We start from the raw sequence: 70,705 nt of genomic DNA on the forward strand, positions 1-70,705 counted from the left end.
TATTTGCCTCAGTCTGTAAGGGTTTTCCTGTGGTGAAGTAGAGGCGGACCAAAACGCAGCGTGGTTATATTGATTCATGTTTAATAAAAAAAGATAAACACGAACACTACAAAACAATAAACGTGGAAAACCAAAAACAGCCCTGTCTGGTGCAAAACACAGACAGGAACAATCACCCACAAACACACAGTGAAACCCAGGCTAACTAAGTATGATTCTCAATCAGAGACAACTAATGACACCTGCCTCTGATTGAGAACCATACTAGGCCGAAACATAGAAATACCCAAAACAAACATAGACTGCCCACCCCAACTCATGCACTGACCATACTAAATAATGACAAAACAAAGGAAATAAAGGTCAGAACGTGACACAGTCTATAGTTAGGATTATAGGATTTGCCTGTATTTGGATCCATTCATTGTTCCCTCTGTCCTTGCCAGTCTCCCAGTACATGCCGCTGAAAAACATCCCCATAGCATGATGCTGTGCCTGGTTTTCTCAACATGGTCTCAGAGCATTTCGTATTGTTTTGTGTGTATATAAAACCTAAACACTCCATTTATATATGTTACGTTTCGTATTGTATCTTTATTTGTGGATGTCCATTATCCATTTTGTATGATATATTATGAATAACAATTCACACGATATGTTTCGAATTTGTTAAACGTATCATATATGTCACGAATTACAATTTGTTGTTGCTAACAGCTAGGTGGCTAATGCTAACTAGCTCTAGGGGTTAAGGTTAGGGGAAGGGTTAGCTAAAAGGGTTAGGAGAAGGGTTAGCTAAGCAGGTTAGGGGAAGGGTTAGCTAAAAGGGTTAGGAGAAGGGTTAGCTAAATGGGTTAGGGGAAGGGTTAGCTAAAAGGGTTAGGGGAAGGGTTAGCTAAGCAGGTTAGGAGAAGGGTTAGCTAAAAGGGTTAGGGGAAGTGTTAGCTAAAAGGGTTAGGGGAAGGGTTAGCTAAGCAGGTTAGGGGAAGGGTTAGCTAAAAGGGTTAGCAAAAAGGGTTAGGGGAGGGTTAGCTTAACGGGTTAGGGGAATGGTTAGCTAACTTGATAAGTTTTCTGTGATGAGATTCAAACACGCAACCTTGGGGTTGCTAGACGTTCATGCTATATGCCCACTCATCCACCCCGACCAACCGCCCTACTTTAGTTTTTGCCTTAAGAAACCTGTTTTATGTAACCATTATAGAGGAAATGATTGAATTAACTACCATGTTGTTTAATTTAACATACTATGCTGTTTTTACTTGGAGAATTATCCATGGTTATATTTTAGTATAGGCTTGTCTTATGTGACTTAGTCATGGGTCTGGGCGTACAGATAAGAGACGTTTGGGTGCAACTGCAGTATGTGAGATCCTGTTTTAACAATCTACAGGAACTTTGATGTGTGAAAACTATAAGGGAAATGTTACGTATTTACCTGCTTTGTTGAATATTGATTGTTGAATTATATGCTTAACAATAGTAAGAGATTTTCATAACTACAAATGCTGTGCTTCTGTAAAGGGATGGTTCCCCTCTAGCTCCCTGCAGCTGGTCTGTTGGTATAGTCAAGGACATGGTGTGAGCCGAGATCGAGATAGCCTGAGAAATAGAACAAACCCCTATTTGTTTCTAATCATCTATGCTTCTGAGAAACTAAGCCAGGGTACGGGGAAACAACACCCGGTGAACATAACCACAAGATGAACCCAAGGTAGCTTATGATGCCTCGATCTGCATGGGAGGGGTGGAACCAGCCATGACTAAGCATTTCTAGGTCTGCTATATAGAACCTCTGTTTCTTCTGTACCGTTGAGCTCTCTGTCTTACACTCAAGAGTGTGGGGTCGACCAGCTTCATTATTGCAATTCTTATTAAATAAAGATGATCGTTTGAAGAAATGAGTCTCTCTTGGTTAGAATGTCCTGCTTAACATTCAGGTAACACACAGACACAGAAACACACACACAGACACGCACACAAACACACCGACACATGCACATACACTTGCGCACACACAAACAAACACACACACACACTACTCAGCTGTTCACATTTGTCTTGATTGACATGTTTTTCAGTTAGTTTGTTGTTGTTGTTGATGTTAAACAGGTCCTTCAGTTTATAGTGACTGTGTATCTATAGGGGGGGTTGTATTATTTTTACCATATCCAATGTGTTATATTCTCCTACATTCATTTCACTTTTCCACAAATTTCCCAGTGTTTCCTTTCAAATGGTATCATGAATATGCATATCTTTGCTTCAGGTCCTGAGCTACAGGCAGTTAGATTTGGGTATGTCAATTTAGGCGAAAATTGAAAAAAAAGGGTACGATCCTTAAGAGTGCTGCCTTTAAATATTTAATTGAGTTTGATAGTGCTGTCATTGTGTAATGCCTGACATTGGTGATAAGTGATTGATTGTCTGTAAATTAGGATTTCTTGATTCTTCACAATGGCACCCTCCTCTGGTTATCTTGAGTGACACAGGTGAGTTTTATACATACAGAGTAGCATTCTGTTTGTGAGATGTGGCGTAAGTGATGTTATGGGTATAGGCCTATGAAATGCTTTGATTAAGCTCCATTATGTGTCTTTCATATTTGAGTGAAACCCATATCTATTAAGGCATGAGGGAAGACAGGTCAGATGTTAGGTTCGGACTAGGGAGGGTACGGGTAGAGGAAGACAGGTCAGATGTTAGGTACGGACTAGGGAGGGTACGGGTAGAGGAAGACAGGTCAGATGTTAGGTACGGACTAGGGAGGGTTCAGGTAGATGAAGACATGTCAGATGTTAGGTACGGACTAGGGAGGGTACAGGTAGAGGAAGACAGGTCAGATGTTAGGTACGGACTAGGGAGGGTTCAGGTAGAGGAAGACAGGTACAGACCAGGGTCAGGGAGGGTTCAGGTAGAGGAAGGCAGGTACAGACCAGGGTCAGGGAGGGTTCAGGTAGAGGAAGACAGGTACAGACTAGGGTCAGATGTAAGGATCAGGGAGGGTTCAGGTAGAGGAAGACAGGTAAAGATTGATGATAATGGATAGAGTTAATACACTGGATGATGTGGGGGGGTGAGGGTAAGGGGAGGGTTGAGGGTAAGAAGAAGGGTGAGGGTATTGGGATGAGGGGATGTGGTAGGGTCATATTTATTTAGGTCAAAATGACTGTTTCCCCTTCTGATTCGTGATGGGTATTGACTACTGTTGTAGTTAATGACTAACTGACCCGCTCCACCACTCACACCCATTGGTCACTAGTCCTTCCATACAGACAGACAGAGAGGGGTATTTGACCGGTGTGTGTTCTCAAAGTTGGAAGACATGACAGTGTTCAGGAGCAGCTTTCTGGTACAGGTTGGAAACTCTGAAGTTTTGAAAACCTTGACAGACCCAAATTGAAAGCAATTGCATAAAACTACTATAGATTTGTTCTACTCCTGACTAGTTTGATAGTTATGACACTACCATTTGTTAAACGTATGACATGTCACAAATTACAATTTGTTATTGCTAACAGCTAGGTGGCTAACGCTAACTAGCTCTAGGGGTTAAGGTTAGGGGAAGGGTTAGCTAACTTTCTAACGAGTTGCAACGTAGCTAAAAAGTAGTTACAAAGTTGCTAATTTGCTAAAATTGTCCACTTTTGTTTTTGTCTTAAGTAACCTGTCTTTTGTAACCATACCAAACATAACATATTATACTAATTTGAGTTGTCCCAGATTTACTTTTAATTTGCATTCAGGTCAAAGAGCAACATTTTTGTCTCATCAGACCTTTTTCCAAACTTAAGGAGTGCCTTTTCTCTGGAGTGGTTTCCATCTGGCCACTCCCACAAAGCCCAGATGGGTGAAGTCCTGTAGAGACTTGTCCTTCTGGCAGGTTCTCCCATCTTAGCCAAGGAACTCTTTAGTTCTGCCAGAGTGGTCATTGGGTTCTCTTCAGTTTCCTGACCATCTTGACCGGTTTGGTCGGACGGCCAGCTCGAGGCAGTCTGGGTAGTTTCATATCTTTTCAATTTCCCAATGATGGAGACCACTGTGCTCTAGGAAACTTTCGACATTCTTGATATATGGCCCATCACAATTCCATCTCAGAGATCTACAGACAGTTCATTGGACTTCATGGTATAGTTCCTGCTCTGACATGCACTGTCAACTGTGGAACCTTATGTAGACAAGTATTGAGATGGCTCCGACAGAGATGGTCGCCTCGCTTCAGGTCCTTTTATGTATTATTTCTTACATTGTTAACCCAGAACATCTCAAGTGTTATTACATACAGCCTGGAAGAACTATTGGATATAAAAGTGATGTCAACTTACCATCATTACGACCAGGAATACGTCTTTCCTGAGGCGGATCCTTTGTTCGGACCGCCACCCTGGACATGGGATCTTATCCCAGAGGCCGACCCAAAACAACGCGGTCACCACAGGAGAGGCAGACGGAGCGGCCTACTGGTCAGACTCAGAAGGCGAACAACACCATCCACCGCTTCCGAGCATAATACTCGCCAATGTCCAATCTCCTCAGGAGGCTGAAGAAATGTTACTTGACATCTAAAACACTCTCAAACTTTTACAGATGCACAATCGAGAGCATCCTATTGGGCTGTATCACCGCCTGGTATGGCAACTGCACCGCCCTCAACCGCAAGGCTCTCCAGAGGGTGGTGCGGTCGGCACAACGCTTCACCGGGGGCAAACTACCGGCCCTCCAGCACCCGATGTCACAGGAATGCCAAAAAGATAATCAAGGACAACAACCACCCGAGCCACTGCCTGTTCACCCCACTATCATCCAGAAGGCGAGGTCAGTACAGGTGCATCAAAGTTGGGACCGAGAGACTGAAAAACAGCTTCTATCTCAAGGCCATCAGACTGTTAAACAACCATCACTAGCATAGAGAGGCTGCTGCCAACATACAGACTCAAATCTTTGGCCACTTAAATACATGGACTTAATAAAGGTATCACTAGTCACTTTAAATAACGCCACTTTAATGTTTACATATCCTACATTACTCATCTCATATGGATATACTGTATTCTATAACATCTACTGCATCTTGCCTCTGCCGCTCAGCCATCGCTCATCCATATATTTATATGTACATATCCTATTCATCCCTTTACATGTGTGTGTATAAGGTAGTTGTGAATTTGTTAGATTACTTGTTAGATATTACTGCATGGTCGGAACTAGAAGCACAAGCATTTCGCTACACACATTCTTTCAAAATTATGTCCAAACAATTGAATTTGCCACAGGTTAACTCCAATCAAGTTGAAGTGACATCAAGGATGATCAAATGAAATTGGATGCACCCAAGATCAATGTGGAGCATCAGAGCAAAGGAGTGTGAATAGTTATGTAAATGAGATATTTCTAGATTTCATTTTCAATACATTTGCAAACATGTTTTCACTTTGTTATTACAGGGTATTGTGTGTTTGTGTGTAGATGGTTGAGAAAAATATTTATTGAATCCATTTTGAATTCAGGCTGTAACACAACATGTAAAATAAGTCAAGAGGTCTGAATGAATAGTTTCTGAAGGTACTGTATATTTAAGAAATAAGGCATGGGGGGGTGTGGTATATGTGCACGGGGGGATGTGGTATATGTGCACGAGGGGGTGTGGTATATGTGCACGAGGGGGTGTGGTATTTGTGCACGGGGGGGTGTGTGGTATATGTGCACGAGGGGGTGTGGTATTTGTGCACGGGGGGGTGTGTGGTATATGTGCACGAGGGGGTGTGGTATATGTGCACAGGGGGATGTGGTATATGTGCACGAGGGGGTGTGGTATATGTGCACGGGGGGGGTGTGGTATATGTCCAATATACCACGGCTACGGGCTGTTCCTACGCACGACGCAATTGCTATTATAAACTGGTTACCAACGTAGTAGTAAAAATAATTGTTTCGTCATACCCATGGTATATGGTCTGATATACCACGGCTGTCAGCCAATCAGCATTCAGGGCTCAATCCACCCTGTTTATTATAGCCCTTTACTCACACTGTTGTTGTGGAGTAACAACACACACTTCATGTTAAATGAAACACTTTATTAAAAAATATCACCACATCCAACAACATCCTATTATTAGTCCCCTGGGTCCTTCATGGGGGAGATAAACTGTGCTCTTCAGACAGGGACATCAGCTATTGCAGAGTAGGTGGTGAAAATTGAAACACTACTCTATTTCTAGCTTTCTCTTTCACACTCTCTCTCACACACAATCACTCAGGTGTAGGGGTCAGCACATCCGAGTTGGGGGGTCAGGGTGAGAGGTCAGTGGACTATAGAGTTAAGGGGTTCAGCGCGGATGTTCCCCAGGTCCAGCGAAGAATCTGTGTCCTCGTCAATCTCCCCAATCACAGCTCTGCAAAATAGAGGAGAGCAGTTGGGCCTGGGTGTACTACTGTTGGGCCTGGGTGTACTACTGTTGGGCCTGGGTGTACTACTGTTGGGCCTGGGTGCACTACTGTTGGGCCTGCGTGTACTACTGTTGGGCCTGGGTGTACTACTGTTGGGCCTGGGTGTACTACTGTTGGGCCTGGGTGTACTACTGTTGGGCCTGGGTGTACTACTGTTGGGCCTGGGTGTACTACTGTTGGGCCTGGGTGTACTACTGTTGGGCCTGGGTGTACTACTGTTGGGCCTGGATGTACTACTGTTGGTCCTGGGTGCACTACTGTTGGGCCTGGGTGCACTACTGTTGGGCCTGGGTGTACTACTGTTGGGCCTGGGTGTACTACTGTGTGTTGAAGTCTGACCCCCCTCTGGCGCAGTGAGAGGGAGAGGTCATAAGGGGTCGTTTGGGTGAAAGGTGAGAGTTCCGCCAGAGGTCGACATGATACTTACACGTTGTCTCCTCTGACGATGTATAGTCCCAGGACCACCTGCTCCACACCCTGAGAGGAACTGAACACACGCTCATGACTCTCATCCAGAATCAGGTTGATGGTCTGGTCAAAGCCCTTCAGGGTGCCCTGAACATACACAGTCAGTTCAACAGTCCAATCAAAACAGTACACACAGATCAACGGTCCAATCAAAACAGTACACACAGATCAACAGTCCAATCAAAACAGTACACACAGATCAACAGTCCAATCAAAACAGTACACACAGATCAACAGTCCAATCAAAACAGTCCACGCAGATCAACGGTCCAATCAAAACAGTACACGCAGATCAACGGTCCAATCAAAACAGTACACACAGATCAACGGTCCAATCAAGACAGTACACACACAAAATCAGGTTTATGGTCCAGTCAAAACCCTTCAGACGCACAGATCTGGAGCCAAGTACGGCAGTGAAGTAGCTAGAGACATACCACTATCATCCGTCCGTCAGATGTAACGATGGCCACTGTACCTGAAACACAGCAGCTAAGGAAAACATTTGGGACACTATTTCCAACCTGGTCTCAGAGGTAGACGTAACATAGTAAATGTAGATCCGTGACACTCATCATTTGTATAAGTTACATTTCGTATGGTATGTATTCACTTGTGGATGTCCTTCATCCATCCATGGGTGGCAGGTAGCCTAGTGGTGAGAGGCAGGTAGCCTAGTGGTTAGAGGCAGGTAGCCTAGTGGTGAGAGGCAGGTAGCCTAGTGGTGAGAGGCAGGTAGCCTAGTGGTGAGAGGCAGGTAGCCTAGTGGTGAGAGGCAGGTAGCCTAGTGGTGAGAGGCAGGTAGCCTAGTGGTGAGAGGCAGGTAGCCTAGTGGTGAGAGGCAGGTAGCCTAGTGGTGAGAGGCAGGTAGCCTAGTGGTGAGAGGCAGGTAGCCTAGTGGTGAGAGGCAGGTAGCCTAGTGGTGAGAGGCAGGTAGCCTAGTGGTGAGAGCGTTGGACTAGTAACCAAAAGGTTGCAAGATCGAATCCCCGAGCTGACAAGGTTCAAATCTATCGTTCTGCCCCCAAACATTAGTTAACCCACTTTTCCTAGGCAGTCATTGAAAATAAGAATTTGCTCTTAACTGACTTGCCTAGTTAAATAAAGGTCAAATTAACATTTTAAAAAAGTATGATACAATATTAATTCCAATTTGTTGTGGCTAACATTAGCTAGGCTTGGGGTTAAGGTTAGCTAACATGCAAATTAGCTAAACAAATAGGAAGTAGTTGCAAAGTTGCTAAAACACTTAAGTTGTCCGTGATGAGATTCTTACAGCTTTTGTGTTGCTAGACGTTGGTGTTACACGCCCAACCACCCTGCTTTACTTTCTACTTATTGAGTAACGCTCTCTCTTATGTAACCATACTAAACGTAACATATATACTCATTTGAGTGCCCAGGATTTACGTTTACTATATTACGTTTAGTCTATCACCTCGATCAGACCGACAGCGTCAATGCGTTTTGGTGCATTCATTTCCAAAGAACCGCTGCGCTTGCCTTGCAGTGGTACATACGCTGAACAAAAACGCAACATGTAAAGTGTTGGTCCCATGTTTTACGAGCTGAAATAAAAGATCCCAGAAATTTCCCATACACACAAAAAGCTTATTTCCCTCAAATGTTTTGCACAAATTTGTTTACATCCCTGTTAGTGAGAATGTCTCTTTTGTCAAGATAATCCATCCACTGTACAGGATAGGCATATCAAGAAGCTGATTAAACAGCACGATCATTACACGGGTGCCCCTAAAAGGTCACCAAAATGTGCAATTTTGTCACAACAATGCCACAGATTTCTCAAGTTGAGGGAGTGTGCAATTGGCATGCTGACTGCAGGAATGTCCAACAGGGATGTTGCCAGATAATTTAATGTTCATTTCTCTACCATAATGTCATTTTAGAGAATTTGGCAGTACTTCTAACCACAGACCGTGTGTATTGCGTTGTGTCAGTGAAAGGTTTGCTGATGTCAACGTTGTGAACCAGGGCCCCCCATGGTGGCGGTGGGGTTATGGTATGGGCAGGCATAAGCTACGGCCAACGAACACAACTGCATTTTATCGATGGCAATTTGAATGCATAGAGATACCGTGACAAAATCCTGAGGCCCATCGGCGTGCCATTCATCTGTTTTAGCATGATAATGCACGGCCCCATGTTACAAGGCCCTGTACACAATTCCTGGAAGCTAAAAACGGCCTACATTCTCAGACATGTCACCCATTGAGCATTTTATTTTATCTTTATTGAACTGGGCAAGTCAGTTAAGCACAAATTCTTATTTTCAGAAGGCCTGGGAACAGTGGGTTAACTGCCTTGTTCAGGGGCAGAACGACAGATTTGAACCTTGTCAGCTCGGGGATTCGATCTTGCAACCTTTCAAGTCCAACACTCTAACCACTAGGCTACCTGACGCTCTAACCACTAGGCTACCTGACGCTCTAACCACTAGGCTACCTGACGCTCTAACCACTAGGCTACCTGACGCTCTAACCACTAGGCTACCTGACGCTCTAACCACTAGGCTACCTGACGCTCTAACCACTAGGCTACCTGACGCTCTAACCACTAGGCTACCTGACGCTCTAACCACTAGGCTACCTGACGCTCTAACCACTAGGCTACCTGACGCTCTAACCACTAGGCTACCTGACGCTCTAACCACTAGGCTACCTGACGCTCTAACCACTAGGCTACCTGACGCTCTAACCACTAGGCTACCTGACGCTCTAACCACTAGTCTACCTGACGCGCTAACCACTAGGCTACCTGACGCCCCAATCGAGGCATGAGACCAAGCTGCTATTTCATGAGAAGCTGCACATGCAGCAATACTGTTGAGCTTGCACGACAAATCCATAGTTAGCTTACTATTATAAACTTGGTGGTTCAAGCCCTGAATGCTGATTGGCTGAAAGCCGTTGTATATCAGACAGTATACCACAGGTTTGACAAAACATGTATGTTTACTGTTCTAATTACATTTGTAAACAGTTTATAATAGCAATAAGGCACCTCGGGGGTTTGTGGTATATTGCCAATATACCACAGCTAAGGGCTGTATTCAGGCACTTAGCTTTGAGTTGTGCTAAAGATCAGCCCATAGCCGTGGTATATTGGCCATATACCACACCTCCTCGGGCCTTATTGCTTAAATAACACATTTGGATGAACATGTACCCATGTTTGGCTTCCAAAATCATTTGTATTATATTTTATCTAACTAGCGCACAGTTACATGTCATTCTACTAAAAAGCCATATGCGATGCTATTGCTAGCAAAGCTCAATCTAGCAGGCCAAAGCACCCACGCATCAATAATCACGCGATTCATCAGCAAAAGTCCCATTCGGTGACTGTACCAGGATGACTTTAGTTCAAAGGATACGGTTGATGTAGCTCTCGAGGGCAGTCGACATGGTGACAACAAAAGACTCGTTCAAATCCGCCGGGTTTATTTGGAAAACACAAAACGTAGCTCCACCGTTGATCACAAAATCGGCGTGCAGGCACAAACCGGAAACAACATCAGACCAGACTAGATGATTGCAGACCCACTAATGATTTTGGTGTCCAGAAGATGGCGCCGAATCCACAGAAAATGAGTGTCGCGCCGTTCTTTATACCTCAGTTGTGTCGCCCTACCGATCCATGAGTTTACCAGACCGCCCTTTCTAGAGAAAATAGGCTTGTTCGACCTTGGATCATAATTAATGACTGATTATTATTTGTAGAAAAGTCAGTCACCATTTACCCACAATGCATCATGGATTTGATGTTCTCCAGCCAAAGGGACCAGGGTTCTGGTCTTGAGCATGGTTTCAACTTCTCCTACAGTTTTGCTTCGGTACTGCAGTTTAACTGACACCCGGCCCAGAAAAAAAAGTCAGATTAGAAAATTCCTAATAAGACACTTTAGTCATAAGCTTTGTGCACAAAACAGCCATTTCATTATTTGAATTAATTTTCCCCCAGTGCTCACAGTTGAAGACAGTTGTCCTGTTGGAGAGCATCAACGTGATGTATCATAGGTCAATTGTGACTGACTGATCTACAAATAATGAGTCGTTATTTATGATGCAAAGTGATTTGTAGATCAGTCAGTCAGCAGTCACCTGCAATATCAAACAAGTCCATTAACATGTTAATATTCATCCAATGTCTGCTGTTTGGGGATGACGTCATCACTACTCCCTTTGCACATTGAGTGTTAGTGCACATGTGATGTTGGTCTGTATAAACCGGATAAAACCTGGTCATGAAGAATGTCAGTAGATTACCTTAAACAGTCAGAGATATGGATGCAGTCTCTAGCTCTCATTATACCTCAGTGTCTCCAACGCTGCTTCTGTTTCTATGGCTGAGACCCATACTGCACCTGGGCAGGCTGATGAGACCCATACTGCACCTGGGCAGGCTGCTGAGACCCATACTGTACCTGGGCAGGCTGCTGAGACCCATACTGCACCTGGGCAGGCTGCTGAGACCCATACTGCACCTGGGCAGGCTGCTGAGACCCATACTGCACCTGGGCAGGCTGCTGAGACCCATACTGCACCTGGGCAGGCTACTGAGACCCATACTGCACCTGGGCAATCTGCTGAGACCCATACTGCACCTGGGCAGGCTGCTGAGACCCATACTGCACCTGGGCAGGCTGCTGAGACCCATACTGCACCTGGGCAGGCTGCTGAGACCCATACTGCACCTGGGCAGGCTGCTGAGACCCATACTGCACCTGGGCAGGCTACTGAGACCCATACTGCACCTGGGCAGGCTGCTAAGACCCATACTGCACCTGGGTAGGCTGCTAAGACCCATACTGCACCTGGGTAGGCTGCTGAGACCCATACTGCACCTGGGCAGGCTGCTGAGACCCATACTGCACCTGGGCAGGCTGCTGAGACCCATACTGCACCTGGGCAGGCTGCTGAGACCCATACTGCACCTGGGCAGGCTGCTGAGGCCCATACTGCACCTGGGCAGGCTGCTAAGACCCATACTGCACCTGGGCAGGCTGCTAAGACCCATACTGCATCTGGGCAGGCTGCTGAGACCCATACTGCACCTGGGCAGGCTGCTGAGACCCATACTGCACCTGGGCAGGCTACTGAGACCCATACTGCACCTGGGCAGGCTGCTAAGACCCATACTGCACCTGGGTAGGCTGCTAAGACCCATACTGCACCTGGGTAGGCTGCTGAGACCCATACTGCACCTGGGCAGGCTGCTGAGACCCATACTGCACCTGGGCAGGCTGCTGAGACCCATACTGCACCTGGGCAGGCTGCTGAGGCCCATACTGCACCTGGGCAGGCTACTGAGACCCATACTGCACCTGGGCAGGCTGCTAAGACCCATACTGCACCTGGGCAGGCTGCTAAGACCCATACTGCATCTGGGCAGGCTGCTGAGACCCAAACTGCACCTGGGCAGGCTGCTGAGACCCATACTGCACCTGGGCAGGCTGCTGAGACCCATACTGCACCTGGGCAGGCTGCTGAGACCCATACTGCACCTGGGCAGGCTTCTGAGACCCATACTGCACCTGGGCAGGCTGCTGAGACCCACTTGGCTCACTGGAGTGACTTGGAGAATCTTTCACTCTGAAATGCATTAGCATGAACGTACATGATTGGTTGTCAAAACGGCAGTTACTGACATAAATAACATTTTGGGGATTTAAACGTTTTTATTTCTCACTTCTTTACAAATGTATATGACATTAAATAAGGTAATGTGACAGACAGGGCTGTTGTTGTTATCAAATGCACTGGACTGCTTAAAACAGCAGTGTTAAGGTCTCCTATATCTCGTGTGGTTAAAGACAACAGTCCCTGTCAGGAAGTGAGAGGGGGACCTCCTGAAATACCCATCCACACCATGTGGTACTACTAGATCTCCTCCACAAGAAGACAGAAGTCTGTGCTGTCAGTCAATAGACAAATAATGTCATCTACATGAGTAGTTCATATAAACACATCCTTCAGGCTCCAGTCGAGGTCTCTCCCCTGCGTTTAGACCAGGAGTGGTGAGTTGATATGGAACAGGTGCTGAGCTTGTAGACAGAGGATCGGCAAAGTAAACAAAACAGGGATTAAACGGGATGGGACAGGAGTATTCAGGAATGACAGCGGTCTATTCCAGGTTTCTGGGATACGGTGTAGTTCATTGGTAGTGGTTGCTCTTTGCCAGCTGAAGCCCGTCCTAGCCTGATCACAGATCTGTTAGTGCTGCCTTGCTCAACTCCTACGGCCAGTCGGCGTCACAAAGTCCATAGGAGTTGTCAAAAACACATCTGAGACCAGGCTGTTTTTCCTTCCATCTCCCCTCACTTTCCCGGCCAGGAGGCCCTGAGGTTGAGCAGGATGAGGACGTCGCAGGGGGCCAGGCGGTAGACCCCCAGCTCGTTGAGGGCTGACGTAGGGCTTGGCTGCTTGCCGTCCGGGGTCCCTGGTTCCTCCTTGTCTTCCTCAGCCTGCCTCAGGACGTCTCGTAGAAGAAGAGCTGAGCCCACATTCAGACACAGGATGACACAGGCCTCCTTCACACTGAGGGAGACATGACCAATCATTTTTTACCTAGAAATTATTTGACAAGGAATTCAACCCCTGTGCAGGACATTTAACAACCTAAAGAACTACAAACAAACTGTAGGTCTCTTCTACAGATTATGGTACAGTGGACAATGTTTTCAGGTGATATTGTCAGCAGAATTGCCATTGTATGTAATGGCCCACTCACTGTTTGAAGAAGTTCTCAGGCCTCTTGCAGTAGTGTCCAAACAGAGGGAAGAGGTTTCTTGTCATGTCGAATTGGAGCTGGGCTGCACCCCCCTCGTTGAAGTGGTTATACAGAATCACCTGAGGGAGACAGGTAGCAGGTCCATACGTTAATAGAGATGTGATTAGCCCCCCAAAAAAACATTCTCTATTGCGTCATCCTATTTTCTTACATCTGTATTTTATCATTAGAATTGGTCAGTAGCCAATGTAGTTTTAATGTATTTGAGAACAGATGTGTCTAATGATAATCTAATGACCTTCTTTTAAGTCTCTCCAGACAGTAGTATCTGCAAAATCACTAAAAGTTCAAATATTTAATGAAGTCAACTATCTGATTAATTCCCATTGTAGCAGGTCAGCAGTGTGACTCACATTCTGGTAGAGGAAGAGGTCCAGCCTCTCAGCCAGATCCTGCCAGCCCATCTGGAAGAGAGGCAGACACAGCATCTGCTGCAGCTGGAGCAGGTGGTCCCTGAGACAGAGCATCAGAGGACAGGCTAAACTGGACAGGGACATGGTGGCCTGGTCACACTGGGACGGCAGAGACAACCACCTGGGAGGAGAAGGATACACGTTAGTGTCATTCTAGTTTTGAACATTTTGTTCACTCCAACATTGTGTTGTTCAATTGGTTATATGGTGGCTGTAGGGGATGATCTGAGCTCTACCAGATTCTTTCAAGAAATCACATTTCATTCCTACTGTCCAGGCGTGTTACAGGACAAAGACATTTGTCACAAAGTGCTTACAATCAGCCTGGGCCTAAACGCAAAGCAAAGCAAAGTGACAGTGGGTGCCTAGTGTTTAAAACGCCAAAGATAGGACTACATCTTGAGAGGAACTAGATTGAACAGAAAGAACCCTTCCTCTGTGAGAAGTGTCTCCACTGACCTGTCCCTGCAGTAGGGCTGGCCCTTCCTCTGTGAGAAGTGTCTCCACTGACCTGTCCCTGCAGTAGGGCTGGCCCTTCCTCTGTGAGAAGTGTCTCCACTGACCTGTCCCTGCAGTAGGGCTGGCCCTTCCTCTGTGAGAAGTGTCTCCACTGACCTGTCCCTGCAGTAGGGCTGGCCCTTCCTCTGTGAGAAGTGTCTCCACTGACCTGTCCCTGCAGTAGGGCTGGGCCTTCTTCTATGAGAAGTGTCTCCACTGACCTGTCCCTGCAGTAGGGCTGGCCCTTCCTCTGTGAGAAGTGTCTCCACTGACCTGTCCCTGCAGTAGGGCTGAGCCTTCTTCTATGAGAAGTGTCTCCACTGACCTGTCCCTGCAGTAGGGCTGGCCCTTCCTCTGTGAGAAGTGTCTCCACTGACCTGTCCCTGCAGTAGGGCTGGCCCTTCCTCTGTGAGAAGTGTCTCCACTGACCTGTCCCTGCAGTAGGGCTGAGCCTTCTTCTGTACGTCCCTCATGACAGCCTCCAGTAACCTGCCCAGCATGTCTCCTCTCAGCCTCTCCAGCAGCCCCAGGAGCCCCTCAAACAGAGACCCCTCCAGAGAGGCCAGACGGCCGGACTCAGTGACCCCCAGCGGCCCCAACAGCTCCTCCTCCCCCAGGGCCACAGCTGACTGCTGCAGCTGCAGGAAGAACTGAGGAAGAACAGAGGAGAGAGAAAAGAACATTGAACAGCCTTGAAGAAGACCTCTGGAGCAGTGCAGTAGAAGGAGGGAACATACAGCAGAGTGAAGGTGTTAATATGTGGCTTTTTCTGTCCCCTTAACTACTTCTGAACGGACAACACATGTACAGACTGACAGACAGGCAGGCAGACAGGCGGGCAGACAGACAGGCAGACAGACAGGCAGGCAGACAGGCGGGCAGACAGGCGGGCAGACAGACAGGCAGGCAGGCAGGCAGGCAGGCAGGCAGGCAGGCAGACAGACAAGCGGGCAGACAGACAGGCGGGCAGACAGACAGGCGGGCAGACAGACTGACAGACAGGCAGGCAGGCAGACAGGCGGGCAGACAGACAGACAGACAGACAGACAGACAGACAGACAGACAGACAGACAGACAGGCAGGCAGGCAGGCAGACAGGCGGGCAGACAGACAGGCGGACAGACAGGCAGGCGGGCAGCATGTGCCAAAGCAGCAGCTACTCTTCCTGGGGTCCAGCAAAATGAAGGCAGTTTATACAACTGTAATACATTACAATACATTCAGATTTCACAACACACTGTGTGCCCTCAGGCCCCTACTCCACCATGTGTATATATAGTGCGTATGTTATCGTGTGTGTGTGTGTGTGTGTGTGTGTGTGTGTGTGTGTGTGTGTGTGTGTGTGTGCATGTGTCTGTGCCAATGTTTGTGTTGCTTCACAGTCTCAGTTGTTCCATAAGGTGTTTTTTTATTCAAATTTCACTGCTTGCGTCAGTTACCTGATGTGGAATAGAGTTCCATGTAGTCATGGCTCTATGTAGTACTGTGGAATAGAGTTCCATGTAGTCATGGCTCTATGTAGTACTGTGGAATAGAGTTCCATGTAGTCATGGCTCTATGTAGTACTGTGGAATAGAGTTCCATGTAGTCATGGCTCTATGTAGTACTGTGGAATAGAGTTCCATGTAGTCATGGCTCTATGTAGTACTGTGGAATAGAGTTCCATGTAGTCATGGCTCTATGTAGTACTGTGGAATAGAGTTCCATGTAGTCATGGCTCTATGTAGTACTGTGGAATAGAGTTCCATGTAGTCATGGCTCTATGTAGTACTGTGGAATAGAGTTCCATGTAGTCATGGCTCTATGTAGTACTGTGGAATAGAGTTCCATGTAGTTATGGCTCTATGTAGTACTGTGGAATAGAGTTCCATGTAGTCATGGCTCTATGTAGTACTGTGGAATAGAGTTCCATGTAGTCATGGCTCTATGTAGTACTGTGGAATAGAGTTCCATGTAGTCATGGCTCTATGTAGTACTGTGGAATAGAGTTCCATGTAGTCATGGCTCTATGTAGTACTGTGGAATAGAGTTCCATGTAGTCATGGCTCTATGTAGTACTGTGGAATAGAGTTCCATGTAGTCATGGCTCTATGTAGTACTGTGGAATAGAGTTCCATGTAGTCATGGCTCTATGTAGTACTGTGAAATAGAGTTCCATGTAGTCATGGCTCTATGTAGTACTGTGGAATAGAGTTCCATGTAGTCATGGCTCTATGTAGTACTGTGGAATAGAGTTCCATGTAGTCATGGCTCTATGTAGTACTGTGGAATAGAGTTCCATGTAGTCATGGCTCTATGTAGTACTGTGGAATAGAGTTCCATGTAGTCATGGCTCTATGTAGTACTGTGGAATAGAGTTCCATGTAGTCATGGCTCTATGTAGTACTGTGGAATAGAGTTCCATGTAGTCATGGCTCTATGTAGTACTGTGGAATAGAGTTCCATGTAGTCATGGCTCTATGTAGTACTGTGTGTCTCCCATAGTCTGTTCTGGACTTGGGGACTGTGAAGAGACCTCTTGTGGCATGTCTTGTGGGGTATTTATGGGTGTCCGAGCTGTTAAATGTTTTTTATTTTACTAGGCAAGTCAGTTAAGAACAAATTCTTATTTTCAATGACGGCCTAGGAACAGTGGGTTAACTGGTCTAGGAACAGTGGGTTAACTGCCTGTTCAGGGGCAGAACGACAGATTTGTACCTTGTCAGCTCGGGGATTCGAACTTGCAACCTTCCGGTTACTAGTCCAACGCTCTAACCACTAGGCTACCCTGCCGCCCCTGGCTGTGTGCCAGTAGTTTAGACAGACAGCTCGGTGCATTCAACATGTCAATACCGCTCATAAATAAAAGTAGTGATGAAGTCAATCTCTCCTCCACTTTCAGCCAGGAGAGACTGACATGCATATAATTAATATTGCAATTTTCCTTTTTTGTGGCACCTGACCACACGACTGAACAGTAAACTAAACAGTCTACTAGGGCCTGTAGGACCTGCCTTGTTGATAGTGTTGTTAAGAAGGTAGAAACTAGGGCCTGTAGGACCTGCCTTGTTGATAGTGTTGTTAAGAAGGTAGAAACTAGGGCCTGTAGGACCTGCCTTGTTGATAGTGTTGTTAAGAAGGTAGAAACTAGGGCCTGTAGGACCTGCCTTGTTGATAGTGTTGTTAAGAAGGTAGAAACTAGGGCCTGTAGGACCTGCCTTGTTGATAGTGTTGTTAAGAAGGTAGAAACTAGGGCCTGTAGGACCTGCCTTGTTGATAGTGTTGTTAAGAAGGTAGAAACTAGGGCCTGTAGGACCTGCCTTGTTGATAGTGTTGTTAAGAAGGTAGAAACTAGGGCCTGTAGGACCTGCCTTGTTGATAGTGTTGTTAAGAAGGCAGAGTATTGCTTTATTATAGACAGACTTCTCCCCATCTTAGCTACTTCTGCATCAATATGTTTTGTATAGCAACAGCGTGATGACTCCGAGGGGCCACGTACCACGTTGTCTCCCCAGTCCCCCAGCACGGTGGAGATGTAGTTGGCAGCGTTGAGAATAGCACAGTATCTAGAGCCCAGCGGGTTACGGGACTCTTCCTTCATCACCTGGGTGAGGCGGATACGGAAGTCGTCCACCAACTCTCTCTGTAGCGCCAGGAAACGCAGCTGGGCACGAGGGCAGGGGAGGGCACGGTAGCGGTCTGGTAGGGGGAGTATTAGAGATTGAGGGGGAGAGAGAGGATAGAGGGAGGTGGAGGGGAGAGAAAGGGAAAACAGAGAGAGGGAGGGAGAGAAGGGGAGAGAGAGAGAGTGCAGTAAGTCAGAGGCTGGTTGTCCCTCTACGACAAACAGAGGGATGAACGGTGACAACCAACAAGACAGACAGAGTGAGACAGACAGAGTGAGAGAGAGAGAGAGAGAGGCAGAGAGAGAGACAGAGACAGAGAGAGGCAGAGAGAGAGAGAGACAGAGAGAGAGGGAGAGGCAGAGAGAGAGAGATAGAGAGGAAGAGACAGAGAGACAGAGAGAGAGATAGAGAGGAAGAGAGATTGAGGAAGAGACAGAGAGAGAGAGAGACAGAGAGAGAGATAGAGAGGAAGAGAGAGAGAGAGAGGCAGAGAGATAGAGAGAGAGGCAGAGAGAGGCAGAGAGAGAGAGAGAGGCAGAGAGAGAGAGGCAGAGAAAGAGAGAGAGGCAGAGAGAGAGAGAGAGAGAGAGGCAGAGAGAGAGAGGAAGAGAGAGAGAGGAAGAGAGAGAGAGGAAGAGAGAGAGAGGAAGAGAGAGAGAGAGAGAGAGGAAGAGAGAGAGAGACAGAGAGAGAGGTAGAGAGAGAGGTAGAGAGAGAGAGTGATAAAGTAGTTAATAATCCTACCAGTGATGACCAGCAGTAAGGTCATGAAGGTCTCAGCGCAGTCTGGAGCCTTGAGTTCATCCATGTCACTGATATCTTTGTACTGGGAGCTCCAAGCCCCCTCAGCAGACAGCATGGCATCCACCTTCTCTATCGCCACTACAGAGAGACACACAGTTGGGATGAGCACACATTCACTAAATCACATACACTGACATAAACGGAGTCTAACAGAGAAGTAAAATCCCACATAAAATCAATCTCTTTAGTCAGTCCCAAATGGCTTCCTACCACTTCACTTCACCCAAACCCTTCAATGTTTGCAGATCTGTAAGGTAGAAGTAATATGGCGGAAGCTCTGCCAGTACACTGCTTATACCTATCCAGCCCCTTCAGATCTGCGGAAATTGGAGGGTTAGGGCCAAGGGGAAAGAGTAGGGAACGATGAGAGATGCTCCACTGCTGCCTCTCTCACTCACTCTTCCTCTCCACAGTGAGCCACTTCTGCAGCACGACCTCCTCCAGCAGTACATGCAGCACTCCGGGCAGGGTGCTGGGGTAGGAGTGGGTGGTGCGCAGCTCCCTCTCAAACTGCAGGATCTCATCCACCAGGTGGCAGAAGAGAGAGTCGTCGTAGAGCAGCCGTGGAGCATCCAACGCTAGCTTCTCCTGGGCCAGGGTGAGTAGACCGCGACACAGCTCCACCTGGTGGGGACGTGAGAGATGACACGAGCTACTTCAATAGCTATAACCATTATATTTTATTATATTAATAGATATATGCTTATATCCTCTCATATGACTGTGGACATCAAGAGCTGCTACGATTGACAGATGACTGCAATGGACTCAGCTTGACTTTCAGCTTTGAATCTTGGGGGTGAACAAATACTTCAATGGCACATGAACTCAGGATTCTAGATGATCATATAGCGGCTGATCCTCTAACCTTGGCGTTGACGTTAGCTCCATTCCTGTCCAAAATGGGCTGGATCTTCTCCTCCATGAAGTTGGAGCTGTTTCCCATCCACATCAGGACCTGGGTCAGGAACCACTCAGGCTGCATGGAGACAGAGATGGAGGTTATTATTATTGTCATTGTCTGTCTGTGTTTGAGACGTGCTCTGTGTGTGTGTGTGTGTGTGTGTGTGTCTTTGTGTGTGTGTGTGAGACATGCTCTGTGTGTGTGTGTGTGTGTGTGTGTGTGTGTGTGTGTGTGTGTGTGTGTGTGTGTGTGTGTGTGTGTGTGTGTGTGTGTGTGTGTGTGTGTGTGTGAGACATGCTCTGTGTGTGTGTGTGTGTGTGTGTGTGTGTGTGTGTGTGTGTGTGTGTGTGTGTGTGTGTGTGTGTGTGTGTGTGTGTGTGTGTGTGTGTGTGTGTGTGTGTGTGTGTGTGTGTGTGTGAGACATGCTCTGTGTGTGTGTGTGTGTGTGTGTGTGTGTGTGTGTGTGTGTGTGTGTGTGTGTGTGTGTGTGTGTGTGTGTGTGTGTTGCTCTAACCTTGTTGAGTGAATTGGTCTGACGGTTTCCAGTGAAGTGGTATCGAAACCTCTTGCTCAGAGGAAGCAACATGATCTGGACAGGAAGAGACAGGGGTGTCGTCGGGGGCAACCCTACACGGGACACAGATGTCTCTGATATGAGATCATCACTGAGAAACAGGTTAAAGAAACTGGCTAGGTATTCATCTCAGTACAATATCAACATCAATATCAGTCAATATCTTAGGAAGTGTGCGGGGAACAGTATGTCTGTGACTGGGAATGTATGAAGTATAAAGCTAGTGTATGAAGAAGTGTGCAGAGTGGAAATAATGCACTGTCTATAACCTAGTAGTGTCTATAACTAAGTCCTGTCTATAACCCAGTCCTGTCTATAACCCAGTAGTGTCTATAACCCAGTCCTGTCTATAACCCAGTCCTGTCTACAACCCAGTCCTGTCTACAACCCAGTCCTGTCTACAACCCAGTCCTGTCTACAACCCAGTCCTGTCTATAACCTAGTAGTGTCTATAACCCAGTCCTGTCTATAACCTAGTAGTGTCTATAACCCAGTCCTGTCTATAACCCAGTCCTGTCTATAACCCAGTCCTGTCTACAACCCAGTCCTGTCTATAACCTAGTAGTGTCTATAACCCAGTCCTGTCTATAACCTAGTAGTGTCTATAACCCAGTCCTGTCTATAACCTAGTAGTGTCTATAACCCAGTCCTGTCTACAACCCAGTCCTGTCTATAACCCAGTCCTGTCTATAACCCAGTCCTGTCTATAACCTAGTAGTGTCTATAACCTAGTAGTGTCTATAACCCAGTCCTGTCTATAACCTAGTAGTATCTATAACCCAGTCCTGTCTATAACCTAGTAGTATCTATAACCCAGTCCTGTCTATAACCCAGTCCTGTCTATAACCTAATAGTGTCTATAACCTAGTAGTAACTATAACCCAGTCCTGTCTATAACCCAGTCCTGTCTATAACCTAATAGTGTCTATAACCTAGTAGTGTCTATAACCCAGTCCTGTCTATAACCCAGTCCTGTCTATAACCTAGTAGTGTCTATAACCCAGTCCTGTCTATAACCCAGTCCTGTCTATAACCCAGTCCTGTCTATAACTCAGTCCTGTCTATAACCCAGTCCTGTCTATAACCTAGTAGTGTCTATAACCTAGTAGTGTCTATAACCCAGTCCTGTCTACAACCCAGTCCTGTCTACAACCCAGTCCTGTCTACAACCCAGTCCTGTCTACAACCCAGTCCTGTCTATAACCCAGTCCTGTCTACAACCCAGTCCTGTCTACAACCCAGTCCTGTCTACAACCCAGTCCTGTCTATAACCCAGTAGTGTGTATAACCTAGTAGTGTCTATAACCCACTCCTGTCTATAACCCAGTAGTGTGTATAACCCAGTCCTGTTTATAACCCAGTAGTGTGTATAACCCAGTCCTGTTTATAACCCAGTAGTGTGTATAACCTAGTAGTGTCTATAACCCAGTCCTGTCTATAACCCAGTCCTGTCTACAACTCAGTCCTGTCTATAACCTAGTAGTGTCTAGAACAGCGTGCGTATAACCTAGTAGTGTCTAGAACAGCGTATGTATAACAGACGATAATGCTAGTGTGTATGTCTTCGACTCTGATAACACTATATTAGGGTGAAGGATACGAGGTCTGTAGAGACAGGAGCTGGGCCACCAGTAGCTCCAGCTGGCTGTGGAGCTCCTGAGCGTTGGCAGGGGGGGAGAGAGACTGGGTGGGAGGAGAGATGAACGGCCAGTGGAGCTGGATCAGCAACTCCTCAAAATCACTGCCAGACAGAGGAGGAGGAGGAGGAGTTAAAAATCACATTCAGGTCTGAGGTAGCTTGACTTTGGATCATCATTATAACTGTGAATCACCAAGGCCGGTCCTGGAGAGCTACCGTGTGTCTCTTACTTGTTCTGGCCCAACACAAATACACCTGGTCAACTAATCATTTAGACTGAATTAGATGGGTTAGTGCCAGGCTGGAACAAAGGCCTGCATGGCCAGTTGCTCTCCAGGACCAGGGTTTCTGACCACTGATCTAAACAGAGATCCTAATAACTAGCACAGAGTTCTCCATCGCCAGTCCTTCTGGGCCCGGCCCGCTAACGCAACACACTGCCTGCCCTGTCTGACCCACTCAGACACACATACCCAGCCAGTCTGTCCTTAATGATCTTGTGCCAGAAGCATAGTGTCTCTCTGAGGAAGGCCTGGAGATGAGAGCAGCCAGACTGCTTTAGGCCCACATCTAGACTGGCCATACTGCCCACCGCCACCACTGCCTCCCATATACTGTTGGTGATCAGACACTGCTGGATGCTGTCACTGTGGGAGGAGAGAACGACAGTTAGCGGAACAACTTAACATACAGTAGGATACCATTTTGTGTGTGTGTGTATTCCAATCAGGATCCTATCTTTGAATAGTGTCAAATATATTGTCCAACTACAAGAAGATGAAAATATATTGTCCAACTGCAAGAAGATGAAAATATATTGTCCAACTACAAGATGAAAATATATTGTCCAACTACAAGAAGATGAAAATATATTGTCCAACTACAAGAAGATGAAAATATATTGTCCAACTACAAGAAGATGAAAATATATTGTCCAACTACAAGAAGATGAAAATATATTGTCCAACTACAAGAAGATGAAAATATATTGTCCAACTACAAGAAGATGAAAATATATTGTCCAACTACAAGAAGATGAAAATATATTGTCCAACTACAAGAAGATGAAAATATATTGTCCAACTACAAGAAGAAGAAGAAGAAAATAATAATACTGTTGCTCACCTGAGTTCTTCAATGCGTGACAGACACTGCAGGTATTTCATGTGTTTCTCTGTGTTGTCCAGCTGTTCCAGGGTCCGTCCCAGGCTGTCTGCCCAGGGCTGGGCGCCCTGCAGGTGCTGTATCAGGGTGTTGGACAGGACCCTCTCCCTCTGGAGCAAACCTTCCAGAGACACACGGGACTCCTCGGCAGCAGACAGCGCTGCTGACACCCGCAGCGGCACCGAACTGGACACCGTCAGAACCTGAGAAGGTGGGTGGAGGAAGACCTGTCAGCAAGGGAAATGCCCGCCCTTAAACTAGCTAGCAAAGGTTAGCTATATATCATGGTTGTATTACTTACATTAACTAGCAAGGGGCAGAATAATACTCGCATTAGTAACGATTCCATTATTTTTCATGCAATAATTGATACAGCGTTGAAAGCTGTTTTGAGTGTGCAACATGAAGTTAACAGCGCGCTTGCTAACTACCTGCTCCTCCAGCAACTTGTTTTCCGCTGTCAGTTTCTCCAGGAGCGCGCTAACTTTCTTCAGCGACTTCAGATCCACTCCGATTTCTTTCTCTATCAATTCGACAACGTAGTCGGGGAGTGCTCCCTCCCCCGATTCTGTTTCGGAGTCTTCATATTTTATCGATATAGGGCTTTGTAGATCAGATTCATCACTTTGGCCGTTTTGCTGCTCTGCAGAGGGCGCCGCCATCTTTCTGCTGTGTCTCTTCCACGTCAACAGCACGCAGATGTAAACACTGCACCGAACACAGCCGTCACCGTCTATACACCCCCTCTAGTGGTGACAGTTAGTACTGCGGGACCTGTCACGGGTAAACACTTGGGACATTTCCAACTACTACACAATCCACGCTTCCTTCCATCCTCCATTCATTGGCTTCGAGTAACCAGTGATATCATAAGTGGAGTGGTGATAGCTTCAGACAATTTACCGTAGATGTGTTATTTCAGTGATTACTAAAGGGAATTAGGAAGGATGTTTCCAAAACAAGACCCTCTTCAGTGTTGAGTGTCATGTTGACAATCAAGACCTCACAGGAAACAACTGGACATACTGTATCTACTCAGTTATGTAGTTGTTGAACTAATCTGTTACCCAGAAAGGAACAGTTACTCTCCAGCATCTTATTCTGCCCTATTCTACTGTATCTTAGTCTACGCAGCTCTGACATTGCTTGTCCAAATATTTATATATTGTTAATTCCATCCCTTTACTTTAGATTGGGTATATTGTTAGATATTACTAGTTAGATATTACTGCACTGTTGGAGCTAGAAACACAAGCATTCCGCTACACCCGCAATAACATCTACTATACACATGTATGTGATTTGATTATATCTCAAACATATTATAAAAGTCGTACGCTCACTTATCCTTCATTCGTACATCCTTTTCCTGTGAATGGGGAATATGCTTGAGTCTGTTCTGTTACTATCATATGCTTGAGTCTGTTCCATTGCTATCATATGCTTGAGTCTGTTCTGTTACTATCATATGCTTGAGTCTGTTCCATTGCTATCATATGCTTGAGTCTGTTCCATTGCTATCATATGCTTGAGTCTGTTCCATTGCTATCATATGCTTGAGTCTGTTCCATTGCTATCATATGCTTGAGTCTGTTCTGTTACTATCATATGCTTGAGTCTGTTCTGTTACTATCATATGCTTGAGTCTGTTCTGTTACTATCATATGCTTGAGTCTGTTCTGTTCCTATCATATGCTTGAGTCTGTTCTGTTACTATCATATGCTTGAGTCTGTTCTGTTCCTATCATATGCTTGAGTCTGTTCCATTGCTATCATATGCTTGAGTCTGTTCTGTTACTATCATATGCTTGAGTCTGTTCTGTTACTATCATATGCTTGAGTCTGTTCTGTTACTATCATATGCTTGAGTCTGTTCTGTTACTATCATATGCTTGAGTCTGTTCCATTACTATCATATGCTTGAGTCTGTTCCATTGCTATCATATGCTTGAGTCTGTTCCATTGCTATCATATGCTTGAGTCTGTTCCATTGCTATCATATGCTTGAGTCTGTTCCATTGCTATCATATGCTTGAGTCTGTTCTGTTACTATCATATGCTTGAGTCTGTTCTGTTACTATCAAATGCTTGAGTCTGTTCCATTGCTATCATATGCTTGAGTCTGTTCCATTGCTATCATATGCTTGAGTCTGTTCCATTGCTATCATATGCTTGAGTCTGTTCCATTGCTATCATATGCTTGAGTCTGTTCTGTTACTATCATATGCTTGAGTCTGTTCTGTTACTATCATATGCTTGAGTCTGTTCTGTTACTATCATATGCTTGAGTCTGTTCTGTTACTATCATATGCTTGAGTCTGTTCTGTTACTATCATATGCTTGAGTCTGTTCTGTTACTATCATATGCTTGAGTCTGTTCTGTTACTATCATATGCTTGAGTCTGTTCCATTACTATCATATGCTTGAGTCTGTTCCATTGCTATCATATGCTTGAGTCTGTTCCATTGCTATCATATGCTTGAGTCTGTTCCATTGCTATCATATGCTTGAGTCTGTTCTGTTACTATCATATGCTTGAGTCTGTTCTGTTACTATCATATGCTTGAGTCTGTTCTGTTACTATCATATGCTTGAGTCTGTTCTGTTACTATCATATGCTTGAGTCTGTTCCATTGCTATCATATGCTTGAGTCTGTTCCATTGCTATCATATGCTTGAGTCTGTTCCATTGCTATCATATGCTTGAGTCTGTTCCATTGCTATCATATGCTTGAGTCTGTTCCATTGCTATCATATGCTTGAGTCTGTTCTGTTACTATCATATGCTTGAGTCTGTTCTGTTACTATCATATGCTTGAGTCTGTTCTGTTACTATCATATGCTTGAGTCTGTTCCATTACTATCATATGCTTGAGTCTGTTCCATTGCTATCATATGCTTGAGTCTGTTCCATTGCTATCATATGCTTGAGTCTGTTCCATTGCTATCATATGCTTGAGTCTGTTCTGTTACTATCATATGCTTGAGTCTGTTCTGTTACTATCATATGCTTGAGTCTGTTCTGTTACTATCATATGCTTGAGTCTGTTCCATTACTATCATATGCTTGAGTCTGTTCCATTGCTATCATATGCTTGAGTCTGTTCCATTGCTATCATATGCTTGAGTCTGTTCTGTTACTATCATATGCTTGAGTCTGTTCTGTTACTATCATATGCTTGAGTCTGTTCTGTTACTATCATATGCTTGAGTCTGTTCTGTTACTATCATATGCTTGAGTCTGTTCCATTACTATCATATGCTTGAGTCTGTTCCATTGCTATCATATGCTTGAGTCTGTTCCATTGCTATCATATGCTTGAGTCTGTTCCATTACTATCTTCCTCTGTACATAATGTGCTCCAGATGTTTTGCGGGGTTGCATTGACATTGACATTGCTTAACACCTGGCCCTTCTCTGGATGCCTAGAGACCCAATGGGGCTGCTTCTCAAATAGCACTCTATTCCCTATATAGTGCACTACTTTTTGACCAGGGCCTATAGAGCACTAGGGAATAGGGTGCCATTTTGGACGCAAGTGGTGAGGTCATAGTTGTCCAGAAATGGCTGATTATGTGATGTCATGTTCACTCAGGCCTCCTTGCTCTGGTCTGGACCTCTGGAGTCTGGGTTCCTGTAGTAGAGGCTTTGTTCTGCCAAGACAACAGATAGAAGAGCAGACAATAAGTGCTTTATGAGTTCTTAATTCTCTCTCTCTCTTTAATGGGGTGTTGTTGGCATGAGAAACATGTGTTTACATTGCCAAAGCAAGTGACATAAACAATAAAGAAAGTGAGAAGAAACAAAAAACAACATCAACAACAAACTATTATAAATAAACAGTAAACAACACAAAGGTTTCATAAAGATACAGACATTTCAAGAGTTATATTATTATATATGTCCAGGGTTTTAATGAGCAAATAGTTGTAGTACGAATAGTGGGGGAAGATAAATAAACAGATTAATGTTTACAATGTTGTTTGTGCTCCACTGTTTGCCGTTTTCTCAGGGCAACTGGCCACAAATCTTACTGCCTGGTTTCACATCTCTCTCTAACTTCCGGGTGAGCCCATTTAAAGAAAATATAAGTCAAGTCCCTCCCTTTATGCCTGCCTAAGCTCTAACCATCAGTGACATAATGGTCATGCTAGTCCCTCCAATGTCACAAAACACCATTCAGCATCATGTCAACACACGCTCATGTTGAGAAGAAGAAGAAACAGTTAAAGGAATCAGACAATCTATTTTCTGGACTTAAAGATCTTGGGCTTCAGCAAGACCAACTCTGAAGTGAACTGCTTATCCAAACTGTTGTTTTTATTATAACCAAATATAGAAATGGGAAGAATACATATCTGCGTAAAACGGACGTTCATTTTCGTCTGTGTCTTGATCGGGGTAAGTTATCGTCCAGTATTTTGGCCTGTTAATATACGAGTTGATAAACCATTTTTTTTATAGGAGCAACGTTTTTTAATACAGGCAAATGCTTTGTAATTATTGCCGGTTATTTTTGTACCTTCTGCGCGCGATGGGGTCTTCAAGTAGTGAGAGTTGCAGTTTACACGCGACGGAATAAAGAGCAGTGCCACATTCATCAACACTAATGAGCGAGTTGTTCTATAGCGCGGCATTGAAAGAAGCACTCAAATTCAATCTACATGTATTTAATGTTGCAATTAGGCTACTGGGTTTTGCTCAGTATAATCCTCGCGCTGCTAAATGTTTTAAAGTCATGAGTTATGTTTATTCTCATCTTCAAATAGACTTACTGACCTTAGTTATCACGTTTTTGGCAGAATATTAGGATAGTCAATAACTGTTATTAGATTTTTATAACCAGCCGACTAAGTAAATATTTCAGCTATTCCTTTCTTAGTAATGTATAATTTCTTAGTCTATTTATAAATGAGGTATAATATATGTAAATACAATTTACTGTCTGCTTACAAACCATTTGTAGATGGCGTTGGTCAAATGCATTATTGAAGTTATGAAGAAATGTATCCCTCAACTCCTCTGAAACAAGTGACTGTATCAACCTTTACTGTGCATTATCAGTAGAATTCTCAGTATAATACCCTGTACATTGTAATGATTGTATCAACCTTTACTGTGCATTATCAGTAGAATTCTCAGTATAATACCCTGTACATTGTAATGATTGTATCAACCTTTACTGTGCATTATCAGTAGAATTCTCAGTATAATACCCTGTACATTGTAATGATTGTATCAACCTTTACTGTGCATTATCAGTAGAATTCTCAGTATAATACCCTGTACATTGTAATGATTGTATCAACCTTTACTGTGCATTATCAGTAGAATTCTCAGTATAATACCCTGTACATTGTAATGATTGTATCAACCTTTACTGTGCATTATCAGTAGAATTCCCAGTATAATACCCTGTACATTGTAATGATTGTATCAACCTTTACTGTGCATTATCAGTAGAATTCTCAGAATAATACCCTGTACATTGTAATGATTGTATCAACCTTTACTGTGCATTATCAGTAGAATTCTCAGTATAATACCCTGTACATTGTAATGATTGTATCATGTGTTGTATTCTCTTCAGATCATCAGCACCCTCTTGCTGGCCATCACATTATTTGGACATGGGTACTTCCACCAATCAGAAGAAGTAATTATGTTGTTTTTTTATAGCTCCTATTATATTGACTAATTATATCATATCGATTTCATTATAATAATTCTGTGTCCATCTAGCCTGGTCCCAGATCTGTTTGTGCTGTCTTTCCAACTCCTACAGTGTTTAGCATGACAACAACCATAGGAGTTGGCTATACAGCATAAACAGATCTGAGACCAGGCTAGAATCCATCAGCATCATTGTAATATTATGATTATAAACCCACAGTTGCCATATCATTAATCTGGCTTGTCTTCCTATGCACAGATAGAGGAGATTCTGCCTGGGATAGTAGTTCTGTATGTCTTAGAAGCAGCAACCCTGGTCCTGTCAATCTTTGGTGTCTATGGCGCTCGCAAGGAGAAGAAATGGGCTGTGGTTCTGGTAAGCCTGCCGAGACCTGTCTCAAAGTGTTAGCCTGATCCCAGATCTGTTTGTTTGTCTTGGATAATTATCATAGGAGTTGGTTAGACAGCACAAACAGGTCTGGGATCTGGCTACTGACTTGACTTCTCTGCTGCAAACTGTTCCTTTCTGATAGGTAATGGCATGCCATACAACTCAACTGAAACCAGTCAACACTTTCCCCATGACATGTTTCCCAAAAAGCAGGATAAGTTTTGAATGAACCTTAAGTATTGATTTTGCTTGACAACCCCTGTATGTGTGTAGTTTTCTGTAGGTATGTCACTGGCCAGCCTGTACCTGTTTGTGGAGTGTGTGAATGGATATCAAAGCAAACACGAGGTACAGTAGTCTATATATATATATATATACATACACAGGTAACTGTCAAAATAAAGGAAACACGAGGTACAGTAGTCTATATATATATATATATATACATACACAGGTAACTGTCAAAATAAAGCAAACACGAGGTACAGTAGTCTATATATATATACACACACACAGGTAACTGTCAAAATAAAGGAAAATAAAGGAAACACTAGTCTATATATATATATACATACACAGGTAACTGTCAAAATAAAGGAAACACGAGGTACAGTAGTCTATATATATATATACATACACAGGTACAGTGCCTTGCGAAAGTATTCGGCCCCCTTGAACTTTGCGACCTTTTGCCACATTTCAGGCTTCAAACATAAAGATATAAAACTGTATTTTTTTGTGAAGAATCAACAACAAGTGGGACACAATCATGAAGTGGAACAACATTTATTGGATATTTCAAACTTTTTTAACAAATCAAAAACAGAAAAATTGGGCGTGCAAAATTATTCAGCCCCCTTAAGTTAATACTTTGTAGCACCACCTTTTGCTGCGATTACAGCTGTAAGTCGCTTGGGGTATGTCTCTATCAGTTTTGCACATCGAGAGACCGAAAAAAATTTCCCATTCCTCCTTGCAAAACAGCTCGAGCTCAGTGAGGTTGGATGGAGAGCATTTGTGAACAGCAGTTTTCAGTTCTTTCCACAGATTCTCGATTGGATTCAGGTCTGGACTTTGACCTGGCAATTCTAACACCTGGATATGTTTATTTTTGAACCATTCCATTGTAGATTTTGCTTTATGTTTTGGATCATTGTCTTGTTGGAAGACAAATCTCCGTCCCAGTCTCAGGTCTTTTGCAGACTCCATCAGGTTTTCTTCCACAATGGTCCTGTATTTGGCTCCATCCATCTTCCCATCAATTTTAACCATCTTCCCTGTCCCAGCTGAAGAAAAGCAGGCCCAAACCATGATGCTGCCACCACCATGTTTGACAGTGGGGATGGTGTGTTCAGGGTGATGAGCTGTGTTGCTTTTACGCGAAACATAACGTTTTGCATTGTTGCCAATGGCCCCCTTGAACTTTGCGACCTTTTGCCACATTTCAGGCTTCAAACATAAAGATATAAAACTGTATTTTTTTTGTGAAGAATCAACAACAAGTGGGACACAATCATGAAGTGGAACGACATTTATTGGATATTTCAAACTTTTTTAACAAATCAAAAACTGAAAAATTGGGCGTGCAAAATTATTCAGCCCCCTTAAGTTAATACTTTGTAGCGCCACCTTTTGCTGCGATTACAGCTGTAAGTCGCTTGGGGTATGTCTCTATCAGTTTTGCATATCGAGAGACTGAAATATTTTCCTCTACGAGGAAACTGTAACTGTCAAAATAAAGGAAACACTTACATAAACTGTCTTAATAGGGTGTGAAATTGTGTCACTTCTCTTGCGTCCTGTGCAAGCAGAGTCAGGGTATATGCAGCAGTTTGGGCCGCCTGGATCGTTGTGAACTATGTTGAGACCATTTCTTACTAACAAAGACCGTAATTAATTTGCCAGAATTTTACATAATTATGACGTAACATTGAAGGTTGTGTAATGTAACAGCAATATTTAGACTGATGGATGCCGCCCGTTAGATAAAATATGGAACGGTTCCGTATTTCACTGAAAGAATAAACGTTTTGTTTTTGAAATGATAGTTTCCGGATTTGACCATTAATTACCTAAGGCTCATATTTCTGTGTGTTTATTATATTATAATTAAGTCTATGATTTGATATTTGATAGAGCAGTCTGACTGAGCGGTGGTAGGCAGCAGCAGGCTTGTAGGCATTCATTCAAACAGCCCTTTCCTGCGGTTGCCAGCAGCTCTTCACAATGCTTCAAGCATTGCTCTGTTTATGACTTCAAGCCTATCAACTCCCAAGATTAGGCAGGCAATACTATAGTGCCTATAAGAACATCCAATAGTCAAAGGTATATGAAATACAAATGGTATAGAGAGAAATAGTCCTATAATTCCTATAATAACTACAACCTAAAACTTCTTACCTGGGAATATTGAAGACTCGTGTTAAAAGGAACCACCAGCTTTCATATGTTCTGAGCAAAGAACTTAAACGTTAGCTTTTTTTACATGGCACATATTTCCCTTTTACTTTCTTCTCCAACACTTAGTTTTTGCATTATTTAAACCAAATTGAACATGTTTCATTATTTATTTGAGACTAAATTGATTTTATTGATGTATTATATTAAGTTAAAATAAAAGTGTTCATTCAGGATTGTTGTATTTGTCATTATTACAAATATATATCTAAAAATCGTCCGATTAATCGGTATTGGCTTTTTTTGGTCCTCCAATTATCGGTATCGGCGTTGAAAAATCATAATCAGTCAACCTGTAGGTCTTTCAGGGCCTTCGAGGTATCTGCTTGGGGGGGATATACATGGCTGTGACTTTCATTCAGCCTTGAAGCAATGTTTGTTTGCTGTTCTGGTAAAAATATATTTGAGAAGTTATTGTATGATGGTGCAATGCATCTGATTCTTGATAATTCAATGTCTGTATCTGTCCTTTTCAAATTCAGAGCTGATTATAGGTTTCAGCTGTGACTATAACACTCAATGTTAACTTGATTCATTTCAAGATGGAGGAGTTAACCAGAGAGGAACATCTAGCTATGATGCCTCTGAGTGGAGCGAATCAAACTGATTTAGAAGGGCTATACAACATGCAGACTAACGTAAGTCACCTTCATTTAATGCTTCTTATGGTCTCTGCTTGTGCCGATTCAAAGTCCCAGGGTGCCAATTCAATGTCCCAGGGTGCCGATTCAATGTCCCAGGGTGCCAATTCAATGTCCCAAGGTGCCAATTCAATGTCCCAGAGTGCCAATTCACAGTCCCAGAGTGCCAATTCACAGTCCCAGAGTGCCAATTCACAGTCCCAGAGTGCCAATTCACAGTCCCAGAGTGCCAATTCACAGTCCCAGAGTGCCAATTCACAGTCCCAGAGTGCCAATTCACAGTTCCAGAGTGCCAATTCACAGTCCCAGAGTGCCAATTCACAGTCCCAGAGTGCCAATTCACAGTCCCAGAGTGCCAATTCACAGTCCCAGAGTGCCAATTCAATGTCCCAGAGTGCCAATTCACAGTCCCAGAGTGTCAATTCACAGTCCCAGGGTGCCAATTCACAGTCCCAGAGTGCCAATTCACAGTCCCATAGTGCCAATTCAAAGTCCCAGGGTGCCAATTCAAAGTCCCAGAGTGCCAATTCACAGTCCCAGGGTGCCAATTCAAAGTCCCAGAGTGCCAATTCACAGTCCCAGAGTGCCAATTCAATGTGTGTGTTTGTCTTTAGGACCGGTTTTCCTTATTATGTAAATCTAGGCCTGGACTAAAAACACTTTCATTGGAGATTTCTCCATGTAGGGTTCTTTCAGGACTAGGCCTTAACTATACCTGGTAAATCATGTTTTTAAAATGTCTGTTGTGCTGTTGTTCTGTTTCCTTCACTTTCAGTTCAAATGCTGTGGGCTCGTACAAGGCTACCAAGACTGGGGCACAGACATCCCCATCTCCTGTCTCTGCTCTGATGAGGACTCAACAGACTTTAAATGTGTGAGTCTGCTGTGTTAAATAAGTTAACTTGTTGCTGTTGTTATGTGTATGATGAGGAGGATGGGTTTCAATGTGTCCGTCTGTTAAATAAATTATCACTCAAATATGAAAATGGAAATCTCTTGTCTTTCGGTAAGAGCAATACATTTTTTATTTAAAAAACAAAACAAAACAGATGATGAGGACAGTGACAAGACGACCATAAATAAACTGAGGAAGATGTACATGACAATACTCTAAAAGACCAACAAATACGATAGAACACATTTGGACCAGACACATAATGGATGCCATGCTGCAGCCTAGTAAGAAATCATGCAGCTAAAGTGGAGCACTGTTTTAAACCTTGTCACATTCTATTTCAGGTTGCTCCTGGTAACAATACAAGATTTGTTATTCACTATCCCAACAGTGATATGTCTGAGGATGATGACCACAAGGGATTAATGGATGAACACATGCTGGTATATAAAGAGGTAAAATCATGTCATTCCACTACACCAGGGATGGGCAACTGGCGGCCATTTTGAAGGCCCTCAGATCAATTAGGCCATGTCAGTTAATATCTTTTAGATTGCTAAATTTGTTTACCGGTCAGCTATCTAAACCTGTTATCATGGTCGAATTACCGCCCATGGAGTCCCCATTGATGTTGTTAGTCAGTCTCACTCTCATGTCATATTAAAAACTGCATACATTTCTCACCACCACATGGCAAAATGTGTAGAATTGCAGCAAACTTGCTTTAAAACGGCAAGATTTTCTCTCCACCCCATGTCAAAATGGGTCGAAATCAACTCTAAAATGTAAAAAAATTCTCTCTGCTGTCAAGAAGGTGCAACTAAAAAGTATTTTTTTAAATTTTGCGCAAAATGTCTTGCAGTGCTCATTGATACAATAAACAACTATATGTTCAAGTTCTGATATAATACAGAGTGGATACTCTTGTTTTTTACAAACTCTTGATTTTTCATTTTCAGCCATGTCTTCCCATCTTAATCTCTTTCGTGGGCTATGACATCATCCTGATAATAGGAACATTAGTAGCACTTAAAGCATTATGGGTATGTATTTCAGATCGATGTCCGTACTATTCCACCATTTCAGGGTTGGGGTCCATTCAGTTTTTTAAATTCAATAAATAGAAAGTCAATTCCCAAATTGAAAGTGTTTCATGTGTATTTTTCAATTCAGGAAGTGAATTTCAATTACCTGAATTGAAAACTTTAGTAGTATATTTGTTTATTATAATTATTACCGATGTGGCAGCTAAAAGCTGAATTGCAGTACACAGTACATACAAGTAAACAAGAACAATTAAAACATCTGAAAGTCAGGATGCTAACTGAAGGATGGATGAATCGACTCCAACACTGTACCATAGTGATTTTCACCATACCTTTCGAGTGTAGGCCTATTAGATTGAACCATTATCTCTCACACTCAGCATCTGGTCACCTGCTCCGTCAATCCTGACTGAACCGTTACTGTGTGTCTGGTCCTCAGGATGTTGGAGTTGTCCTGGCCATCACAATACTCTGCCAGATGAGAAGAAAGGTTGATGTGCCACCTGTGATCTTCACCTCTCAACCACCTCAATACAGGGAGCTGTGTGACACAGCAGAGAGTGTCTGAAATGAAATAGTCCTCTTATGAAGGAGACTCAATGCACTAGTCTGAGTGCCAGTCTGTTTGTGCCATCATGACAACTCCAGTCACTCATTTGTGTCAAGCCAAACATGACAATGGGTGACAAAGAGTTGACTTGGCAATGACAGACTGGCACGATGGCCTTTATTTAACTAGGCAAGTCAGTTACGAACAACTTCTTATTTACAATGACGGCCTACCGGGGAACAGTGGGTTAAACTGCCTTGTTCAGGGGCAGAACAACAGTTGGCATTGGCCAGACCACAAACACCACAAACAGATCTGGGATCAGGTTAGCAATGCACTCATATTATGTACATACTCATAACACACATGAAAGGACAACTCAGGACATTATTAGACATTAGACATCTCTACTGTGTTGTCCAAAGTGTTACTGTTCAACTGTTCAACCATTTAACCATTGTAGTGCCTCAGTGTTGGTTACAGTGTCTTAAATAAAGGGACAAGCATCTTTTAACATTATGGTCCTTCTTTTTTCGACAACCATTTCTTCCAATGACCTTTGTCCTCTCCCCATCCTTATTTCATTTTCTGCCTTTGTCTTTTCCTCCCACTCTCTCCTCTCATCCTCCTCTCTCTTACTCTCTCTACTCCTCCTCTCTTCCTCTTTTCCACCTGCTCTCTCCTCTCATCCTCCTCTCTCTTCCTCTCTCCTCTCCTCCTCTCTTCCTCTTTTCCTCCTGCTCTCTCCTCTCATTCTCCTCTCTCTTCCTCTTTTCAGCCTACTTGGCCCTATCAGACCCAACACCCATTAAAACCTCCCCACTATTCCACTACTTGGCCCTATCAGACCCAACACCCATTAAAACCTCCCCACTATTCCACTACTTGGCCCTATCAGACCCAACACCCATTAAAACCTCCCCACTATTCCACTACTTGGCCCTATCAGATCCTACACCCATTAAAACCTCCCCACTATTCCACTATCCTGCACCAGGCCTCTTTTCCACGTTAATAGCATGCATACGTAAACACAGCACCAGACCAATGTTTATCTATTATATTGACTAGATAGTGACCGCTCTAACAATGGAAATACATCTCCTCAATGATCGAAGGCAGGCGAGATCAGGTTGTACCATTCTAGACAATGAGAGGGCAGATACACAACTAAGTTATTTTACTTAAAGTTGCCAGAATGTCACTTGCATCCACTTATATCAGTACATTTGTAACAGCCTAAACATCACGGAACTATTAGATCAAATAAGCCTCACATATTTGACCCTTCACTAAGTTCCGCCTCGCTACTTTTGCAACCTCAAACAACATTTTCCCTGGAAGCCCAATTCCCCATTCAACCACTGGTGAAATCCCCTCACAATGATCTCAAAGTGTGTTTCTAATACACAATGAAATGAAACACTGACTTCCCCTTGCTAACCAGGAAACTCTTGGGTATGTTGTTGTGGACTGTTATTATAATTGCTTCACTGGAACCTGGTCAAAGCTTCTGTCCTCCTCTGGGTACATTGACTTCAACACAAAACCTAGGAGGCTCATGGTTCTCACTCCTCTCCGTAGACTTACACAGTAATTATGAAAACTACTGGAATGGCATCAAACACTTGGAAACCATGTATTTCATGTATTTGATACCATTCCACCTATTCCACTCCAGCCATTACCACAAACCCGTCCTCCCCAAGTAAGGTGCCACCAACCTCCTATGATTGTAAAATACCTACACCACGTAGACTTCATCAGTACATCCTTTTCCTAAGAATGGGGAATGTTACTATACTTATTTCAGCATTATTTAATCCCCTATTTCTGGCACTAAACTGTCTCCATATATACAGTACTCTACCGGGGACCTTCAGACAAGTCTCTTGAGGCCTGTGGGCATCCTAGAGCAAAACAACCAACATGTACTTGTTCATGAGGTTCTCACCTTTCCACAAATAGTCTGTAGTGTGTAGCCCAAACTGTTCGGACACTACAGAACGAAGTTGGCAGATCGGATTCTACCAACTGCAGACGAGTCTCAAGACGCTTGTGGGGGTTATAGAGCAAAACGGAGAACATTATCATTAAAACAAATTGTACATGTGCGTTCAGAAAGTAGTAAGACTCCCTTTTTCCACACTTTGTTCTGTTACAGCCTTATTCTAAAGTGGACTAAATAGATTTTTCTTCCATTCAATCTACATACAATAACCCATAATGGCAAAGCGAAAACAGGTTTTTCAACCTTTTTGCAGTTGACAGTGCATATCAGGGCAAAAAAAACAAGCCTTGAGGTCGAAGGAATTGTCCGTAGAGCTCCGAGACAGGATTGTGTCGAGGCACAGATCTGGGGAAGGGAACCAAAAAATGGTTGCAGCATTGAAGGTCCCTAAGAACACAGTGGCCTCCATCTTTCTTAAGTGGGAGACGTTTGGAACCACCAAGACTCTTGGCCACTCCTGCATTGTCTTGGGATGGTGCACATAGCCAAGACAATGCAGGAGTGGCTTCGTGACAAGTCTGTGAATATCATTGAATGGCCCAGCCAGAGCCCAGACTTGAACCCGATTGACCATCGATTGACTTGAAAATAACTGCAGCGACGCCCCCCATCCAACCTGACAGAGCTTGAGAGGATCTGCAGAGAAGAATGGGAGAAACTCCCCAAATACAGATGTGCCAAGCTTGTAGCGTCATACCCAAGAAGACTCGAGGCTGTAATTGCTGCCAAAGGTGGTTCAGCAAAGTATCAAATCAAATCAAATGTATTTATAAATCCCTTCTTACATCAGCTGATATCTCAAAGTGCTGTAAGAAACCCAGCCTAAAACCCCAAACAGCAAGCAATGCAGGTGTAGAAGCATGGTGGCTAGGAAAAACTACCTAGAAAGGCAAGAACCTAGGAAGGAACCTAGGAAGAAACCGAGAGAGGAACTATGAGGGGTGGCCAGCCCTCTTCTGGCTGTGCCTGGGAGGAGATTTTAACAGAACATGGCCAAGATGTTAAAATATTCGTAGATGACCAGCAGGGTCAAATAATAATAATCACAGTGGTTGTCGAGGGTGCAACAGGTACTGAGTCAAGGGTCTGAATACTTATGTAAATTGTATATTTCAGTATTTAATTTTTTATTTAATAAATTAGCAAACATTTCATTAAAGCCTGTTTTCGCTTTATCATTATGGGGTATTGTGTGTAGATTGATGAGGGAAAAAATAATTTAATCCATTTGAGAATAAGACTGTAATGTAGCAACATGTGGAAAAAGTCAAGTGGTCTGAAGACTTTCCAAATGCACTGTATTTTACCCTTTATTTTTGGCACCAAACAATCTCCATATATACCAAACAATCTCCATATATACTTCCATAGCCTAGTGGTTAGAGTGTTGGACTAGTAACCGAAAGCCCCGAGCTGACAAGATACAAATCTGTCGTTCTGCCCCTGAACAGGCAGTTAACCCACTGTTCTTAGGCCGTCATTGAAAATAAGAATTTGTTCTTAACGGACTTGCCTAGTAAAATAAAGGTAAAATAAAAAAATCTGTTCAAGTCTTGTGAGGCCTGTGTGCGTCCTTGAGCAACTGACATGTTCGAGAGAGTCTCATCTATCCATAGAGGGGTCATAATAGTTTGTAGGCCAAACCGTTCAGACTCTACAGACAATTTTGTGAGAAGACCGAATTTCGTGATGTCTCACCGGTCTGACTAACACAGTTCTAGCTCTGTCACCTTTCACCACAGATGCGGAAGTGCCACATATGTTGATTGAGACGCAGCCTATGCAAAAAAATCCTATCTCTCGGGAACTGATGTTGAGCGATTAGGCCTAGCTCACAGTCGGCATGATTCATCACCCCAAATAACACGTTTCACTGCTCCAGAGTCAAATGGCGGCGAGCTGGGCCTCCCGGGTGGCGCAGTGCTAGCTGTGCCACCATAGACTCTGGGTTCGCGCCCAGGATCTATCGCAGCCGGCCGCACCCGGGAAGTCCGTGGGGCGACTCACAATTGGCCTAGCGTCGTCCGGGTTAGGGAGGGATTGACCGGTAGGGATATCCTTGTCTCATCGCGCAGTAGCGACTCCTGTGGCGGGCTGGGCGCAGTGCGCGCTAACCAGGTCACCAGGTGCACGGTGTTTCCTCCGACACATTGGTGTGGTTGGCTTCCGTGTTGGATGCGAGCTGTGTTAAGAAGCAGTGCGGCTTGGTTGGGTTGTGTTTCGGAGGACGCATGGCTGGAGTACAGGAGTTGTAGCAATGAGACAAGATTTGTCTGAATCGTCTACAGCTCTTGAGATGGTGTGGTACTTGTGGATAGGGCACCCTGTGATTGCGTCCTCAACTGGATGTTGCTGGTAGGCAGGTTACCAACCTCTGTTTAGTGTGCTGAGATGGGATTGAATCTTCATGTCTCACTTGGAGTCTCTCTGGTCTTGTGATGGATGTACTTGTGGTTGAAAGGGTAAAGCTGGGGTCGTTCCTCACGTTTGTCTCATTGAGGATGAAAAAGGACAAGTGAAAGGGGGAGAAAGGCCACATGGTGTCGCTGTTTGCAACTCAGTCAGTGACACCCATTTCTCTTGAAGACTGGAGGGTAGCTTCTCTACAATGGGAATGATTCCACGTGCTGTATTTGCATTTGTATTTATACTTATTAACGATCCCCATTAGTTCCTGTCAAGGCAGTAGCTTCTCTTCCTGGGGTTTATTATGGATCCCTATTAGTTCCTGCTAAGGCAGCAACTACCCTTCCTGGGTAATATTATGGATCCTTATTGGTTCCTGCCAAGGAATCAGCTACTCTTCCTGGGGTTTATTATGGATCCCTATTGGTTCCTCCCAAGGCAGCAGCTACACTTTCTGGGGTTTATTACGGATCCCCCTTAGTTCCTGCTAAGTCAGCCCTCCAAAACCAACAAGTCTTTAAACCAGACAGCTCTCAGAGCTGAACTATATGTACAAAAGTATTTGTATTCGGCTTTTTCAGTCACACCCATTGCTGACAGGTGTATAAAATTAGGCACACAGCTATGCAATCTCCATAGACAAACATTGACAGTAGAATGGCCTTACTGAAGAGTTTAGAGACTTTCAACGTGGCACAATCATAGGATGCCACCTTTCCAACAAGTCAGATCGCCAAATATTGAAACAATCTTGAAGCATAGATTCTGATTGGTCAGACCAACATTGAACAGTCCTTACCACGGGTACTTCCTGTTTAAATTTCTGCCTATAGGATGGGAGGAGCAAAATGGAGGCGTGATCTGATTTTCTGAAAGGAGGGTGGGGGAGGGCCTTGTAGCCATCCCAGAAGGGGGATAAACAATGGTCCAGAGTTCTCGATGCCCGAGTAGCACAGGAGATGTGTTGATAGAACTTCGGTAGCATACTCCTCAGATGTATGTTATTAAAGTCCCCAGCTACAATAAATGCAGGGAGAAGGTTTTTGTAAAGTTACCCGTAATGTTACCCTAATGTTTGAGTGTCCAGTTTTCCGTTGGTTAGGGGGACCTTCTATCTGTATGTTAGGTTCTAAGTTCTGGTGCAAATCCAGTCAGACACCAAAGGAAGCTCAGACTAGATTTATTCCACCCAAAACTGGATGCTGCTGCTGCAAGCACACATAGAATTCACACAAGCATATATATATATATATACCTTTCGATTAGGAGTCACCTCCTTGTATGTCTGGAATACAATCAGTCTCTGTTGTTGGGCAGAACTGAGTCAGGTCCCCCTATTGGTGTAATCGTGGCCCAGCCTGAGTGAAGGACCTTTGTGGGCAGGGAGGTGTGTGTGAGAGAGAAAAGGCTATAGTTGAAGGGTTGATGGGATGTGCACCTCTGGCCTCCCTCGTAGAGGTTTCTTCTCTTCAACTTTGTCCTCACTTCGATGTGGAAGTCTCTCCCAGCCCTAGTTCCACCGAAACTTGCGTGATCTTACCAGGAACTGAGACTCGCCTGTGGTTCTTTACCTACTTCCTTAGACATATTAATATGCAGAAATAACATATCTGGCCATACAGAGACTTTCTGGACTTCCCTTTGTCTCTCCAGCTCCAACATCCTAACCAATTACAAATTATTACTACTAATAAGCACTTTTTGTGATTATAAACAGACTCATTATGCATCTAAAACTGGCTCAAGTCAAATAGTTTCCAACAATCCTCCTTCTGGAACGTTCCACACCACCTATAAAGCATAATGACTTGAGCAGACTGAATATTTCTGGGATCTTTTATTTCAGCTTATGAAACATGTGATCAAAACTTTACAATGTTGCGTTTATATTTTTTTAATAATTTATTTCAGTGGACAATATTGATGTTTAATGGACGTGGCAAGAACATCCATGTGTCCAGTTTTGTAAGGGTTAGGAGAATATTCCATCAACGTCCCAACAAACATACACAGAACATGGCTGCTATGTTCTCAGAAAACAAGATTAAGTAAAGGAGAGCCGCACGCTCTATTAGCTCAGATGCAAAAATATTTATGTCCAACATTTTGACAGACAAGCCTTCGTGTCTTCGTGTTCTCAGAACATAAGATATTCATGTTCTAGACACGTTTCAAGAACATTTCTGTGTATCAGTTGTCAGTTCTGATGGAACAAAACAAATAGAAATGGTTTCATTACAAGTCAAGACTTGTTAGTGTTGTCATGCCAATCAAGGCCCTGATTGGTGAACCACATTCATAGCTCTTTTTTTTGTTGGCAAGGGATACTCACACAGAATGCTTTTAACTTAACATAATCAAATGAGATATTTGACTACATTGTGCATGTTAGTTTATACAATAATTATTATTCTACAGTTCTCACCAGTGATTTGAACTCATAACCTCTTGTTTCACGGTATGTCTAGCTTCCTGCTACACTTGTTGGGGATTAATCAGAATAGTTGGGTAACACAGATAAGATGTTTTATTTTCATTATATGCTTGTGAGTTACTTCTCATATAGAATGTATCTTGTTGTACTATAGTGGTGGCCATTTGCAGTTATCCTTTCTCTGTCCTGGGGTCAGTTACTTCTCATATAGAATGTATCTTGTTGTACTATAGTGGTGGCTGGTTGCAGTTATCCTTTCTCTGTCCTGGGGTCAGTTACTTCTCATATAGAATGTATCTTGTTGTACTATAGTGGTGGCCATTTGCAGTTATCCTTTCTCTGTCCTGGGGTCAGTTACTTCTCATATAGAATGTATCTTGTTGTACTATAGTGGTGGCCATTTGCAGTTATCCTTTCTCTGTCCTGGGGTCAGTTACTTCTCATATAGAATGTATCTTGTTGTACTATAGTGGTGGCCGGTTGCAGTTATCCTTTCTCTGTCCTGGGGTCAGTTACTTCTCATATAGAATGTATCTTGTTGTACTATAGTGGTGGCCATTTGCAGTTATCCTTTCTCTGTCCTGGGGTCAGTTACTTCTCATATAGAATGTATCTTGTTGTACTATAGTGGTGGCCATTTGCAGTTATCCTTTCTCTGTCCTGGGGTCAGTTACTTCTCATATAGAATGTATCTTGTTGTACTATAGTGGTGGCCATTTGCAGTTATCCTTTCTCTGTCCTGGGGTCAGTTACTTCTCATATAGAATGTATCTTGTTGTACTATAGTGGTGGCCATTTGCAGTTATCCTTTCTCTGTCCTGGGGTCAGTTACTTCTCATATAGAATGTATCTTGTTGTACTATAGTGGTGGCCATTTGCAGTTATCCTTTCTCTGTCCTGGGGTCAGTTACTTCTCATATAGAATGTATCTTGTTGTACTATAGTGGTGGCCATTTGCAGTTATCCTTTCTCTGTCCTGGGGTCAGTTACTTCTCATATAGAATGTATCTTGTTGTACTATAGTGGTGGCCATTTGCAGTTATCCTTTCTCTGTCCTGGGGTCAGTTACTTCTCATATAGAATGTATCTTGTTGTACTATAGTGGTGGCCATTTGCAGTTATCCTTTCTCTGTCCTGGGGTCAGTTACTTCTCATATAGAATGTATCTTGTTGTACTATAGTGGTGGCCATTTGCAGTTATCCTTTCTCTGTCCTGGGGTCAGTTACTTCTCATATAGAATGTATCTTGTTGTACTATAGTGGTGGCCATTTGCAGTTATCCTTTCTCTGTCCTGGGGTCAGTTACTTCTCATATAGAATGTATCTTGTTGTACTATAGTGGTGGCCATTTGCAGTTATCCTTTCTCTGTCCTGGGGTCAGTTACTTCTCATATAGAATGTATCTTGTTGTACTATAGTGGTGGCCATTTGCAGTTATCCTTTCTCTGTCCTGGGGTCAGTTACTTCTCATATAGAATGTATCTTGTTGTACTATAGTGGTGGCCATTTGCAGTTATCCTTTCTCTGTCCTGGGGTCAGTTACTTCTCATATAGAATGTATCTTGTTGTACTATAGTGGTGGCCATTTGCAGTTATCCTTTCTCTGTCCTGGGGTCAGTTACTTCTCATATAGAATGTATCTTGTTGTACTATAGTGGTGGCCATTTGCAGTTATCCTTTCTCTGTCCTGGGGTCAGTTACTTCTCATATAGAATGTATCTTGTTGTACTATAGTGGTGGCCATTTGCAGTTATCCTTTCTCTGTCCTGGGGTCAGTTACTTCTCATATAGAATGTATCTTGTTGTACTATAGTGGTGGCCATTTGCAGTTATCCTTTCTCTGTCCTGGGGTCAGTTACTTCTCATATAGAATGTATCTTGTTGTACTATAGTGGTGGCCATTTGCAGTTATCCTTTCTCTGTCCTGGGGTCAGTTACTTCTCATATAGAATGTATCTTGTTGTACTATAGTGGTGGCCATTTGCAGTTATCCTTTCTCTGTCCTGGGGTCAGTTACTTCTCATATAGAATGTATCTTGTTGTACTATAGTGGTGGCCATTTGCAGTTATCCTTTCTCTGTCCTGGGGTCAGTTACTTCTCATATAGAATGTATCTTGTTGTACTATAGTGGTGGCCATTTGCAGTTATCCTTTCTCTGTCCTGGGGTCAGTTACTTCTCATATAGAATGTATCTTGTTGTACTATAGTGGTGGCCATTTGCAGTTATCCTTTCTCTGTCCTGGGGTCAGTTACTTCTCATATAGAATGTATCTTGTTGTACTATAGTGGTGGCCATTTGCAGTTATCCTTTCTCTGTCCTGGGGTCAGTTACTTCTCATATAGAATGTATCTTGTTGTACTATAGTGGTGGCCATTTGCAGTTATCCTTTCTCTGTCCTGGGGTCAGTTACTTCTCATATAGAATGTATCTTGTTGTACTATAGTGGTGGCCATTTGCAGTTATCCTTTCTCTGTCCTGGGGTCAGTTACTTCTCATATAGAATGTATCTTGTTGTACTATAGTGGTGGCCATTTGCAGTTATCCTTTCTCTGTCCTGGGGTCAGTTACTTCTCATATAGAATGTATCTTGTTGTACTATAGTGGTGGCCATTTGCAGTTATCCTTTCTCTGTCCTGGGGTCAGTTACTTCTCATATAGAATGTATCTTGTTGTACTATAGTGGTGGCCATTTGCAGTTATCCTTTCTCTGTCCTGGGGTCAGTTACTTCTCATATAGAATGTATCTTGTTGTACTATAGTGGTGGCCATTTGCAGTTATCCTTTCTCTGTCCTGGGGTCAGTTACTTCTCATATAGAATGTATCTTGTTGTACTATAGTGGTGGCCATTTGCAGTTATCCTTTCTCTGTCCTGGGGTCAGTTACTTCTCATATAGAATGTATCTTGTTGTACTATAGTGGTGGCCATTTGCAGTTATCCTTTCTCTGTCCTGGGGTCAGTTACTTCTCATATAGAATGTATCTTGTTGTACTATAGTGGTGGCCATTTGCAGTTATCCTTTCTCTGTCCTGGGGTCAGTTACTTCTCATATAGAATGTATCTTGTTGTACTATAGTGGTGGCCATTTGCAGTTATCCTTTCTCTGTCCTGGGGTCAGTTACTTCTCATATAGAATGTATCTTGTTGTACTATAGTGGTGGCCATTTGCAGTTATCCTTTCTCTGTCCTGGGGTCAGTTACTTCTCATATAGAATGTATCTTGTTGTACTATAGTGGTGGCCATTTGCAGTTATCCTTTCTCTGTCCTGGGGTCAGTTACTTCTCATATAGAATGTATCTTGTTGTACTATAGTGGTGGCCATTTGCAGTTATCCTTTCTCTGTCCTGGGGTCAGTTACTTCTCATATAGAATGTATCTTGTTGTACTATAGTGGTGGCCATTTGCAGTTATCCTTTCTCTGTCCTGGGGTCAGTTACTTCTCATATAGAATGTATCTTGTTGTACTATAGTGGTGGCCATTTGCAGTTATCCTTTCTCTGTCCTGGGGTCAGTTACTTCTCATATAGAATGTATCTTGTTGTACTATAGTGGTGGCCATTTGCAGTTATCCTTTCTCTGTCCTGGGGTCAGTTACTTCTCATATAGAATGTATCTTGTTGTACTATAGTGGTGGCCATTTGCAGTTATCCTTTCTCTGTCCTGGGGTCAGTTACTTCTCATATAGAATGTATCTTGTTGTACTATAGTGGTGGCCATTTGCAGTTATCCTTTCTCTGTCCTGGGGTCAGTTACTTCTCATATAGAATGTATCTTGTTGTACTATAGTGGTGGCCATTTGCAGTTATCCTTTCTCTGTCCTGGGGTCAGTTACTTCTCATATAGAATGTATCTTGTTGTACTATAGTGGTGGCCATTTGCAGTTATCCTTTCTCTGTCCTGGGGTCAGTTACTTCTCATATAGAATGTATCTTGTTGTACTATAGTGGTGGCCATTTGCAGTTATCCTTTCTCTGTCCTGGGGTCAGTTACTTCTCATATAGAATGTATCTTGTTGTACTATAGTGGTGGCCATTTGCAGTTATCCTTTCTCTGTCCTGGGGTCAGTTACTTCTCATATAGAATGTATCTTGTTGTACTATAGTGGTGGCCATTTGCAGTTATCCTTTCTCTGTCCTGGGGTCAGTTACTTCTCATATAGAATGTATCTTGTTGTACTATAGTGGTGGCCATTTGCAGTTATCCTTTCTCTGTCCTGGGGTCAGTTACTTCTCATATAGAATGTATCTTGTTGTACTATAGTGGTGGCCATTTGCAGTTATCCTTTCTCTGTCCTGGGGTCAGTTACTTCTCATATAGAATGTATCTTGTTGTACTATAGTGGTGGCCATTTGCAGTTATCCTTTCTCTGTCCTGGGGTCAGTTACTTCTCATATAGAATGTATCTTGTTGTACTATAGTGGTGGCCATTTGCAGTTATCCTTTCTCTGTCCTGGGGTCAGTTACTTCTCATATAGAATGTATCTTGTTGTACTATAGTGGTGGCCATTTGCAGTTATCCTTTCTCTGTCCTGGGGTCAGTTACTTCTCATATAGAATGTATCTTGTTGTACTATAGTGGTGGCCATTTGCAGTTATCCTTTCTCTGTCCTGGGGTCAGTTACTTCTCATATAGAATGTATCTTGTTGTACTATAGTGGTGGCCATTTGCAGTTATCCTTTCTCTGTCCTGGGGTCAGTTACTTCTCATATAGAATGTATCTTGTTGTACTATAGTGGTGGCCGGTTGCAGTTATCCTTTCTCTGTCCTGGGGTCAGTTACTTCTCATATAGAATGTATCTTGTTGTACTATAGTGGTGGCCATTTGCAGTTATCCTTTCTCTGTCCTGGGGTCAGTTACTTCTCATATAGAATGTATCTTGTTGTACTATAGTGGTGGCCATTTGCAGTTATCCTTTCTCTGTCCTGGGGTCAGTTACTTCTCATATAGAATGTATCTTGTTGTACTATAGTGGTGGCCATTTGCAGTTATCCTTTCTCTGTCCTGGGGTCAGTTACTTCTCATATAGAATGTATCTTGTTGTACTATAGTGGTGGCCATTTGCAGTTATCCTTTCTCTGTCCTGGGGTCAGTTACTTCTCATATAGAATGTATCTTGTTGTACTATAGTGGTGGCCATTTGCAGTTATCCTTTCTCTGTCCTTGGGTCAGTTACTTCTCATATAGAATGTATCTTGTTGTACTATAGTGGTGGCCATTTGCAGTTATCCTTTCTCTGTCCTGGGGTCAGTTACTTCTCATATAGAATGTATCTTGTTGTACTATAGTGGTGGCCATTTGCAGTTATCCTTTCTCTGTCCTGGGGTCAGTTACTTCTCATATAGAATGTATCTTGTTGTACTATAGTGGTGGCCATTTGCAGTTATCCTTTCTCTGTCCTGGGGTCAGTTACTTCTCATATAGAATGTATCTTGTTGTACTATAGTGGTGGCCATTTGCAGTTATCCTTTCTCTGTCCTGGGGTCAGTTACTTCTCATATAGAATGTATCTTGTTGTACTATAGTGGTGGCCATTTGCAGTTATCCTTTCTCTGTCCTGGGGTCAGTTACTTCTCATATAGAATGTATCTTGTTGTACTATAGTGGTGGCCATTTGCAGTTATCCTTTCTCTGTCCTGGGGTCAGTTACTTCTCATATAGAATGTATCTTGTTGTACTATAGAGGTGGCCATTTGCAGTTATCCTTTCTCTGTCCTGGGGTCAGTTACTTCTCATATAGAATGTATCTTGTTGTACTATAGAGGTGGCCATTTGCAGTTATCCTTTCTCTGTCCTGGGGTCAGTTACTTCTCATATAGAATGTATCTTGTTGTACTATAGTGGTGGCCATTTGCAGTTATCCTTTCTCTGTCCTGGGGTCAGTTACTTCTCATATAGAATGTATCTTGTTGTACTATAGTGGTGGCCATTTGCAGTTATCCTTTCTCTGTCCTGGGGTCAGTTACTTGGGCCGCAGAGAGGGGAGAGGTCAAGCTTGTCTTCATATGTAAACATATATTTTAAACCATGTGAAGGGATGATTGAGGGGGAACCAATTATCTCTTGGCTCCACAATGTCTGTGTGCCAGTCACTGTGTCTCTGTGATCTTGTCCAGGAGAGGTTTATTTGATATATGCTAGTGGATAAGGTTTTGTTTTTGGTCCTGAGCGGTACCAAGAGCGAGATAAGAACATAGTTTAGGAGACAAAGCTGAATGATAATTTATAGCCAATGCTGTCTGGCTATGTGTGTCTTTGCTATAAAGGATCTCAGTTGCAATGTGTAAGCACTCTCAGAGAATTCATTTATAGACACTGAATTGATCTGAGAGTCACAGGGTTGTGAAGGAGCTCATTATAATTAAAGATGGACTTTATGATAACTCTGACTTGTGTGGTGGTTTGCGCTCATGATTTGGTACATACAGGAAATTTCCACTACAAACTACAATGTCCATATCATGTACTGATTAATCTGGCCATTCTCATCATTGATTTGATTGACTTATTTCATCCATGTAAGGGCTTTCAGAACAGTTGTCTGATGTTGGTGGTGCATGTTAACCTGTTTTAATTGATACTCTTGAATCCCTTTTTCTTGAGTGTACTTTTAACAGCGGTATCAAGTTGTTTCAGATCTACAACAAGTGCCTGGTGAGTAGAGGGTAGGGTTTGTTCTGGACAGGACAGGGCCTAACTATAGTGGCCCAATAAGCACATGTCCTAGCGATATCCCTTATTGGGACAGTGGTGAAGGTGTTTGTCATTGGTCTTTGGTCTTGTGTTCAAGACCCACTTAACAAAAATATGTTAATGTCATTATTTTGGCATCAGTTACAACAGACCTATCTGATCGAATTTAAAATGAGTTTGTCATCAAACGATAGGAATATGTACGTTTTCTCCTTGAGCATGAATTATAATTGACCACATTTCTACTACCTCATAAATGGTCAGTATTTATTCATTCAACATAGCTGAGCATCTCAAAAATAACTCCATGGTCATTTTGAAATCTACACCACATATATAATGCACAACAAACGTGTCATTGACAAACTTATTTTGAATTAGATCAGATAGGTGTTTAACTGCTGCCAAATAATGACATTAACATATATTGGTACTAACGTGAGAGTAGGGTGACTCCCCTAAAGATTATTGAACCCAGGACAACAGCACCAATGCCAAACCCTAACCACTGTCCAATAACAGCTATCACTAGGGCATGTGCTTATTGGGCCAGTATAGTTAGGCCCTGTCCAATAGAAACCCTACCTCCTCCTCCCTAGGAGGATATGAAAGAACTGTATAGGTGATATGTAGAGCCGTTTGCACACTCTTGCCTGCATCTAGCTGATCTAAGATGTAATCAATAGTCCAACAGTTGCAAATGTGAGTTTCTATTGGACAAATTCAGGTATGTTTATTTCTGTTTCGTTCCGTTTGCTTCCGTTTAAGATTTTTCTTTTAACAGAATCGGAGGAATGAACACACACCTGATCACACGCAAACACAATTCACTTTCATAGCAGACACATAAAAACCGCATGAACACTTTGCTCGTTGTATATAGAATTCCTTCTTGCAATTACCGACTCGCTCTCATCCTCTCACCTTTTCCATTCGCTTGTGGACTTTAGTGCACAACACATCAGCTGTCTGTAACCAGGAGAAAAAACCTTTACAAGCCAAACCTTCATATCATGACCGCTAACCACTACACACAGCCTACAGTGGCAAACATTCATTAAACCAAGAGCTTATCTTGACTTGAATGAGTTCCAGAGTTGGAGAGCCATAGCCAACTAAGTAACATAGCATCATTCTCTGTTTGAGCCAGATATTTGAATAGGCTAAACTAGCTAGCTGCATTCCCTAGCTAAGTGAAAGTGAAGAAAAGAATACAACCAAACATAGCTATCTCTCTCTTTCTCTCTCTGTCTTGCTTCTCCTTAATTTTGGAAGAAATTAATTTGTTCAACTATTGTCTTTTTCTCTTATTGAGTCATCTACTCACCACATGTTATGCACTGCAGTGCTAGCTAGCTGTAGCTTATTCTTTCAGTACTATATTCATTCTCTGATCTTCTAATTGGGTGGACAACGTCAGTTCATCTTGCAAGGGCTCTGACGTTGTCACAATTTCTGTGTAAGTCTATGGAAGAGGTTAAGAACCATGAGTTCTCTAGGTTTTGTATTAAAGTCAATGTACCCAGAGGAGGATAGAAGCTAGCTGTCCTCTAGCTACACCATGGTGCTACCCTACAGACTGCTACAGACTGCTGCTGTAGACCTTTAGTGCAAAACAGTGTGTTTTAATCATTTATTTGCTGACCTGAATATATATATAGTATAGTTTTATGAAAAAATATAACTTTTTAAATGTTTCCCTATATGTATTTTTCAGAAATGCACTGAGGCGGATGGTCCTCCCCTTCCTCCTCTGAGGAGCCTCCACTGATGAATACAACTCTAATCTGCTGTCGACATCAGGATACAAATTCAGACCACTATTAGCTCCAAAAGGGGTTACAGCTTGGACTGCATGCGGACAGTGAATTCAGAGCTATTCGGTGGCTAGCTACGCTACAGCAATGACAATAACAGTCCACAACAACATACCCAAGAGTTTCCTGGTTAGCAAGGGGAAGTCAGTGTTTAATTTCATTGTGTATTAGAAACACACTTTGAGATCGTTGTGAGGGGATTTCCACCGTGGCTGAATGGGGATTTGGGCTTGAAAATGTCTGAGGTTACAGAAGTAACCAAGTGAGGGGGAACTTAGCGAAGGGTCAAATATGTGAGGCTTATTTGATCTAATAGTTCCGTGATGTTTAGCTGTTACAAATGTACTGATATAAGTGGATGCAAGTTACATTCTGGCAACTTTGAGAAAAATCACATAGTTGTTCCAGTTTTTCACACGTGTATCTGCCTTCTCATTGGCTAGAATGTTACAACCTGATCTCGCCTGCCTTCGATCATTGAGGAGATGTATTTCCATTGTTAGAGCGGTCACTACCTAGTCAATATAATAGATAAACATTGGTCTGGTGCTGTGTTTACGTATGCATGCTATTAACGTGGAAACGAGGCCTGGTGTAGGGTCTGATAGGGCCAAGTAGTGGAATAGTGGGGAGGTTTTAATGGGTGCAGGATCTGATAGGGCCAAGTAGTGGAATATTGGGGAGGTTTTAATGGGTGTAGGATCTGATAGGGCCAAGTAGTGGAATAGTGGGGAGGTTTTAATGGGTGCAGCATCTGATAGGGCCAAGTAGTGGAATAGTGGTGAGGTTTTAATGGGTGCAGGATCTGATAGGGCCAAGTAGTGGAATAGTGGGGAGGTTTTAATGGGTGCAGGATCTGATAGGGCCAAGTAGTGGAATAGTGGGGAGGTTTTAATGGGTGCAGGATCTGATAGGGCCAAGTAGTGGAATAGTGGTGAGGTTTTAATGGGTGTATGCTCTGATAGGGCCAAGTAGTGGAATAGTGGTGAGGTTTTAATGGGTGTAGAATCTGATAGGGCCAAGTAGGGTGAAAAGAGGAAGAGAGAGGAGAATGAGAGGAGAGAGCAGGAGGAAAAGACAAAGGCAGAAAATGAAATAAGGATGGGGAGAGGACAAAGGTCATTGGAAGAAATGGTTGTCGAAAAAAGAAGGACCATAATGTTAAAAGATGCTTGTCCCTTTATTTAAGACACTGTAACCAACACTGAGGCACTACAATGGTTAAATGGTTGAACAGTAACACTTTGGACAACACAGTAGAGATGTCTAATGTCTAATAATGTCCTGAGTTGTCCTTTCATGTGTGTTATGAGTATGTACATAATATGAGTGCATTGCTAACCTGATCCCAGACCTATTTGTGGTCTTGCCAATGCCAACGGTCGTTCTGCCCCTGAACAAGGCAGTTTAACCCACTGTTTCCCGGTAGGCCGTCATTGTAAATAAGAATTTGTTCCTAACTGACTTGCCAAGCTAAATAAAGGCCATCGTGCCAGTCTGTCATTGCCAAGTCAACTCTTTGTCACCCATTGTCTTGTTTGGCTTGACACAAATGAGTGACAGGAGTTGTCATGGTGGCACAAACAGACTGACACTCAGACTAGTGCATTGAGTCTCCTTCATAAGAGGACTATTTCATTTCAGACACTCTCTGCTGTGTCACACAGCTCTCTGTATTGAGGTGGTTGAGAGGTGAAGATCACAGGTGGCACATCAACCTTTCTTCTCATCTGGCAGAGTATTGTGATGGCCAGGGCAACTCCAACATCCTGAGGACCAGACACACAGTAACGGTTCAGTCAGGATTGACGGAGCAGGTGACCAGATGCTGAGTGTAAGAGATAATGGTTCAATCTAATAGGCCTACACTCGAAAGGTATGGTGAAAATCACTATGGTACAGTGTTGGGGTGTGATAGAAAAATGACATATTTACCTGATTTGTTAATTATTAATAGTTTGCAATTAATGTTTAAACCTCTTCAATATAGGGGGCGCTATTTAAATTTTTGGATGAAAAACATTCCCGTTTTGAACAAGATATTTTGTCATGAAAATTGTTGCAATAATTAATCAATATTAAATAAAGATGATTGTTTGAAGAAATGACCAAGTCTGTCTCAGTACTGAATTTCCACGACAGGGGTCAAATAATCCATCCTTCAGTTAGCATCCTGACTTTCAGATGTTTTAATTGTTCTTGTTTACTTGTATGTACTGTGTACTGCAATTCAGCTTTTAGCTGCCACATCGGTAATAATTATAATAAACAAATATACTACTAAAGTTTTCAATTCAGGTAGTCAATTGAATTTCATTTCCTGAATTGAAAAATCCACTAAGGACTATTTTTGGGGAATTGAATTTCAATTGATTTGATTGAAAAAACTGAATGGACCCCAACCCTGAAGTGGTTAAATAGTACAGACATAGATATGAAATACATACCCATAATGCTGTCAGTGCTACTAATGTTCCTATCATCAGGCTGATTGCATAGCCCATGAAAGAGAGCAGGATGGGAAGACATGGCTGAAAATTACAAATTTAGAGTTTATCATTTTGTGAGGAAAAACAAGAGTATATGTGTCGGTATTAAATCAGAACAAATATCAGTTTATTGTATCAACGAGTACTGTAAGTCATCTTTGTTTATCAAACTAGAATTATGGCATTGTAATGGTGTAGTGGAATGACATGATTTTACCTCTTTAAATACCAGCATGTGTTCATCCATTAATCCCTTGTGGTCATCATCCTCAGACATATCACTGTTGGGATAGTGAATAACAAATCTTGTATTGTTACCACGAGCAACCTGAAATAGAATGTGACATGGGCTCATAAAGATATATCAATTGATCTTACCGAAAGACATAAGATTTATTTAACACAGACTGACACACTGGATCCTCCTCATTATACACACAACAACAACATCAACATCAACAACAGCATCAAGTTAACTTATTTAACACAGCAGACTCACACATTTAAAGTCTGTTGAGTCCTCATCAGAACAGAGACAGGAGATGGGGATGTCTGTGCCCCAGTCTTGGTAGCCTTGTACGAGCCCACAGCATTTGAACTGAAAGTGAAGGAAACAGAACAACAGACACTTTAAAAACACTTAATGATTTCCAGAACTACAAGGCCTTGAAGCCTCCTACTCCATGGAGACATCTCCAATGAAAGTGCTTTTAGTCCAGGACTAGGTTTACATCATCTGTGTCCGGAAAACACATTGCAGACACTTTGTATCCAAAACAACCCCATTTGTACAGTGTCTACCAGCCCCAAAGACTCACCCATGGAAAAACCTACCTAATTACAAAGGTGGAAGCACACACCCTGTCCTGGATTGGCCGAGACCCTAAGAAGTACTCAATGAAGGTGACTTACGTTAGCTTGAAAGTAGTACATCTGTTCTATATCGTTTTGTTTCGCTCCACTGAGAGGCATCATGGCTAGGTCTTCCTTTCTGCTTAACTCCTCCATCTTGAAATGAATGAGGTTTACATTGAATGTTATATCCACAGCTAAAACCTATACAGTAATCATCTACGACTTTGATAGGAACAGACTGAATTATCAAGAGTCAAATATATTCCACCATCATGCTTTATACTATAACATTTATGTTACATTTAACTCTAATATATTTTCACCGCAAACATTGGCTCAAGGTTGAATTCAAAAGGTAAGATAAATATAAGCTGTAGACTGTACCTCGTGTTTGGAATAATATGCTTTCACGCACTCCACAAACAGGTACAGGCTGGCCAGTGACATACCTACAGAAAACTTCACACATATTGGGGTTGTCAAGCAAAATCAATACATAAAGGTTCATTCAAATCAAAATCACTTCAAACCATATTACACTTTCTGGGAAACATGTTGGAATCAGGTCATGGGAAAATGGTTGATTGGTTTCAGTTGAGTTCTAAGGCATGCCATGACTTCGGTAGACACTAGCCTGGTCCCAGATCTGTTTGTGTTGTATAGCCAACCCCTATGGTCATTGTCCAAGACCACACCAACAGATCTGGGACCAGGGCAGCTACTACTTTAGGGTACAGCTCTTGGCAAGCTTACCAGAATCACAGCCCACTTCTTCTCCTTGCGAGCTCCATAGACCCCAAAGATTGAAAGGGCCAGGGTTGCTGCTTCTAGGACATACAGAACTGCTATCCCTGGCAGCATCTTGTCTATCTGTGAGTAGAAAGACAAGTCAAATTCATGAAATGGCAATTCTGGGTTTATAATCATAATATTACAATGATACTGCTGGATTCTAGCCTGGTCTCAGATCTGTTTATGCTGTATAGCCAACTCCTATGCTTGTTGTCATGCTAAACACTGTAGGAGTTGGAAAGACAGCACAAACAGATCTGGGACCAGGCTAGATGGACACCGAATTATTATAACTAAATGTGTATGACATAATAAGGAAATGCAATAGGAGCTATAAAAATAACAATTACTTCTTCTGATTGGTGGAAGTGCCCATGTCCAAATAATGTGATGGCCAGCAAGAGGGTGCTGATGATCTGAAGAGAATACAACACATGATACAATCATTACAATGTACAGGGTATTATACTGGGAATTCTACTGATAATGCACAGTAAAGGTTGATACAATCATTACAATGTACAGGGTATTATTCTGAGAACTCTACTCATGCTTCATCATGAGTCATGAGGGATGGAATTATTTACAGGGTTTGTGAGCAGAGGGTTAATGAGTTTACAATATTTCATATGTATCATTTATAAATAGCCTATAAATGATGACATGAATAGCTGAAATGTTAATTTAGTTGGCTGTTTACTAATCAAATATACTTACAAACCCTTTGTGGTATGCCGTGTGTCTGAGTTAATAAACATGACATAACTTTATAACATGCTGCAGCTTAAGTAGAATATGCTGAGACAATAAATAAATATGTTGAACACATGCCCAGCATTTATAGTGATAGGGCCTCTACTTCTTACAAGCCACACCTAAAACACGGATTCCAGTGAAAGTTTAAACATGACAGCTGATATCAAAGGGTAACTACGTAGGCTACAACATCTATTTTGTTTTAGTTCTTTGTTCAGTACTACACTAGATGAGAACAATCGGCCAATGTATTTTAATGTAAGCAGCATTTCTCATTGCTTGGGCACCCCACCGCGCGCATAACAACAACAACAAGCGCTGCAATAGGGATGGAAGTCATAGAACTAAACTTGTCTACACGGTCATAAAGTGGCCGATAAAAAAAAACGAATTCATCAACTCGAATGAAATAAGGCCAATAGACTGGAAGATCACTTACCCCTATCAAGACACACACACAAATGAACGCCCGTTTTACCCAGATATTAATTCTTCCCATTTTAATATTTGGTTATGATACAAACAACAGCTTAGATAAATTGTTCACGTCGGAGAGGGGCTAACTTAAATCTAGAAAATGGATCGTCTGATTTCTTTAACCGGTTTTTCTTCTCAGCGTGAGTTTGTTGACACTGCCTAACGACTCAAACTGAATTATTCCGCTGCTCTATGTTCGCTACATACTTCAGAGAATAAACTAAGGTCCAATGGGCGTGGCGTATCGTTTTGACCGAGCAAGGACTTTAATGTTGACATACTGCTGAATGGTGTTTGGTTACATGGGGGGGGACTAGCCCACATGAACGCAACCTCCCATGTTATGTTGGCCAGTGCACGATGGCTAGAGATCAGGCAGGCTAAAAGGAACTACATGGTCAATCTGCTGTCTGCGTTGGCCTTGCAGCATTTATGGTGATAGGGCCTCTACTTCTTACGCTTTGCGGAGCAGCGCAGAACTGTTAACGTTTTGATCCCAGCGCGACAGAAATGAAGCACCCCGCACTCTTGGCCTCACACGCCAGCAGTGAACATTGCAGGAAAACATAACGCTGTGCTGCATATCTCACCGCTTTCTTTCATGTGCTGTGGACGTCAAATAATCAACACTTCTTCATATTGATTCAATGGATTGTGGTCTTAAAGATCGGGTGAATTTTTTCAACTGGAATATGGTGTCAATATTATAAAAAATAAATATATATTAGTAAATACAAATTACAAGTGCTATAAACTATATCATGATTTTCCATGAAGAAACGTTCAGTTTCTGCAAAATGTTCACTGCAAGCGTTCGAGGCCAAGGCTTAATTTCGGTAGCGCATGAATCAACCCTCCGAGACTTGTCAAGGATCAAATCAAATCAAAGTGTATTTGTCACGTGCGTCGAGTACAACAGGTGAAATGCCTTACAGTGAAATGCTTACTTACCGGCTCTAACCAATAGTGCAAAAAAGGTACGTAATAGGTAAGTAAAGAAATAAAACAACAGTAAAAAGACAGGCTATACACAATAGTCTGGGTAGCCATTTGATTACCTGTTCAGGAGTCTTATGGCTTGGAGGTAAAAACGGTTGAGAAGCCTTTTTGTCCTAGACTTGGCACTCCTTCCTCTGACACCGCCTGGTGTAGAGGTCCTGGATGGCAGGCAGCTTAGCCCCAGTGATGCACTGGGCCGTGGGCCGTACGCACTACCCTCTGTAGTGCCTTGCGGTCAGAGGCCGAGCAATTGCCGTACCAGGCAGTGATGCAGCTCTCGATGTTGCAGCTGTAGAACCTTTTGAGGATCTCAGGACCCCTGCCAAATCTTTTTAGTTTCCTGAGGGGGAATAGGCTTTGTCGTGTCCTCTTCACGACTGTCTTGGTGTGTTTGGACCGTTCTAGTTTGTTGTTGATGTGGAACATTATCTTCACACAAGATCAGGAGATCAAGAAAACTGATTTGACGTGTATCAGATTGCATAGTAAATATCAAATGATCAGAACAGGAGTTAAGAAAAGCATGGAACGCCTGGAGCTGTTTTGCATCACCCCTCCATAGAACAAAAATATCATCAATATACCGTTTCCAAATAATGATGTTAGGCAAGAAAACATTTTTGAGAGGACTGAAAATAGACTGTTTCTCCATGTAACCCACATACAAATTAGCATAGTTAGGAGCCATGGGGGATCACATAGCAGTACCCTTCGTCTGAATAAAGAAATAATTTAGAAACATGAAATAGTTATGTGTGAGTACTATTTCAGACAATGTTATAATGCATGCACTGGAAGGTAGTTCATTAGGGTCACGTTGCAGAAGAAAATGTTCCATAGCTTCAATACCGCCCTCGTGTGGAATATTTGTGTATAACGTCTCAACGTCAAAAGTAACTAACAAGGTATTCTCAGGGAGAGGATCAAGAGATTCAATGATAGAGATCATACTGCTGGTGTCCTTTACAAAGGAGGGGAGCTGTTCTGCGAGTGGTCTAATAAAAAAAAGTCAACAAAAGTAGATAGAGGGGCCGTTACTGCATCAATGCCCTCTACAATAGGGCGCCCTGGAGGTTTTGTAACATTCTTGTGTAATTTGGGCAAATTTACATTGGCCGATTTACATTTACATTTTTAATCTCTTACCCAGTCTGTAATACCTAAATGTTACAAGCAGACCACCGTAGTCCCTGTGCCCTAGGACGCCAAGGTAACCTGCCTAAATGACGATCGCCCCATAACAGTCACATCTGAAGCCATGAAAAGCTTTGAAAGGCTGATCATGAATCACATCAACACCATCATCCCAGACACCCTGGACTCACTCCAATTTGCATACCACCCCAATAGATCCACAGATGACGTAATCTCTATTGCACTCCATACTGCCCTTTCCCACTTGGACAAAAAGAACACCTACGTGAGAATGCGGCTCATTGACTACAGTTCAGCGATCAAAACCATAGTGCCCTCCAAGCTCATCACTAAGCTAAGGATCCAGGGACTGAAAACACTCCCTCTGCAACTGGATCTTGGTCTTCCCAACGGGACGGGGCAACAACACATCCGCCACGTTGACCGTAGTGCATACGGCCCAGTACATCACTGGGGCAGAGCTCCCTGCCATCCAGGACCTCTATACCTCATTGTGTATCCATTACTACGTGTTTGACATCTCTATTATTTCTCTATTTTTCTTTCTCTCTGCATTGTGGGAAGAGCTCGTAAGTAAGCATTTCACTAATAGTCCATACCTGTTGTTGATGAAGCATGTGACAAATACAATTTGATTTGAAGGATGTTTTCATGTTGACAGTCATTATTAAGACCACTAATATCACACACTGTTAAAAATCCTTTCTTAAACCCTCAAGTTCAACTTATCTTTATTGTCCCCATTGGGAGATATGTTGTGCAGTCAGGGTTCAACAATACAAAACGACAACATTAAAAACAGTGACAACCATACAACCAATACACACAACATGAAACAATGACATTGATTAAAAGGAGCAATCTTTGAGCAGAAGTGCAACAATAAATTAACATTTAATTTAATGTGCAGATTCAAAAAGTTTATGGGCTGTGGGATAAAATAGTTCTTGTATCTGCTGCTATTGAGTTTGGGAAGTCTAAAACGACGACCTAAGGGGAGAAGTGCAAAATGGTCAAGGAGGGGGTGATCAGGACAGTCTAGGATACTGTTAGCTCTCCTCACCACATGCTTTCTGAATGTCACTGAGAGCTGTGCCTGTTGCACCCTGATGACCTGGCTGGCCACCTTAACCACACTGTCCAACCTAAACAGTGTCATCACGGTCTTGCTGACATTAAAAAGAGTTCATCGTTCTCAACAACATAAAAGCCGCTGCTGTCCCTTTATACAGATGGCATCTGTGTCCTCCTTAAACGTCAACTTGTTGTCCAGCACTGTTCCCAGGTACTTGTAGGTACTGACCAGCTCAATGTACTTTCTCATGACCACAGTGGGTGTGGGGTTCTGTGGCTGCCTTCTAAAGTCAATGTCTTTAGTTTGGGAGACATTCTGTTGGAGGAAGCAGTTTTCAAACCATGACAGGAAGTCATCTACCAGAGGCCCTTTCTCAGACTCTCCATCCTGTAGGAGACTGACGACGACAGAGTCATCTACCAGAGGCCCTTTCTCAGACTCTCCATCCTGTAGGAGACTGACGACGACAGAGTCATCTACCAGAGGCCCTTTCTCAGACTCTCCATCCTGTAGGAGACTGACGACGACAGTCATCTACCAGAGGCCCTTTCTCAGACTCTCCATCCTGTAGGAGACTGACGACGACAGAGTCATCTACCAGAGGCCCTTTCTCAGACTCTCCATCCTGTAGGAGACTGACGACGACAGAGTCATCTACCAGAGGCCCTTTCTCAGACTCTCCATCCTGTAGGAGACTGACGACGACAGAGTCATCTACCAGAGGCCCTTTCTCAGACTCTCCATCCTGTAGGAGACTGACGACGACAACAGAGTCATCTACCAGAGGCCCTTTCTCAGACTCTCCATCCTGTAGGAGACTGACGACGACAGAGTCATCTACCAGAGGCCCTTTCTCAGACTCTCCATCCTGTAGGAGACTGACGACGACAGAGTCATCTACCAGAGGCCCTTTCTCAGACTCTCCATCCTGTAGGAGACTGACGACGACAGAGTCATCTACCAGAGGCCCTTTCTCAGACTCTCCATCCTGTAGGAGACTGACGACGACAGAGTCATCTACCAGAGGCCCTTTCTCAGACTCTCCATCCTGTAGGAGACTGACGACGACAGAGTCATCTACCAGAGGCCCTTTCTCAGACTCTCCATCCTGTAGGAGACTGACGACGACAGAGTCATCTACCAGAGGCCCTTTCTCAGACTCTCCATCCTGTAGGAGACTGACGACGACAGAGTCATCTACCAGAGGCCCTTTCTCAGACTCTCCATCCTGTAGGAGACTGACGACGACAGAGTCATCTACCAGAGGCCCTTTCTCAGACTCTCCATCCTGTAGGAGACTGACGACGACAGAGTCATCTACCAGAGGCCCTTTCTCAGACTCTCCATCCTGTAGGAGACTGACGACGACAGAGTCATCTACCAGAGGCCCTTTCTCAGACTCTCCATCCTGTAGGAGACTGACGACGACAGAGTCATCTACCAGAGGCCCTTTCTCAGACTCTCCATCCTGTAGGAGACTGACGACGACAGAGTCATCTACCAGAGGCCCTTTCTCAGACTCTCCATCCTGTAGGAGACTGACGACGACAGAGTCATCTACCAGAGGCCCTTTCTCAGACTCTCCATCCTGTAGGAGACTGACGACGACAGAGTCATCTACCAGAGGCCCTTTCTCAGACTCTCCATCCTGTAGGAGACTGACGACGACAGAGTCATCTACCAGAGGCCCTTTCTCAGACTCTCCATCCTGTAGGAGACTGACGACGACAGAGTCATCTACCAGAGGCCCTTTCTCAGACTCTCCATCCTGTAGGAGACTGACGACGACAGAGTCATCTACCAGAGGCCCTTTCTCAGACTCTCCATCCTGTAGGAGACTGACGACGACAGAGTCATCTACCAGAGGCCCTTTCTCAGACTCTCCATCCTGTAGGAGACTGACGACGACAGAGTCATCTACCAGAGGCCCTTTCTCAGACTCTCCATCCTGTAGGAGACTGACGACGACAGAGTCATCTACCAGAGGCCCTTTCTCAGACTCTCCATCCTGTAGGAGACTGACGACGACAGAGTCATCTACCAGAGGCCCTTTCTCAGACTCTCCATCCTGTAGGAGACTAACGACGACAGAGTCATCTACCAGAGGCCCTTTCTCAGACTCTCCATCCTGTAGGAGACTGACGACGACAGAGTCATCTACCAGAGGCCCTTTCTCAGACTCTCCATCCTGTAGGAGACTGACGACGACAGAGTCATCTACCAGAGGCCCTTTCTCAGACTCTCCATCCTGTAGGAGACTGACGACGACAGAGTCATCTACCAGAGGCCCTTTCTCAGACTCTCCATCCTGTAGGAGACTGACGACGACAGAGTCATCTACCAGAGGCCCTTTCTCAGACTCTCCATCCTGTAGGAGACTGACGACGACAGAGTCATCTACCAGAGGCCCTTTCTCAGACTCTCCATCCTGTAGGAGACTGACGACGACAGAGTCATCTACCAGAGGCCCTTTCTCAGACTCTCCATCCTGTAGGAGACTGACGACGACAGAGTCATCTACCAGAGGCCCTTTCTCAGACTCTCCATCCTGTAGGAGACTGACGACGACAGAGTCATCTACCAGAGGCCCTTTCTCAGACTCTCCATCCTGTAGGAGACTGACGACGACAGAGTCATCTACCAGAGGCCCTTTCTCAGACTCTCCATCCTGTAGGAGACTGACGACGACAGAGTCATCTACCAGAGGCCCTTTCTCAGACTCTCCATCCTGTAGGAGACTGACGACGACAGAGTCATCTACCAGAGGCCCTTTCTCAGACTCTCCATCCTGTAGGAGACTGACGACGACAGAGTCATCTACCAGAGGCCCTTTCTCAGACTCTCCATCCTGTAGGAGACTGACGACGACAGAGTCATCTACCAGAGGCCCTTTCTCAGACTCTCCATCCTGTAGGAGACTGACGACGACAGAGTCATCTACCAGAGGCCCTTTCTCAGACTCTCCATCCTGTAGGAGACTGACGACGACAGAGTCATCTACCAGAGGCCCTTTCTCAGACTCTCCATCCTGTAGGAGACTGACGACGACAGAGTCATCTACCAGAGGCCCTTTCTCAGACTCTCCATCCTGTAGGAGACTGACGACGACAGAGTCATCTACCAGAGGCCCTTTCTCAGACTCTCCATCCTGTAGGAGACTGACGACGACAGAGTCATCTACCAGAGGCCCTTTCTCAGACTCTCCATCCTGTAGGAGACTGACGACGACAGAGTCATCTACCAGAGGCCCTTTCTCAGACTCTCCATCCTGTAGGAGACTGACGACGACAGAGTCATCTACCAGAGGCCCTTTCTCAGACTCTCCATCCTGTAGGAGACTGACGACGACAGAGTCATCTACCAGAGGCCCTTTCTCAGACTCTCCATCCTGTAGGAGACTGACGACGACAGAGTCATCTACCAGAGGCCCTTTCTCAGACTCTCCATCCTGTAGGAGACTGACGATGACAGAGTCATCAGCAAACTTGATGATGTGCCTGTTTTCATATTGGCTACGACAGTCATTAGAGTATAGTATGTACAGGAGATCCGGTGGAGTAGGCAGAGTTACTTTGATCTGACGCCATTTACTCACTCTTGTTGGGACCAGTCTGGGCCTGGGACACAGAAGCACAAACTTTACAACCTGAGATGGTGGGTGGAGGAAGCCCAGCTAGCAATGAGGAATCAGCCCAGAAACGGCCCTCTTCCGGGGGGACGGAACTGATTGAATCGACCCGGAATCGGGTGTCGGACTCGGCCTGGAATCAAAATGAATGACTGCCCAGAATCGTCCCATTTCCATCTACGTGAATTCAGTCGACTTTTTGCGGCATCTTACCAGAATCCCCCAGAAGGGGCCCGATGCTAATTTAAATTAATGTATACAAAATTAACGAATTTAGTCATTTTAAACATGACTATTCTACATTTTATGCATACAAATTATACCCATCCACCCCAAAAAATGTATGTAGGAGGAAACACTGTACACCTGATGACCGTGTCAGCGTGCATGCGCCTGGCCCACCACAGGAGTCGCTACAGGGCGACGGGACAAGGACATCGCTTCCGGCCAAACCCTCCCTTAACTCGGACGACGCTGGGCCAATTGTGTGGGTCACGCGGTCGGCACGGTTATCGAACTAGCATCTGTAGCAACGCAGTTTGCACTGAGATGTAGTGTCTTAGACCACTGCGTCACTCGGGAGGATCCATCCAGCAAGTTTTTAATGCTTGTCAATTGCCTTGCACAAAGTATGAAAATACTACTTTAGCAGGACCTTAAATGTTTTATTTAAATGTTAATTGTATTTTTGATCACAGAAACAATTAAAATATGGAAAAATAAATAAATAATGAAATGCTAATTATATAAAGCAGCCGTGTAATCAAATCAAATCAAATCAAATTGATTTATATAGCCCTTCGTACATCAGCTGATATCTCAAAGTGCTGTACAGAAACCCAGCCTAAAACCCCAAACAGCAAGCAATGCTGGTGTAGAAGCACGGTGGCTAGGAAAAACTCCCTAGAAAGGCCAAAACCTAGGAAGAAACCTAGAGAGGAACCAGGCTATGTGGGGTGGCCAGTCCTCTTCTGGCTGTGCCGGGTGGAGATTATAACAGAACATGACCAAGATGTTCAAACGTTCATAAAAGACCAGCAGGGTCAAATAATAATAAGGCAGAACAGTTGAAACTGGAGCAGCAGCACGGCCTGGTGGACTGGGGACAGCAAGGAGTCATCATGTCAGGTAGTCCTGGGGCAAGGTCATAGGGCTCAGGTCCTCCGAGAGAGAGAAAGAAAGAGAGAAGGAGAGAATTAGAGAACGCACACTTAGATTCACACAGGACACCGAATAGGACAGGAGAAGTACTCCAGATATAACAAACTGACCCCAGCCCCCCCGACACATAAACTAAGGGTGTGTAATCATCTGCCAGAGTAGCCCCAATCGACACGAGACCCAAGTAGTACATTTGGGACAGATAACTCTCATCGGAATCGGCCCGAGTTCAATCCCCGCATCCTAGACATAAGTAATACTGCCTAAGGCGGCCCAGACTCGGACCACATAACACTCATCCGGAATCGGCCCAGATCCACCGTGCTACCTGGGAGACCTGTTAGAAAGGGAAATGCACGCCCTTAAACTAGCAAAGGTTAGCTAGCTGGATAGATTATTTTTTATTACTTACATTAAATTATCTGCTGTCAAGGGCAGAATAATATTCTCATAATTAACTATTCTATTATTTTAATTCAATAACTGATACAGCACTTAAAGCTTATTTAAGTGTGCAAAGTTAACTAGCTAGCTTGGTACTTAACTACCTGCTCTTCCAGCAACTATTTTTTCCCACGGTCAGTTTCTCCAGGAGCGCTTTCTTCAGCGACTTCAGATCCACTCCGATTTCTTTCTCTATCAAGTCGACAAGGTAGTCGGGGAGAGCTCCATCACCCAATCCTGTTTCGGAGTCTTCATCATTTGTCGATATAGGGCTTTGTAGATCAGATTCATCACTTTGGCCGTTTTGCTGCTCTGCAGAGGGCGCCACCATCTTTCTTCTGTGTCTCTTCCACGTCAACAGCACGCAGATGTAAACACAGCACCGAACACAGCCGTCACCGTCTATACACCCCCTCTAGTGGTGGCAGTTAGTACTACGGGGCCTGTCACGGGTAAACACTTGGGACATTTCCAACTACTACACAATCCACGCTTCCTTCCATCCTCCATTCATTGGCTCCCGAGTAACCAGTAATATCATAAGTGGAGTGGTGATAGCTTCAGACAATTTACCGTTAATGTGTTATCTCAGCGATTACTAAAGGGAATTAGGAAGGATGTTTCCAAAACAAGACCCTCTTCAGTGTTGAGTGTCATGTTGACAATCAAGACCTCACAGGAAACAACAGGACATACTGTATGTGCTCAGTTACGTAGTTGTTGAACTAATCTGTTACCCAGAAAGGAACAGTTACTCTCCAGCATTTCAAACCTACTGTAAAATAAGTATGCCCACTTATCCTCGTTGGTTGGCCCTCGCTTCATACTCGTCGCCAAACCCACTGGCTACAGGTTATCTACAAGTCGCTGCTAGGTAAAGCCACGCCTTATCTCAGCTCACTGGTCACCATAGCAGCACCGACTCGTAGCACGTGCTCCAGCAGGTATGTCTCACTGGTCACCCCCAAAGCCAATTCTTCCTTTGGTCATCTTTCCTTCCAGTTCTCTGCTGCCAATGACTGGAACGAACTGCAAAAATCACTGAAGCTGGAGACTCATATCTCCCTCACCTGCTTTAAGCACCAGCTGTCAGAGCAGCTTACAGATCACTGCACCTGTACATAGCCCATCTGTAAACAGCCTATCTATCTACCTCATCGCCATACTGTATTTATTTATTTATCTTGCTCCTTTGCACCCCAGTATCTCTACTTGCACATTCATCTTCTGCACATCTACCATTCCAGTGTTTAATTGCTATATTGTAATTACTTCGCCACCATGGCCTATTTATTGCCTTAACTCCCTTATCTTACCTCACCTCATTTGCACTCACTGTATATAGACTTTTTGTTTTCTTTTGTTCTACTGTATTATTGACTATGTTTTGTTTATTCCATGTGTAACTCTGTGTTGTTGTATGTGTCGAATTTCTATGCTTTATCTTGGCCAGGTCGCAGTTGCAAGTGAGAACTTGTTCTCAACTAACCTACCTGGTTCAATAGAAGTGAAATAAAATAAATAAAAAATCAAACCCTTCATTTGTACATCCTTTTCCTGTGAATGGGGAATATTCTTGAGTCGGTTCCATTACTATCTTCCTCTGTACATAATGTGCTCCAGATGTTTTGTGGGGTTGCATTGACATTGACATTGCTTAACACTTGGCCCTTCACTGGATTCCTAGAGACCCAATGGGGTTGCTTCTCAAATAGCACTCTATTCCCTATATAGTGCACTACTTTTTGACCAGGGCCTATAGAGCACTAGGGAATAGGGTGCCATTTTGGACGCAAGTGGTGATTCCATAGTTGTCCAGAAATGGCTGATTATGTGATTTCATGTTTACTCAGGCCTCCTTGCTCTGGACTGGACCTCTGGATTCACACAGGAGATGCTTTGTTCTGCCAAGACAACCGATAGGAGGGCAGACAATAAACAGATCAATATTTACAATGTTGTTTGTACTCCACTTGTTACCGTTTTCTCAGGGCAACTGGCCACAAATCTTACTGCTGTGGTTGCACATCTCTCTCTAACTTCTGGGAGAGCGCATTTAAAGAAAATATAAGTCAAGTTCATGGGGCGTTGCGTTCATGCGGGCTAGTCCCTCCCATAACACAAAACACCATTCAGCAGCATGTCAACACACTCTCATGTTGAGAAGAAGAAGAAACAGTTAAAGGAATCAGACAATCTATTTTCTGGACATAAAGATCTTGGGCTTCAGCAAGACCAACTCTGAAGTGAACTGCTTATCCAAACTGTTGTTTTTATTATAACCAAATATAGAAATGGGAAGAATACATATCTGCGTAAAACGGACGTTCATTTTCGTCTGTGTCTTGATCTGTGTAAGTGATCGTATTCGAGTAGATAAACCCGTTTTTTTTATAGGAGCATGTTGCCAATTATGGCTGTCGATACACGTTTTTTAATACGACCTTATTTGTTTACATTATTGCTGGTTATTTTTGTAACTTCAACGCAAGCAGTGAGAGTTGCATTTTACACGGGACGGAATAAAGAGTGGTGCCGCTTTCATCAACAATAATGAGACGATTGTTTTATAGTGCAGTATCAAGACAAGCACTAAAATTAAATAAAGATGTTGTATTTAATGTTGCAGTTGGGCTGCTGGGCTTTAATCTTTCACTGGAACACGTTTTTAGCTTTGGTTTGTGGGTGTGTTCAGCTTACTTATTTATTTTTCGGCCTTTTAATTTGGCCCCTATTTGTTTATTAATCCTCGCGCTGCTAAATATCTTACATTTTTTAGTTATGTTTATTCTCATCTTCAAATAGACTTACTGACCTTAGTTATCACGTATTTGTCAGAATATTAGGATAGTCAATAACTGATATTCGATGTTTATAACCAGCCGACTAAGTAAATATTTCAGCTATTCATTTCTTAATCGTGTATAATTTCTTAGTCTATTTATAAATGAGGTATAATATATGTAAATACAATTTACTGTCTGCTTAAAAACCATTTGTAGATGGCGTTGGTCAAATGCATTATTGAAGTTATGAAGAAATGGATCCCTCAACTCCTCTGAAACAAATGACTGTATCAACCTTTACTGTGCATTATCAGTAGAATTCCCAGTATAATACCCTGTACATTGTAATGATTGTATCATGTGTTGTATTCTCTTCAGATCATCAGCACCCTCTTGCTGGCCATCACATTATTTGGACATGGGTACTTCCACCAATCAGAAGAAGTAATTCTGTTTTTTTTATAACTCCTATTATATTTACTAATTATATCATATTGATTTCATTATAATAATGCTGTGTCCATCTAGCCTGGTCCCAGATCTGTTTGTGCTGTCTTTCCAACTCCTACAGTGTTTAGCAGGACAACAAGCATAGGAGTTGGCTATACAGCATAAACAGATCTGAGACCAGGCTAGAATCCATCAGCATCATTGTAATATTATGATTATAAACCCACAGTTGCCATATCATTAATCTGGCTTGTCTTCCTATGCACAGATAGAGGAGATTCTGCCTGGGATAGTAGTTCTGTATGTCCTAGAAGCAGCAACCCTGGTCCTGTCTATCTTTGGTGTCTATGGCGCTCGCAAGGAGAAGAAATGGGCTGTGGTTCTGGTAAGCCTGCCGAGACCTGTCTCAAAGTGTTAGCCTGATCCCAGATCTGTCGGTTTGTCTTGGATAATTATCATAGGAGTTGGTTAGACAGCACAAACAGGTCTGGGATCTGGCTACCGACTTGACTTCTCTGCTGCAAACTGTTCCTTTCTGATAGGTAATGCCATGCCATACAACTCAACTGAAACCAGTCAACACTTTCCCCATGACATGTTTCCCAAAAAGCAGGATAAGTTTTGAATGAACCTTAAGTATTGATTTTGCTTGACAACCTCTGTATGTGTGTAGTTTTCTGTAGGTATGTCACTGGCCAGCCTGTACCTGTTTGTGGAGTGCGTGAAAGCATATTATTCCAAACACGAGGTACAGTAGTCTATATATATATATATATACACACACAGGTAACTGGCAAAATAATGGAAAACACCAACATAAAGTGGTTTAATAGGGCGTTGGGGCACCACGAGCCAGAACAGCTTTACTGCACCTTGGCATTTATTCTACAAGTGTCTAGAAGTCTATTGGAGGGATGCGAGACCATTCTTTCACAATGAATTCCATAATTTGGTGTTTTGTTGATGGAAAACACTGTCTTAGGAGCTGCTTCAGAATCTCACATAAGTGTTCAATTGGGTTGAGATCTGGTGACTGAGACAGCAATGGCCTATGGTTTTACATAGATCGTTTCCATGCTCATCAAAACATTCAGTGACAAATCAAATCAAATCACATTTTATTTGTCACATACACATGGTTAGCAGATGTTAATGCGAGTGTAGAGAAATGCTTGTGCTTCTAGTTCCGACAATGCAGTAATAACCAACGAGTAAACAATTCCAAAACTACTACCTTATACACACAAGTGTAAAGGGATAAAGAATATGTACATAAAGATATATGAATGAGTGGTGGTACAGAGCGGCATAGGCAAGATGCAGTAGATGGTATCGAGTACAGTATATACATATGAGATGAGTATGTAAACAAAGTGGCATAGTTTAAAGTGGCTAGTGATACATGTATTACATAAAGATGTAGTAGATGTTATAGAGTACAGTATATACGTATACATATGAGATAAATAATGTAGGGTATGTAAACATTATATTAAGTAGCATTGTTTAAAGTGGCTAGTGATATATTTTACATCAATTCCCATTATTAAAGTGGCTGGAGTTGAGTCAGTGTGTTAGCAGCAGCCACTCAATGTTAGTGGTGGCTGTTTAACAGTCTGATGGCCTTGAGATAGAAGCTGTTTTTCAGTCTCTTGGTCCCAGCTTTGATGCACCTGTACTGACCTCGCCTTCTGGATGATAGCGGGGTGAACAGGCAGTGGCTCGGGTGGTTGTTGTCCTTGATGATCTTTATGGCCTTCCTGTGACATCGGGTGGTGTAGGTGTCCTGGAGGGCAGGTAGTTTGCCCCCGGTGATGCGTTGTGCAGACCTCACTACCCTCTGGAGAGCCTAACGGTTGTGGGCGGAGCAGTTGCCGTACCAGGCGGTGATACAGCCCGCCAGGATGCTCTCGTGTGTGCATCTGTAGAAGTTTGTGAGTGCTTTTGGTGACAAGCTGAATTTCTTCAGCCTCCTGAGGTGGAAGAGGCGCTGCTGCGCCTTCTTCAAGATGCTGTCTGTGTGGGTGGACCAATTCAGTTTGTCTGTGATGTGTACGCCGAGGAACTTAAAACTTACTACCCTCTCCACTACTGTTCCATCGATGTGGATAGGGGGGTGTTCCCTCTGCTGTTTCCTGAAGTCCACAATCATCTCCTTAGTTTTGTTGATGTTGAGTGTGAGGTTATTTTCCTGACACCACACTCCGAGGGCCCTCACCTCCTCCCTGTAGGCCGTCTCGTCGTTGTTGGTAATCAAGCCTACCACTGTTGTGTCGTCCGCAAACTTGATGATTGAGTTGGAGGTGTGCGTGGCCACGCAGTCGTGGGTGAACAGGGAGTACAGGAGAGGGCTCAGAACACACCCTTGTGGGGCCCCAGTGTTGAGGATCAGCGGGGTGGAGATGTTGTTACCTATCCTCACCACCTGGGGGCGGCCCGTCAGGAAGTCCAGTACCCAGTTGCACAGGGCGGGGTCGATGATGACGAGTTTGGAGGGTACTATGGTGTTAAATGCTGAGCTGTAGTAGATGAACAGCATTCTCACATAGGTATTCCTCTTGTCCAGATGGGTTAGGGCAGTGTGCAGTGTGGTTGAGATTGCATCGTCTGTGGACCTATTTGGGCGGTAAGCAAATTGGAGTGGGTCCAGGGTGTCAGGTAGGGTGGAGGTGATATGGTCCTTGACTAGTCTCTCAAAGCAAACAGGCAAACATACCCTTTGGATGGCAGCATATCATCCGTTTTTATTTTATTTAACCTTTATTTAACCTTTATTTAACCTTTATTTAACTAGGCAAGTCAGTTAAGAACACATTCTTATTTACAATGACGGCCTACTTGTAAAGCCCCCCTGGCCAAACCTTCCCCTAACCCAGACGACGCTGGGCCAATGGGACTCCCGATCACGGCCGGTTACGATACAGCCCGGGATCGAACCTGGGTCTGTAGTGATGCCTTAGACCGCTGCACCACTCGGGAGCCCTAGCCATGGGGAAGTAGCCATGGTAGCCAAAATCATTTTCATACTGTACATGACCCAAAGCATGATGGGATATTAATTGCTTAATTAACTCAGGAACCACACCTGTGTGGAAGCACCTGCTTTCAATATACTCTGTGTCCCTCATTTACTCAGGGGTTTCCATTAGTTTTGGCAGTTACCTGTTTATGTCTTCATTTTCTAATTCAACCTTGAGACAATGTTTGTTTGCTGTTCTGGTGAAAATATATTTGAGAAGTTATTGTATGATGGTGCAATGTATCTGATTCTTGATAATTCAATGTACTGTAT

The 70,705-nt window shown here is 43.5% G+C and overlaps 5 protein-coding genes across 6 annotated transcripts in view; 2 read left to right on the forward strand and 3 right to left on the reverse strand.

The window, feature by feature from the left end:
* Window positions 1–6,056: 6,056 nt before the first annotated feature.
* LOC116360623 (U6 snRNA-associated Sm-like protein LSm8) lies at window positions 6,057–10,505 on the reverse strand. The gene is made up of 4 exons (XM_031815631.1): window positions 10,313–10,505; window positions 7,356–7,396; window positions 6,878–7,005; window positions 6,057–6,395 (listed from the first exon to the last, which is right to left on the reverse strand). The coding sequence occupies exons 1-4, from the start codon at window positions 10,341–10,343 to the stop codon at window positions 6,305–6,307; spliced, it is 291 nt and encodes a 96-aa protein (XP_031671491.1). The 5' UTR covers window positions 10,344–10,505; the 3' UTR covers window positions 6,057–6,304.
* Window positions 10,506–12,601: 2,096 nt separating this feature from the next.
* LOC109876477 (RAD50-interacting protein 1) lies at window positions 12,602–24,072 on the reverse strand. The gene is made up of 13 exons (XM_031815632.1): window positions 23,761–24,072; window positions 23,291–23,532; window positions 22,639–22,812; window positions 22,127–22,267; window positions 20,467–20,617; window positions 19,917–20,027; window positions 19,447–19,672; window positions 18,989–19,126; window positions 18,118–18,317; window positions 15,069–15,289; window positions 14,082–14,262; window positions 13,669–13,787; window positions 12,602–13,475 (listed from the first exon to the last, which is right to left on the reverse strand). The coding sequence occupies exons 1-13, from the start codon at window positions 23,989–23,991 to the stop codon at window positions 13,256–13,258; spliced, it is 2,355 nt and encodes a 784-aa protein (XP_031671492.1). The 5' UTR covers window positions 23,992–24,072; the 3' UTR covers window positions 12,602–13,255.
* Window positions 24,073–27,436: 3,364 nt separating this feature from the next.
* LOC109876478 (tetraspanin-8-like) lies at window positions 27,437–35,498 on the forward strand. 2 transcript variants are annotated; one of them, XM_031815634.1, is made up of 9 exons: window positions 27,437–27,732; window positions 28,922–28,987; window positions 29,264–29,380; window positions 29,669–29,743; window positions 32,395–32,490; window positions 33,269–33,367; window positions 33,733–33,843; window positions 34,348–34,431; window positions 34,874–35,498. In XM_031815634.1, exons 1-9 carry the CDS (start codon window positions 27,673–27,675, stop codon window positions 35,000–35,002), a joined length of 837 nt encoding a protein of 278 aa, XP_031671494.1. In that variant the 5' UTR covers window positions 27,437–27,672; the 3' UTR covers window positions 35,003–35,498. The 2 variants fall into 2 exon arrangements, with proteins under 2 accessions (XP_031671494.1, XP_031671495.1); XM_031815635.1 differs by lacking the exon at window positions 29,669–29,743 and having other exon boundaries at window positions 27,452–27,732.
* Window positions 35,499–51,507: 16,009 nt separating this feature from the next.
* LOC109876476 (tetraspanin-8-like) lies at window positions 51,508–55,947 on the reverse strand. Its single transcript, XM_031815633.1, has 9 exons — window positions 55,678–55,947; window positions 54,833–54,898; window positions 54,444–54,560; window positions 54,075–54,149; window positions 53,748–53,843; window positions 53,335–53,433; window positions 53,053–53,163; window positions 52,794–52,877; window positions 51,508–52,115 (listed from the first exon to the last, which is right to left on the reverse strand). The coding sequence occupies exons 1-9, from the start codon at window positions 55,735–55,737 to the stop codon at window positions 51,987–51,989; spliced, it is 837 nt and encodes a 278-aa protein (XP_031671493.1). The 5' UTR covers window positions 55,738–55,947; the 3' UTR covers window positions 51,508–51,986.
* Window positions 55,948–66,277: 10,330 nt separating this feature from the next.
* Window positions 66,278–70,705, forward strand: part of LOC116360624 (tetraspanin-8-like) — a 9,996-nt gene continuing 5,568 nt past the window's right edge. The window contains exons 1-4 of the mRNA XM_031815636.1: window positions 66,278–66,531; window positions 67,342–67,407; window positions 67,682–67,798; window positions 68,087–68,161. Coding sequence (XP_031671496.1) covers window positions 66,472–66,531; window positions 67,342–67,407; window positions 67,682–67,798; window positions 68,087–68,161 — 318 coding nt within the window. The 5' untranslated portion in view covers window positions 66,278–66,471. The remainder of the gene's footprint in view (window positions 66,532–67,341; window positions 67,408–67,681; window positions 67,799–68,086; window positions 68,162–70,705) is intronic.

Source organism: Oncorhynchus kisutch, unplaced genomic scaffold, assembly GCF_002021735.2.
Source record: "Oncorhynchus kisutch isolate 150728-3 unplaced genomic scaffold, Okis_V2 Okis09a-Okis19a_hom, whole genome shotgun sequence".
NCBI classification, from domain to species: domain Eukaryota; kingdom Metazoa; phylum Chordata; class Actinopteri; order Salmoniformes; family Salmonidae; genus Oncorhynchus; species Oncorhynchus kisutch.

Excerpts from the sequence above, each read along its gene's own strand:
- LOC116360623 (XM_031815631.1), bottom strand. The coding sequence starts at position 10,343 with ATGTCGACTGCCCTCGAGAGCTACATCAACC. Across the intron at positions 7,397-10,312 it reads CCTCGAGAGCTACATCAACC|GTACAGTGGCCATCGTTACA; the intron begins GTATCCTTTGAA and ends GCTGTGTTTCAG. Across the intron at positions 7,006-7,355 it reads CTGACGGACGGATGATAGTG|GGCACCCTGAAGGGCTTTGA; the intron begins GTATGTCTCTAG and ends GTGTATGTTCAG.
- LOC109876477 (XM_031815632.1), bottom strand. The coding sequence starts at position 23,991 with ATGGCGGCGCCCTCTGCAGAGCAGCAAAACGGCCAAAGTGATGAATCT. Across the intron at positions 22,813-23,290 it reads TCACGCATTGAAGAACTCAG|TGACAGCATCCAGCAGTGTC; the intron begins GTGAGCAACAGT and ends CTCCTCCCACAG. Across the intron at positions 14,263-15,068 it reads CAGCCCTACTGCAGGGACAG|GTGGTTGTCTCTGCCGTCCC; the intron begins GTCAGTGGAGAC and ends TTCTCCTCCCAG.
- LOC109876476 (XM_031815633.1), bottom strand. The coding sequence starts at position 55,737 with ATGGGAAGAATTAATATCTGGGTAAAACGGGCGTTCATTTGTGTGTGT. Across the intron at positions 54,899-55,677 it reads GTGTGTGTGTCTTGATAGGG|ATCATCAGCACCCTCTTGCT; the intron begins GTAAGTGATCTT and ends TATTCTCTTCAG. Across the intron at positions 54,561-54,832 it reads ACTTCCACCAATCAGAAGAA|ATAGACAAGATGCTGCCAGG; the intron begins GTAATTGTTATT and ends TTCTACTCACAG.
- LOC109876478 (XM_031815634.1), top strand. The coding sequence starts at position 27,673 with ATGGGAAGAATACATATCTGCGTAAAACGGACGTTCATTTTCGTCTGT. Across the intron at positions 28,988-29,263 it reads ACTTCCACCAATCAGAAGAA|ATAGAGGAGATTCTGCCTGG; the intron begins GTAATTATGTTG and ends TCCTATGCACAG. Across the intron at positions 34,432-34,873 it reads TAGCACTTAAAGCATTATGG|GATGTTGGAGTTGTCCTGGC; the intron begins GTATGTATTTCA and ends TCTGGTCCTCAG.